General features: G+C 37.0%; 3 protein-coding genes across 7 annotated transcripts; 1 reads left to right on the top strand and 2 right to left on the bottom strand.

The window, feature by feature from the left end:
• Window positions 1–29895: 29895 nt before the first annotated feature.
• Window positions 29896–36713, top strand: mier3 (MIER family member 3). The gene is made up of 13 exons (XM_022757694.1): window positions 29896–29899; window positions 30721–30745; window positions 31011–31156; window positions 31875–31997; window positions 32139–32262; window positions 33507–33580; window positions 33721–33793; window positions 33913–34061; window positions 34312–34393; window positions 35370–35464; window positions 35571–35698; window positions 35852–36006; window positions 36168–36713. The coding sequence occupies exons 3-13, from the start codon at window positions 31058–31060 to the stop codon at window positions 36641–36643; spliced, it is 1578 nt and encodes a 525-aa protein (XP_022613415.1). The 5' UTR covers window positions 29896–29899; window positions 30721–30745; window positions 31011–31057; the 3' UTR covers window positions 36644–36713.
• Window positions 34429–42806, bottom strand: elac1 (elaC ribonuclease Z 1). Its single transcript, XM_022757695.1, has 6 exons — window positions 42577–42806; window positions 41799–42005; window positions 41531–41589; window positions 40909–41119; window positions 39876–40350; window positions 34429–34895 (listed from the first exon to the last, which is right to left on the bottom strand). The coding sequence occupies exons 1-6, from the start codon at window positions 42731–42733 to the stop codon at window positions 34871–34873; spliced, it is 1134 nt and encodes a 377-aa protein (XP_022613416.1). The 5' UTR covers window positions 42734–42806; the 3' UTR covers window positions 34429–34870.
• An 11129-nt stretch (window positions 42807–53935) lies between these two features.
• Window positions 53936–70188, bottom strand: me2 (malic enzyme 2). 5 transcript variants are annotated; one of them, XM_022757720.1, is made up of 16 exons: window positions 69965–70188; window positions 66936–67044; window positions 65670–65826; window positions 61644–61777; window positions 61409–61558; window positions 60858–60933; window positions 60456–60617; window positions 60128–60341; window positions 59879–59976; window positions 59405–59518; window positions 59158–59269; window positions 58357–58499; window positions 58098–58200; window positions 57846–57916; window positions 57146–57244; window positions 53936–56808 (listed from the first exon to the last, which is right to left on the bottom strand). In XM_022757720.1, exons 3-16 carry the CDS (start codon window positions 65781–65783, stop codon window positions 56647–56649), a joined length of 1752 nt encoding a protein of 583 aa, XP_022613441.1. In that variant the 5' UTR covers window positions 65784–65826; window positions 66936–67044; window positions 69965–70188; the 3' UTR covers window positions 53936–56646. The 5 variants fall into 5 exon arrangements, with proteins under 5 accessions (XP_022613441.1, XP_022613442.1, XP_022613440.1 ...); XM_022757721.1 differs by lacking the exon at window positions 69965–70188 and adding an exon at window positions 67867–67956; XM_022757719.1 differs by lacking the exon at window positions 66936–67044.
• Between the last annotated feature and the right edge of the window lie 1901 nt (window positions 70189–72089).

The following is a 72089-nucleotide window of genomic DNA, read 5'->3' as shown; positions in this document are numbered from 1 at the left end:
CACATTTTCTGCATCTCAAGCATGTGAATGTGAAACATCTCTTTTAGAATTCAAACCAAAAAGTATTTGTTGGTGACTTATAATTTGAAAGTAATGCCACTCACCTTCTAGACAATGTTATTGTCATACCCCCACGATGCTACTGGGTGTCTAGGACATGCTCAAATATGCTTGATATTTGCTTTTTGTCTTCTGCTGGGAATGGTCGAATCAGAGCTGTCAAACTGTCACTCTGGCCAATTATAGTAAGGTGTTAGCAGCAAAAAGGCATCTGGCCAAACATAACTATAGAACTGATGGTTCATTGTAAAATGTAAACACTGTGACCATGATGACTCAACTGCAAGATACATACAGTACCTTCAGGAGATGGGGAATGGGTCCTCCCTAATATTTTTAAGACCTAGACAAAAAAAAGCTAGCTAATTATGTACATAACCCAAAGGGATGCTTCAGTTGGGAGTGATAACAGAACTGAACAGTGGCTAATAGTATGCCACTCGGAAGTGTCACTCCTTCAATGGTATGCCGTTCGTTTTTAAGTGTCCGATGGCAATAGGCCATTTTCACTATTGCTATACTGCTGCTGATCTGGCATATACCACTCATTTACAGCATGCAGCTCGTGTTCCACTGGCAGGTACTGATTCTTACTGGTGTATGCCACTTGTGAGTTTTGGTACACTGCTGTTGTATGTCACTTATAACCAGCGTACCACTTTTGTTTCAGTGATTGATTTCACTTCACACTAGCCAGAAGACCAATTAATGTGGTAGATTTTGCCATTATGCTGTTATACTGGAAGGTATTATATTCCATTTTTGCCAATATCTCCCCTCTAAAAGTCTACACACTGGTCCCTTAATAGCAAAAACCCTTTCTCCACTTACACTTTTATCTGTAACATTGATGACTGTGGGTGGTACAAACAGGGCCTGCAGCTGCAGATCAGTGAGTGCGTAAGCAATCACACCTCTCCTTCCAGCAGGAAAGAGTTGGCTGTCTAAGCACAAGGCTTCCTGCCGCCTAAATTAACCCAATAGTTCTTTTCCTGCCAGACTGTTTCCTGAGTTAATGAGCCATTGCTAGCCTGTACAATGGAAATGTGCAGCTGCAGAAACCTTTCTTCAAGTGTTCACCAAAAATGTTTGGTTCTGGTGTACCATACCACTTGTTAACAGCATGCAACTCGTGCTCTACTGACAGGTACTGATTCTTACTGGTGTATGCCACTCATACGTTTTGGTACACTGCTGTTGTATGTCACTTATAAGCAGATAACTAATTAATGTAGTAGATTATTTTTTATTTATTTTGCATTCCTTGAGCCCCACATGATTATAATCATTCTTAGTTATCTATTACTCACTTATTCACTCACTCACTCACTCACTCACTCACTCACTCACTCACTCACTCACTCATCCCTAATCTCTATCTCTCCGTCCCATGCAGTGTTTACCCTCCGACCAGTGGGTGGAGCGGATTTAGCTACACTTCCTGCACAACAGGAAACAGAGAGCAGGGTTAGAGAGATGGGAAGGGCTCAGAGGAGTTGATGGATGAACTCATTTTACCCCATTGTCTCTGCTTTCCTCGACAGGTGCAATTGAGCCTTTTAAACAGGATAACAAAAAATAGTGCAGTTGCTTTTCTGTTTGTTTTCAAGAGATTAGACATTATTTTGGTGTTGAAGGTTTTTTTTGGCTTGTACTGTATATGAACAGGAATATGACTGAAAACGTCTCTGCAACAAAACTGCAATGTTCTCATTACAGATGAATAGGACAAGGAAGTATTGGTGAAGGTATTTGAAACAGTATGGACAATACTGGGTACTGCTACTATACTACTGTATTGATTTACACAATATAGAAGCAGTCTACAATGACTAAGTACTGTACATGTTCAACCCCAACCATTATATCCTACTGTAATTACTTTAACTGTTCAATAAATCAAGTCTTGCTAGTTTAAGCATATTACATTGATCTCAGTGAAATTCTGTCCCTCTCACATACAAAACACTAAATAACATCTAGCAATGTGTATTTCAAAGAAATAAAATGTGATTTGTAAAAGATTAGAGTCCATTATCTCACAGCAGAAAGTAGACAGTGCTTTCACCTCACATTTTGTTCTCATAAACCGCTGTATAGCACAAGGTCGCCAATTTATTGTTTAGCACTGAAAGGAGGTTGCATTTATATCATACATTGATAGTGTGATAGTATAACAATGGGTGGCTAACTATTCGATTGAATTCCGTATTTTCCATTCCATAATTCCATATTGGATTTGCACTCTGAACGCAGTGGAATCTGTCTGCCTCCCCTCAGGAGGTAGCAGTCATTCTGTCTGTTGTTGACCTCTTTTACTAATCTGCATATTTTATCCCTCTGCCCAAGCTCCCCACTGCCAAAGAGACTGCAGAATTATTGTTTTCTGCAAATTGATTTCTTCAATGTCTTCTGCATGCACGTTCTCCTCAGAGACCTTGTCTCAGACAGGGGGCACCTATTTACCTCCCCTTTCTGGGGATGGAAACAGCCCTGCGGTGTGTCGCCTCTTATGCTCCTTAACCTTATAGTCAAAGCAACTGTTGTGGGTCAACTATGGCCACAACACTCTTCCTACTTCTGCCACTGCTCTGTCCCACTTCCAGTACTCCCAAGATTATCAACCACCACTTTTTCCAGAGCAGGAAAGAGAGGCCAATGACCCCTTTGTCCAGGCATTCATCAGACACAGCCACTGCTGGCTCAGGGCCTGCTCCACTCTGAGAGTCATCTAAGAGCTGCCAACCAGAGATGCTCCACAGAACCAGTACACGCTGGGTCAGCGAGTTTGGCTCAGGACCTAACTTCACGGTTAGAGTCCCAGATTTGTTGGCCCATTCACCATCTCTGAAGTCATTAACCCTGCAGTGGTGCATTTGTGCCTTCCATATCCCTCAAGGATCCATCTTCCATGTATGCCACATTAAAGCCCCTCTGCAACCCACCTCGAGACCCCCACCTCTGGTCCGGTTCATTGATGGGGAGTCTGCATATAGAGTCAAAGGGCTACTCAAGTCAAGACATTGAGGGAGGGGTCTCCACTATCTGGTGACTGGCAGAGCTATGGCAGTGAAGACCACTCTTGGGTACCTGCTCCCAGAATTCTGGACCCTGCTGTCATTTCAGAATATGCTACTTCCACTGTCCTCCCTTTTGTGCCAGTAGAATCACCTGACCTTCTCCTCCTCCCCACTCACCTGCTCACCTGTTCCCCAGTCCCTGAGGCCATTTCCACTTGCTCTCTGGCAGACTGTCTTTGTGCCATGTGCCATAGATTTCCAGTGCTCTGTTCTTTGCCTGCCTGTTTTGATCCTGATCATGTTTTGGATTTTACCTGTGTTTTCTGTATTTTGCCCCAGCCTGGCCCTTTGTACTTTCATTGCATGCTTGGATTTTTGTATCCTTTTTTTTTTTTTTTTTTTTTTTTTTTTTTTACACCTGCCTCATGAGTTGTGCTCCCTTTTCTGACAACTGTGACAATAACATATCTCACTATCACTAATGTACTAAGTATGTTTATGTGGAAAACAGACAACAGACAAAGGAAAAAACATAAAATGCAGAAAATAAGTAAATAATAATAGTTATGAAGGAGACTGTGCTTTCAAGGTTTTAGCTTTAAAAACAGTCTCAACTTGAAGATGAACCAACAGTGACAATGTAATTTTATGATGATATTTAGCATTTTGTGCTTGTTGTGCGGAGTGAAAATTTTATTTTATTTAGTATTTAGAAGTTTTATTTGATCATGCAGTTGTAGTCACTGATAGATTTATTATATTTTATTCAGATGTTAAAGGTTTATTTTAAGTGCTGTACCACCTGTTGTATTTTGAGAGTATGTATTATGCACTTTGCAGGAGTTGTCTTCAACTTGATAAAAAAATAAAGGATATTGAGGATGCACATCTACATGATAACATATATGCAGTAATTTCACTGCAGTTCTCTGTAGATTTATTATTGTTCATTTTACATATTTAGCCTAGGCTGCAGATCAACAATGCCATCAGATGAGCATCAAGCTGGGTTGTTTGTTTGACTTAGAAATTGAGGTGTATATTATTTCAAGTTCTGTTCCAACACATTGGCAGCTATCTGGTAGTCTGAGATATAACAGCTACATGTGTAAAGCTCTGTTTGTTCTTGTGTTGTAACAGGATCAGTTGACTGCTCTGCTAAGGCTTAATTTTGATCTGCAGGTACAGACAATGTCTGGGCATGTCTGAATTGCCATGCAAGAATAAAAGCCAGAATAAAAGCAACAATTCATCTGTCACGCAGCTCAGAAGTTTTGTGTATTGTCATGCTGACAACCACTCCTTTGCTGCAGATTCGAATTGAAAATAAAATAAAAAAAAAAACAGAACTTGAATGCAGTGTATTGACAGACAGCAATTATTTCCAAACTCAGAAGGCATTTCAAATAAAAATAATAATTAATTTGTTTTATTTTTTCTTTTTAAATCAGACAACAAATTTTGAGACTGCAGATTTATTAGTAAAGCATAATTATGCAAAAGAGAGCAGTTGCATCCACACACAAAACATTTCATTGTGTTTCCTGTGGCATTATTATTGCTTGAATGCCTTTAGCTTGTTCATACCAGTCATCAGTTGCTCAATGACATACCAAAAATACCAAAGCTGACTCACTTGTTTATAGGCGGCAGAGAAATGAGAATTAAGGTGAGGCTGCACTAACCTTTACTTGTAGTATCTTAGCTGTTTAAAGTGTCTGCTTAACTGTTGTGACAGAGAGAGAGAGAGAGAGAAGTCTTTATCTGAAGAAGTTGTTTGATTACTTGGTGCACATAAGTTGATGTAGACCGTAAAGAAAATCTCTAACAGTGGAAGTCTTACATTACAGCCGTTCCAGCCAGACAATTTGATAATCGAGAAGGACAACATGCACATACACACACAGAAACACCACTTGAACCCAATGAAAAAATATGAATGCACAAAAGTGGAAACATTACTGAGTAGCTAAGCAGTTAAGTTTACCATGTTCATCTTATCAAGTCATCTGAGCAGCAGAGAGGGATGTTCAATGAGTGTGGGATAAGTGATGCGTTGGGCCTGATAATGGCGATTAATGATAGCCTATGAAAATTGGTGAAAACTACAACCCAAGATATTTTCTAAATTGTAATCCTTAAGATTGTACTCAATGTATTTACAGTTTGTACTTACCTCTTCTCATAGTACGTTTCATTGTTATTGGCAGACTCATACAAACATCATTCACTACTTACTACTTATATTTACCAAAAAATATGATGGCAACGTGACGTGGACCCCTGTGGAGATGTGGCTGCAGAAACCATGACTTGCCGAGGCTGCAGACCACTAACCTCTCACTAAGTGCCCCAGCATTGTGTGGCAAGCTGCTCTCGCCATGTTTCGCATAAAATCAGATTGTGGTTGCTCATGGCATGATGGGAAAAAAAACAGATTACAGGCTTATTTATTGATATAATGTGAACATGTTTGGCTGCACATTTTGGGACCTGTAGTACCAAATTGCACTTGCTGCTCCCCCGCCCCCCCCAGTAACTGTGTGAGTTGCCAAATCAATCAGGACTGAAATCTTAAGGATTATAACTTGCATTTTAATATTCCGCAGTTAAAATGATTCAACTGACAATACCTGTCTGAATAGCAGGCGACTAGCAAGTTATGTAGTAGGACTCTACTGAAAGTATTATGTAGCTGACTAAGATCACACAGTGTGTGGTGACAGATCTGACATCTGAAAAATCCAGCCTTGGGTTGTGAACTGGTGCCTCATGGGATGACAAGGACAGAGAACAGAGTTGCGTGTGTGGTGTGTGTGTGTGTGTGTGTGTGTGTGTGTGTGTGTGTGTGTGTGTGTGTGTGTGTGTGTGTGTGTGTGTGTGTGTGTGTGTGTGTGTGTTCCATGTTGTACTGCATGTCCACACATTGTCAAGACATACAACAGATCTCAGTGACAGCATCAAAACTTTAATAGTCTTCACAGAGATGGCCCAAGGGTCAGATCTGTTTTCGTTTCTCCAAGCTGCCTTTGGTTGCTGGAGATGGCCTGACTGCAAGATAGTGAAAAACATAGTGGCCAGGCTCATGCAGCAGCACTGAAATTATCATGTGTCCCAAGCAGGAGCTGAAGCGTTCTGCTTTGCTTTAGTTGTCATTGAAGTGAAAATTAGCATATTCTGCTCCACTGAACATTTGAATGTCTTTACACATGCCATCTGGTATTCAATGAAAAGCACAATGTTACAGTGCACTTCAGTCCTCCAGGAGTATATGTGGATTTCACATGAAATTTACAGTGGAATAGTTAGGCTGGAGCACTTGCATGAAGCACATTCATTGTGTATTTTTGAATGACAATGTCGTGATTGGCTACGTTGTAATTTCAAGGTGATTGTTGAGATGATGTGTTTTCCTTTTCTTTTCTTTTTTTTTGCTTTGTCACGCTGTGTTGTGTCGTGCCGTTGAGATCTGTGTTGTGTGTTGTGCTGTGTCGTGATGTCTTGGGTCTGTGTTATCCTGAAGGACTTATCAAGGCAGACACTGAGACAGGCTGCATTACAGCTCTAATGAAATCTGTCAGCACTGGCTGCACTCAGGGGCAGCTCAGCTCGCAGTGCAGCAGCACTACTTACCACCACACAGGAGAGGGAAAGGTGGTAGGGCGGGTGGGGGCACGAGGAGATACAGAGATAGGTAGAGATTTAGCAGTATTTATGTGTGAGGTGGTGTGCGTGTGTGTGTATATGTTTGAGTAATTACACACTGAATAAAGTGCTCCGCCGTGCTGGGGTGCCTCACTCCAGTGGCTTCAAACCAGAGGAGCAGACAGCCACAGCCTCCCTGCTTAGACTGACTGGGGCTGAACAGAATACTAATATGAACAAGAGGCAGACAGACGGAAAGACAGAAGAGAAGAGGCAGAGTGATGAAGGGAGTGGGGAGGAAGGAAGAGGAGTGTGAGAGGAAAAACACTGGGAGGGGTATTAATGACTGGGTGTGATAAGAAATACTAAAAAAAACTGACTAAGAAAAGAAAATGGTGAAGTGCCTGGGTCATGAAGTTGAAGCATGAATTATAGAAGAGGAAAAAATGCCAAACATGAGTGAGTGAAGGAATTACCAGAGCATCCCGCAGTGATGTTACGTTTAGTTGAGAGACATGGTCACAAAGGCTACGTCTTTCTTAACAACATCACTGACAAATAACAGTATTACAGTTAGCTAATGCAACTGTTTTGGAGTTTTTAAGCAAGAAACTGCATCAGACAAAATCTGGTATGTATATTAAAACACCATGTTGGCTGAAAATGAACACAGAACACCTTTAAATGATCACAAATGGCCTTTTAAATATTTGCTTTACACTATTTGTCAAGGAAATATTTGATGCTTCTTCTATAAAACCCACCATGGAAGATCCAAATATTTTGGGATTCATAGAATATCTGGATATGAGTCATTAAAATAGCTTAAATATTACTTACAAAAACATGTGACCATGAGATAGCCTGTGAATTGGCAGGGAGAAAAAGCAGCCTGGGGTATTGTGCTGAATACAAATCCTGATGTCGTCTCACTCCCTCACTGTGTCTGCTCCATCTAGCGTCTCTCTACAGATGACCACTGAATGCAATTCATATTTACAATTCAATAACAAAACAAAGTGATTGGATTTTTCAGGTCATATCCAATAGGGTAACTAGCAAGCAAGGCTGCATAGTAAAGGCGAGAATATGACATCATGCACACTGCTCACACCACATGATATTTAAGGAACATTAGCATGCCATTCATTTTCAGAATGCCACATAGACACCGATCTCTACAGTGGGAAGTTGTTGAGCTGCGTTCCCCGAATACCAAAGCAGGTACTTTCCGTTGTTAATTGATTCCAAACTTTGCCACAGTTCTCATGCAGAGAGTTTGCACTGTGTGACATTTTCACACCAGGGATGGGTATGTTACATTATTAGTGATCCATTCTCTGTCTGTCCTGACATTTTGTGCCCTATTACCAAATGTGGTCCTTCACTTTTCATTAAAATGTCTGTGACTGAATTTGTGCTGTTGGATACACCTTTCATCCCTACTTTCTGGCCTTTGTTTGAGTTGTGTAGCACCTCATGTGATGATCAGTGCCCTCCAGGTGACATTACGGTGGCACACATTATGCAACCCCAAAGCAACACTGTAAAAAAAAAAAAACAAAAAAAAAAAACAGCTTCCCTCTTCCTCTTGATCTGTTTGTTGTAGTCTTTCCCAAAGTCCAGGTGAAGCTTTGAAATTCAAATTCATATTTACCACCAACCCCCTTGAACTAAAACTGATTCATCTTTAGTTACTCATCACTATTGGAGGATCGGCATCACTGTAGTACCTCTGTTCTCTTTTGAATTGTGATAAAAGAATATCATATCAGACTTTAAATCAATCAAAATGACGGTGTTTAGTGAAAATGTGCATCAGCGCTTCCTATGTATGTTTGCTTAAACACAGCTGTAACACACACAAAGAGGCATGTGGCCGTGTTATGAGACAATGGGACCCTGGACCAAGGCACGTAAAGTAACCCCCAGAGCTATTCTGCTGTCAAACACATTTAATTTACTTTAGCCATTTTATTGTAGAGGTACTGTTGGCTAAGTGTCTGCTGTGCAGCTGTAGGGAAAAAGGAACAAAAATATGCCGGAAAAAATATGATTACGCTTGAGATCAGCTTATACTCAGTGTTTAAGGATCTGAAACAAAAAAGTATTAATAACGGTCACTTCAAGCCGAAGTCTGGCTTTGGGGCCCCATTAGCCCATAGGCTTCAGGACCTGTGCCTGGTAGTCCTATTCAGTAACCCATGCTAAGAGGGCATTATGGCATTATGAGGCTATCACCGGTATATTTGTTTCTGCTATAATAGATTTCTTCTGGTGTGGTCCTACTCAAAGGTGCTCTTTGATTCTGAGAGGCTGTAGTTGCACTTATATATCTGGCCATGATATCACAGTGTATCTTTCAACAGTTATCCAACATAATGAGAAAAATTCACTGGAAAACAAAGCACCAATGGTAATACTACAGGGCCAAAATCTGTTCTTTTACAGTGTAAAGGGATTGGATTTTTAATGTTCATTGAAATCAATTAGTAGCAATTAGAAAACCAAAAAGAGAAGTCTATTAATCCACAGCATTATTAGACTTCCTGAGACACTGATGAGTAAAACTTTATCAAATAATGTCGACGAGTCTCACCATGCCTTCCTGCAGAGCTTGTTACCATGACGAACTCCACCAATGTAAGTCACATCACAGTGCGTTTGCTTTAGATCATCATAACCCAAGTTTGGCCTGGTTCCTGTCACAGTATCCGTGGTAACACTCACACACAGATGATGTATCAATGACCCCTTTATTCTTAAGGTCCCCTCTGTCAACTACAGCTTCCCATGCTTATGTAAGTCACTGCTAGTGCTGGAACTGCAGCATTTCAACACTCAAAAATAAAAAATAAAATCCTTGCTTGGCAAAAATGATGATAGCAATGTAGTACACAGATGAGAAAGACTTCAGACTATGAGTGGTGGTGATTATGTGGAAATGATAATGAAAATAATATGGACAACAATGATGATGACAATAATTATGATAACATAATTGAAAGAAAAGAGGCAAACGTCTCAGACTGTATAGACAATCATAAAGATAAAAAACATTATTAAGATGACAGTATTTTACTATACCTATTTCTTTCACTGATGAAAGCTGTTATCTGGCAAACTGTGATTATTTATGTGTTCATATGAGAAATATGCAAAAACCATGTAAGTATGAACATACATGTTTGTGTTATAACTTGGTGTTGTAATGATGTCACAATGAAAACGTAATACTGCTCTTTGAACTGTTGTAATGTGGCACAGAAAGAGAACATGAAAGTGGTTGCCAGTGTTTACATGCTGATGCAAAACCTTGACTAATGCAGGGGGTAAAGTTCAGTGTTGCAGTTACTTTCCTCTCCACTGTGGCCAAGGTCCTTACAGCCACACACAAACACACAGATGCACACACAGAAACAGATACATACACACACAGACACTTTGTCAAAATTCATCATGTCCAGCCACCAAGCAACACTAGCCGCCCTTATCCCATGTGGCTGTTACTTAACACTTCTGGTCGACACACATGCACAGATATGCACAAACGCATTGCAAGTTCACAGATGCATTCTACACACACATTCACACTATGTCCTTCACCCTCTCTTTTTCTTTCTGTTGCACCCACACATAGAAATACACACTCACATTCACAGTAGAACTGCATTTACAGTACTGTATTCAGCATAGTCTTGAAGTACTGGTACTTTCACTCAGCTAGGCTCACATTTCAGGGAGGAATTTAGTACATGTGACATTATATTACAATAATCTAATGGTTAGTTTACAAGAGTAAAATTGTAAATAAAAATACGATTAAAATGTGGTTAATGTATATACTCAATTATATTCAACTCCATATTTCAACAAACAAAAGGTCCTTCCAGGTTAATGCAGCATTATGGGAACTATTTTTAAGTTTTGCTATTGCTACTTAGCCAATGTTAGCATTAACAGCTGCTTACTTATCATTCTTGCCAAGAGCTGCAGCCATCATTGCATTTATAATACAAGAGGTTATAATATGCCTTCTGAGCAGTGCTACTTCAGGGCAGACTGGACACTTTAGTGACTTAGTATTGGAAAGGGACGAGACCGGCTAACTAGTCCAGAGCTAGCTGCTAACTGCCAGTCCAGAGCTAGCTGCTAACTTCAGTAGAAGAAAAGAAGTGATAGAAATGAAAGCAAAACAACAGTCTTGGAATGAAGGAATGAAATTAAATGCCGAACATTCAATGTTAATTCTGGTAAGTAAACAGCAGTAAATGCTAAAGTTGGCTATGTAGAAAGAGCTACATTTACATATAGCTCCTTTTAATTTACCATTCTCAAAAGGACCATTGATCAGAATGAGTAAGTACATTTTACTGGCAAAAATTTGATTGCAGAATTGAGCATTTTTTTGCTACTGCTGCAGACACATAAACACACAATGCCAGTTGCTGCCCATCCTCTGCCCTTGCTGACTGCTCTGTCCTCTCATCCAGATGGAGTAACGTGTAATTACAACCAGTTAAGCTGCCCAGAATCCTCTCTGACTCTTCTGAGAGCTTGAAAAGATTGTGCTGCTCTTTCCAATCTACAGTCTGTCTACTAAAGGTCGCACTCTGTTCCTTGTCTTCTCTCTCTCTCCTCCATCTTTTCCTTTTCTCTCTCCAGCACACCTTTCTGTGGCTCACTTCCTGCAGAGTAACAACAGACAGACAGAGGCTGTTTGAGGACTGACCCATTTTTGTAGGTAGAATCAAATAATGTTTTTGTTCAACATAACATCCAAGTGGACTTTTTCCAGCATCTGCCAAGTATATGCTAAATAGTTACTGTTGAAGAGAGAATTTTCCTGAATTTCCTACAACATGTATAATACGTGTAATGGGTGGACTGTCAGTGATCCTTTACTGAACCAGGGGCTTTCTGATGTGGTGAACTTTCCTCCACTAACCACAGGGTTCAAGACAACAAGCCCCTGTATGTTGTCTAGCCAGCTGCACTCCACGTTTTAATGAGGACACATGTAGTTCGGTAAACAGAGGTGGGAGCCAGATGATGGGTTAAGGGTACAGAGGCAGCTCTTTCCCTCTAGTGCGTGGGTAAACACAATGTGGAGCAGGTCTGGATAATGCGGGCTGCATCAGGCGTTGTAGGTGACAAATATTTACAAACCCAAGCTGACTCATTAATCAAAGAAATTAAAAAAGCATGGTGAAATTACACAGCTATGTGTAATTGTGGGGCTATCTATGAAGCATTATATCAGCGGATGTTCAGACACTTACATGCTGCAATCACAGCGTATTGGATCGGACATGTAAATTAGAATAGATGATGCAACATATCTCAGTTTTTGAGATTATTAAACTGTATGTCAGATAATCTTGATATATGAAGGTTAAACCTCCATGCCTAAAAAAACCATTTCATCCTCTCACGCTGGCTCTTCAGTCATCTCAGAGGTGATGCCATATTGCCGCTTAGTGTGGGATTAATTTGATTTAGCATGCTGTGGACAAAGTGAAAGCAATCTGTGGTGACAAAAATGCCTTTTTAGAAACAGTTTGAACCAGCAACTGCCCATGACTAAGTATGATAGACTGTAGAGAATATAACAATAACAGGTTGTGACAAAGTTAAAACAATCACACTTCAGCGTTGAATGCCAAGAACCTTGTACCCTCCCCTTTTGCCTCTCTCTGTCTCTCTTCTCTCTCTCTCCAAATAGTTATCCCTTATGACTCAGGGCACAGCAGAAGCTCAACTGGATATTGAGGGATAATAACAAGAACAATGACCAGTGATGTCACTGACATGTATGTATGACGTTGTCAGTGAAAGGGACCTCGGAGAAATATCGGGGAACATCTGTCTGATGGATCATTATCATACATATTCGTGTATGATTTACTGTAACAGGATTTTTGTTATAACATAAAAACACAGAAATTGCAGATACATACAGAATAGCAGATGCACATAATGTAACAATGATTCTGTCTGACAGTTCATTCATACAATTAAATGGTGTCACGGTCCAATAAGATGAAGAGTCTACAGTCACCTTAGCAGCTCTGTGACTCTGTACTTAGGCATAGCAGTGCTTTCAGCTAAATTCTAACATGTTAGCATGTTCTTAATGACAATGCTAACATGCTGATGCTTAGCAGATTTAATGTTCATCATCTCAAGTGTGTTACTATGGTAACATTTGCTAATTAGCTCTAGACACAAAGTACAAGACATTTACTAAATCACACCAAAACTGTCAAGTTCATGATAGCGCTAATGGAAATTTCATCCATCTGATAGTTGATGAGATATTTCAGTCTGGGCCACAGTGGTAGACAGATCATCCCACTGTGCTTCTAGCATGGCTAAAAATGTACAGCTTTCCTATTTGAGCAGTAAAAAATGGCCCCTGGGCCATCCAATGAGCTGTGACAGACTTTGAAGTTCATGATTTCTGATATCATGACAGTTTCAAGTGATAGCGGTGCTTCAACACAGGCTGTCATATCAGCCTGCAGGTACCAGAGGGACTTTCCCCGAGGGAGTGGTCCTGTTTATTCCTTTCACTGTTTGTTTCACATTATTGTTTCGCTCTTCCAGCTGCACACAGTCAGTGGGAACCAAGGCCTGAAAAGTCCGCCCCTTCCTCTCCTCCCTCTCCTTTTTTTTACCATCCCCCAACCCCCTTCCTCTGTGTCAAAACATCCCTAGAAGAAAGGCAATTTTTGCCTCTAAAACTTACCTCATCCATTGTTTTTCAGGCTTAACACTGCAACACCATTAAACAATGACATACTGGATGACGTCTACCTTAGAGTGTATCTTGTAAACAGAAGAGAAAATCCACAGTGTTTGTTGATAGAAAACATTGCCCTAACAGTATACCACCAACCTATGTACTGCTACATTATTAGGGTTAGGGTTGAGGTTTGTAGTGGAGCAGTGCAAACCTGGGAATCTCACTATGAGGAGAGAACCTGTGAATAAGACTGCTCTGCTGTCGTTGGAAGAATATTTTTCGGTTTCGACTGAGGCTAACTTTTGCTTTTTGATAGGCTTATCACATCGCAGACAAATCTCTGTGCTGCAAGATGAAACTGATATCTTGCAGTTTCATCAGTGTGTTTGGGAAGTGTGTTTGATGCCCAAAATAGTGCACTTCCTTAATTTCCTTTAACCACACAAAATAGTTAGTTGAACCGTAGCAGTGCCCTACTAAGTTCTCTTTTAGGAATATAAATGAAGGGAGGATCCTGCATATGAATTAATGGTATCCTTGCCATGCAGAGGAAATACAGGAATAAAAACTGATACACACACATTTAGTAAGCAGTCTCTGCAGAATGCAGAACAGAGTCTTTAGAAATCTTGAAATCACTGCCTTGTTCACATTTTTTATTATTTCCTGTAAGATAACACTCAATAGGTTATTCCATGCTGTATAAAAATACACTTTCATTTGATTATGGGTCATTTAAAAGCTCTACATGGTGTGTAATTTATTTTACAGATTTACATAGTCAGTGAATTTAAAGCACAAGCAGGGAGTTACTTCGGCTAAAGTTTATGAATCAGAGGAGGATGCTCACTTCCTGTTAAAACAGGCGGCTCAACATTCTGCAGCCTTAAGAATGTGACACCATCGACTGTATCCATGCCAATGGAGTGACACAATCGTCATGCAACTCAAAGCTGACTCTCACTTCCCTTATTCAGTTAAATACAATCTGGTTGACCTGCAACACCAGACAGTATGGTATGGGAAAATTACTTTACACAGCCCTATCTGCCAAACTACTTGTGACAATATTCCATTTTCATATGACATATCAGCTATTTTACTGCATTTATTTCTGTGTTAGTGCTTCCTGCTGTGTGTTCCTGCTGAATAATCTGTTCACAAGTACTGTGTGTCCTTGAGGTTTTAAGATGTCTTCACTCTCCTACTGATATCGTCTGCAGTCATGTTTAGCTAAAACTGGAAATGACATAAAAGGGCTTTTACAAATTCTGGCATGGTACATTGACATATATGCAGGTGTGTGAAAACTACGCATTTACACATATGGTGGTTGTGCAAGCCAAGGCACATTCACAGGGACATTCCCACACAAGTGTGAAAAATCTGCATAAGCTTTGCAGAGAATATGGTGTCATGTTTAAAATATGCCAGAAATTTCATCATGTGGCTATTGAAAAATGGGGGAAATGTGGGTATGTAATGTTTTTCTTCATAGGACTTTAGACCAGAGTTTTTCTTCCATTAAAATTCAAATACCTTTTCACCAGTGAGCCAGTGCATTCATTTTTTGATGACTATGAACTAGTAATGTGCTACAGCCTTCAGATGATTTATAACAATTTGGGATTCTGGTGCTGCTTGACATGAGTGACCCCAACTTCATCCACACCTTTTTTTTAAATCCAGATGTTCAGATTTTCTTGTGTATAGGTGAATGATCCCCTGCAGGAGGAAGTTCCCTGACTCTCACCTATTCACCCTGTGGGAGAGGCTTCCTCTGGAGCTGGTAAGGGGGAGGCTTCACCACCCTGCGTGTTCAAGGGATTCCAACGATGATTCACTGAGCTTGCTTGCTCTCAAGCAAATTCTCCTCTCTCTGCCTGAGCCGATCAACATTTCACACTCCTCCTCCTCTTCCCCCTGAGTCAGAGAGCCGTCGCTTTTCTCTCAGTGAGTCACAAACGCATCCACAGATATAGATGGCCTGTGTGGGAGGATGGTGCCCCCCGTGCTCAACTGCCGTTATTGCAACTATGAGGTTCATCCAGCCTCCTTTAGAGACTAGGAAAAAAGAAAGCACCCCCACGCTGTATTCATTTGAACTGAAATATGTTTAATGTGAATTGTCTGCAGTATGAAGTTTTGATGTTCTCCATGAGAGTCTTGTCTGTCAATAAACAATATTGTTTTACACGCGGAATTTTACACACCACTGCACAAATTCAATCTCTTAAACAACATATCCTGATCCCTGGACTATTACAGCTAATGAAACGACATAAAAAACTCAAGCTATGTTGCATAACATTAAGCTTACGGTGGAATTTGATATAGCCGGTACTAATATTGAGACACCACTTTGTCTCAGAGGTAATTTGGTTTTAATAATTCTGGGATTTTTGTAGTCTTTCCACAGTATTTTTGCACACAGAAAACACATGGTATCCATGGACACAAAAAAAAGTATATGTGCACACCCATATTGTACAAATATACCCCTTTGTACCTCACACCGAGATGTGATCAGGACTTAATGTACGAAACAGTGCATTAACACCACACACCCAATCCGGACTTCACTGTTGAACTTGACTGGGCCACGGGTTTAAAGTGAGGAAAGGGTGGAACCCTTAGAGTGGAGGAGGTGTGATGGCATCCTTCCTTAAAGGAAGCATATGGATGGTTGTAGAAAGGAAACCAGCTCCTCTAGAGGGTAAAGCAGAGGAAGTCTCATTAATTACAGGAATGTGAGAGATTTATTCACATTCTTTGGGTAGCCTAAGTATCTTAAAGACACTATATTCCTGTGCATGTCTTTATGGAAAGTTCTTTTGGGGAATATTAAAAAATCTTTGGCAAGTTTTCTCTGAGAACATATAAATGAAGAACCCTTAAAGGGATTTGATTAAATTAGTCACTGGTATTGCCCATCATATAATATTACCGCTGAGGACTGGTTAATTTGGAAAATGTACTAAACCATTTGCTAAGGAGAGAGCATCTTTGTTGCAGTTTGAATATTTAGTCTGAGGAAGAAGTTTTTTTGTTTTTTTCAAGTAGTCATGGTTTGTGTTTAATTAGCTTGATTGCATTTTGTCAGCTTTTGAACAAAAAATGATGTGGGTAGTGAGAAACAGGAAGTGAATGCTTGTTATAATGCAACCCACAAATAAAATTTTCTTTTAATAGGCAGTACATTGCAGGTCCTATTGCCAACATAAAAAAAGGTAAATTTCCAATTCAAAATGTATTTTCTACAGCTTTTTTTAGGTGCATGAATAATCAAACATGTTCTCCAAGGACAGAATAATGCCAGCTTTAATTAACATCAAAACTCCTACTGAAATTTCCAATAGGGATCATTAGAATTATCCAAATGTCCAATATAAAATATTTCATGCTTTTCTTTGTGTGTTCCCTCCAAAATTGTTTCCTCCCACACTTCAAATCAGATGGACTTCAATCCTAAATTGCCCATAGGTAAATGAGAGGGTGTATTTTTGGCCTGTGGACTGGCAACATGTAATAGGGTATTTTCCTACTCCCCACCCAAAGCATTCAGAGCTCCAGTCACCTGCAACCTTGGGAGAAGTGGACCAAGTGAGGACCAATTACAGCGCAATTATCAACATGAAATTCAATCATGGAAATACTAGGCTCCAGCACACTGAGCATTTCCAACTGATATACAGTACTGCATGCAGCTGATTGGCAACAGGGAGGCTTATCAAGCATTCACTCTGCTCAAGTGTCCGGAAACCTTTTCAAATCCAGCTGCTCTAGCATTTGCCTTTTGCTTAGATCTTCTCTGAAGCAAATAAGAAATGTAATTTGATCTTTGAGATAGGTGAACATTAACTGTATCAAATAACATACACAATCTGTTTGTGCTGTATGTGGGGGCTTGCAGACTACATGGTTATTAAGCTGACTTCAAATCTGCTAAATGGCCAAGGGATTATCAGGATCACTGCACAGAAACAATAACCGGTGCAGATAAGATGTCTGACCAGTCGTATTATCTGTGATGTAATTGCTGATGCCCAAATTATATCAGCATCCATTCTCATGAACATTTTCAACATGTAGAGGTCATGAAGTGTTTTCCCACGGTTGTACAATTGCCTATGTATGAAGATCTGTCCTCCACACTATGGATGAGAGTCTCGCATTCATTCACATTCCCACTTTGTGAGCATGGAAACAAACACACAAGGCTACCCATATAAAAAAACAAAGAGTGGTAGGCCTAGTGATTGTGAGAGCAAGGTGCTGGATAAATTACAAGTTGATGCAACCTAAAAGCAGATAACCTATATAGTCGTACAAAAAAAAAACAGATTTGAATGTGATTAGTCAATACAAGCATGTGCCTTATGTTACTTTTGTTCTGTTATATCACTATAACTGCAAATATTTTTTGTACAAAACATGTGCTGCAATATCCTTTGAGGAATATCTTTGCACACGTGCAGCTCAGGTACAGGCAGGGCTTTGGAAAGGAAAGCAGACGTGCCTTTGGCTTCATCCCACAATCCCTTGGGGTCATCTTCACATCAGAGAGGGGCATCCTCAACTCAGGCTAAGGGGAAGCACGAAGGAAAAGGATGTGTGTGTGTGTGTGTGTGTGTGTGTGTGTGTGTGTGTGTGTGTGTGTGCGTGCATGCGTGTGTGCATGCGCACGCGCCTGCAAAAGCTCTTTAGTTCACAGTGCTGGGAACAGCTGCAGGCAGGACTTCCTGCTCTGCACAGGAAACAAAATGGCGGAGAATGGGAGGCCTGGAACAATGCTGTGAAAGTCAGCCACCACCCAGGTTAGGGAGTGAGGTGCTTGTGAATCACAGGGCAGCAAGGTGAGCATAGCACGTCCCACCGCTGCTTCAGGAACCACGTGTTGGAATACCCCCCCTCCAGTGGCCTTTGTGTAGAATTCAAAGAAGTCATTTTCCATGGCAGGTATACGTGAAAGTAAAAGTATACAGATCACGTTTGAACATGAACCAAAACTCCTTTTCGCACCAGTTTCTAAACATTTTGTTGTTAAATCTTGGGGGAAAAAACAAAACATCTTTGAAAAGCTAGTTCACACAGTACACAAATGAATTTACCAAAAGTTCGGTGAGCATTCCTATGGAAGCCCAGCATTCATGTTCAGTGATGTTTGTCATATTGCTATAGGCCCTGCAGTAGGTATCAGGCCATGTTTATCATACATCTGCTGGACGGCATTGATGCAACACCAGTCTCTAGTCCTGATCCAAAGTAGCTTTAAATGAACCTGAAATACCTGTATACCTGTTTAACTCCTATTGTCAACCAAGCAAAGATTGACCCAGGCTTATAACTACATTGTCTCTGCATTGGCTAACCAGCTGTTGAGTTTCATCTGAATGAAGTATCCTCCCTACTTATCTAGCTCCACTACTAGCAGTTAGCTAACAAAATAATGAAACAAACAAAACAATCACACACATTTTCCTTTCTCAGCCACTTTGTCACAGAGAATTCAGGCTCTCTGCCAAAAAGACTTTTGTCATGAGCATTCTCACGTTTCAAAACTGATGAGAATAGCAAGGAGGATGGAAGTTTACAGCTACGTCTTTGTTTTCAGGATGTTACACAGGCACTATATTTAGTCTGTTGGAGATATAATAATCTGCTTCGTGCCTGTTTTGTATCTTTTTGTGGTCCAGGAACTGTCTTTTCTATCTGCCACTTTTCTCCGGCTGTTCTCAAATAATTGACATTAATAGGTAACTAGAATAGAGTTATAGTATTTGAGTGCCAAATTTGAAGCATAATTATACCTCTTTATTTCCAGTGGTGCACTAGTGATGGAATAGAGGAAGAGATGGAGGCAGTGAGGAATTTTAGACAATGGAAATATGTAGGCCAAGTTACTGCACAGCTTAAAAAACTGAGGTATTACATTACGTAACAGTAAATACTACTCCACCAGAGGTTTCCGTACACTTTTTTCCTTTTCCAATCTAACCACCTACGGTCTCCTGATAATGTCCTCAAAAATAGAGGTGTGATAAAGGCAGGATTAGAAAACTCTGGGGGAGTTCACATATTTTGTACACTGAGTCTAACTTCAAAGACTCCATGTTATCATTGAGAGTTATCAGTGAGTTGCCACCTGTGAAAATAGAATTGTATTGCTGGATATATATTCTCTTAGGCTTTTTGAAAGTGTCTCTTGGTTTGTTAAAGAGTCCAGAGAGTCTCAACCGGATATATTCTCAAACATTTGGAGCCATTGTCCGGGGAGCCAAAAAAAAACCCAATTTTTACCAGATTTAAAATACAGAGACAAACTCCTTTAAAACGTGACAAGAAAGCAGATATATATTGTCACATAATCAAATATCTGCACTGCAGGCTCGTCCCCCATCAGATATCTTTGTGAGTGAAATAACAGAACAGCACAAAAGACTGCTGCGCTGTCTCCATCGGCTGAGAAGCCCAGGGGATAAAATTTTCCAGGTGAGGAAATAGTTAGAAAAAAAAAATAGACACTTTTTTGTTGCCTTATCGCTGTTCACAGATGGCTTTTACTTCCAGACACACACCTGTGGATACATCTCACCTTTCTCTTTACATAACTGGCCTCCTATTCAGTGCCGGAAAAAAAATTGAAAATGATAAAAGGCAGCCTCTTTAGTATAGATAAGTGCGTTTTGAATGCAGAGTGTAGTGGAATGTGTGGCTCAGAAGATAGGAAAAATTATTTCTGCTTGATTTAGAGTCAAATTAATCAAATTTTCTAATTCATCAAACATTCATATCAGTTCAACTGCCAACAATATAAGACATTATTAGTTTTTAGGTTTAGGATCCATCAGAAGTTACAGTCAGCCAATTACTGGGCTAAAATTAAATGCTAATATTTTCCTCCACTGTTCAAGTTGCATAACTCCATCCTAAATTCATTTCATGGTGTTTCAAACCAGAATTATAGAGCATCAAAGTCTATATCATTATCAAATTTCTCAGTGTAAAGATGTTCTTACTTTGAAATGTTCTGTTAAGCCTGCACAGACAGTGCAGTACAAACCTAAAGAAGCTTTAAGGAAAGATTGTTATTTCATGCTTGCAAACTTTTGCCAATAAGATATCCTCATCATGAACACTAATTGCTGTAGCATGTTTATAAATCTAACGTTTTTTGTTTTTTTTCATTTTGTGTGCTATGCTGCTGTTGAGAGAATTAACTGCAAGTCCCAAACAGAAATTAGGATACGTTTGAAATGAGAACACTCTGCACTCTGAACACACACTAACTGAATATTACAGCAGACTTTTCTGTACTAAGCAAAATCCCCATCTTTGGAAGGGTAGGCTTACTTACGTATGCCTGAAAGAACAAAAGAGCCGAGGCATGAGGGCCTGTACAGTTTAACTTGTATCGACCCTGTCACTTCAGCCTCATGACACATATGCAGACATGCATATATTTTATGTGCAGATTTCCAACAGTGGCTCTTTGACCACAACCTCTCTTTTTTGGAAGATAAACATCAGGTGCTTCAGATGCATCCTACAATCCTGCAAATTTATATAAACGTGAAAGGACTCACTAAAGGGAAATGTACCAATATGCTGCTCTGTTAAAGATAAAATTATGATTTTCTTACTAGGACCAATCTTATCCTATAGATTAAGACTTTAACTAGTTTTGTTAACCAAATATGGAGTCTTTAATCATCCGCATTGAATATTTTTGTGATCACTTAGGGGCAGCACCATAAGCTGTAAACACATCAATTATCACCATGAGCTGTTTTTGGGAATGTGTTTGCAAACAGTAGCTTATTGAGCACACATCTAGCAGACACAGAACAACATTCGCATTCATTTGGAGTTGTGTTTGTGTCAAAGTGTGAACCACTTTGCATGGTTTTTGGTACTGGCCTAGTAGTGTGGGTAGCCTGGAAACAAACCTCATTGGCCTCAAGATGACACTTAAACATTAAAGTTACAGGTCATAAAACCCAAATGATGAGCTCAGAGATGCTAAAAAGCCCCCTAGAGCTAAGGGGAACCACTGGGCCATGTGATGATTTGTCACTATACAAGCAGTCCCTTTCATGTTACATACTTCTCCTTTGTTGTTATAAAAAAAATATCAGCTTGAGAGTTGAAATGTAAAAATGGAGAGCAATTGAGTTTGATGTTTGTCCTCTTCATCCACACAACTTCACAACTTTAAAGCTCAGTGTAAAAACAGGACTCTGTCCACAACAAGTACTTATCTATGGGGGATGTACCTGTATAGCTTTTTCATTTTAATTCATCCATAATTGGCTGTGTAGGTGGTTATCACAAAGGTAAAAAATGAAGTCAGCAAAGATAAACAGTAGGAGTCTTGCTCATCCAATGTTCTAGCCATGACAATTAATGATTCGGGTAATTTCACTTGTCACCTCAGTCATGTCCTTAAACAGCAGACGGTTGACGGCCTAACTATTGTATGAAGTCATTATTAAAAGCCACACTCTTTTTCTTTAATCGCTCTCCGAGTCAGTGTGTAGGTGGTTAGACCGACAGCACTCCTTTGTAATCTGGCAACTGTAAGAAAGGTCTCTGTAAGAATGGGAGCTGGATGTGTGACATTTGAATGCATGTGTACTCAAAAAAGTGAGAATTTCCCAAGTTTTCAGCCTCTTCTCTTCTCCTCACAAGCTGTTCTTGTGGCAGAATCTTAGGTTACCATGGAGACAGAATCACCCACATGTGTCGTCATGATGAGCCTCTTATCCATGACAACACAGCTGTTTCCTCCATCCTTCACATTTGGTACGTTGCTCATCACTTTGCATATTCTGCACAATACCTGAAATAAAGGAGCTTTAGAGCACAACATCCTGCCTGAACTGCTAAAGACCTTCACCACTGCTGCCATGATAAGTGGAGTTGTCACTGGTGTTTAGTAATTTTGGAGCAATACAACCACATGCTCACAGGCTTTTACTGTCATCATCTCATGTAGTTGAGCTTTTGGAGAGATACATCTAAAGGAATACTTTCAAAATGAGCATTAAACATAAGATAAATATAACATATATAATATATAATAGATATCATATAGGCCTATTGTTGTTTGAACTGTAGATGTTTTTTTTGTTTTTTTTACCTTTTTGGAGGTTAAATAGGTCTTTGAGCCCATATGTATACAGTGCAAAGTTTAGTTCTGGGAGGCTGAAGATTCTTCAGCAGCATCTTGTAAGCGTTTACTCTTCGTCATCATCACAAATATGGGCATTTCCACTGCCACTGCTGAAAACAAATCATTCAAACAAGTAATCTCACATAAAACGTGAGTGCACAGCATGACGCAAGTTACGGATACACCTACACAAGTAGATACTGCGTCTGACTACAGAAAGAGAGGAAATTGCAGTGCCCACTCACTGTTACTCCGCCTTGAAGTGAGCTCTGGCCGCTCAGTGTTCCAAGTATTTAGAAAAATGAACAGAGCGCAGGCTGAACTGCCAAGTTTTTACTACAGGATTTATACAACAATTCCAACCCTTTACACTGGTTGTACACTGATAAACAGCGTAGTAGGGTGGATTAAAACACATTTATCAATCATGTAGTGTTTTTAGGTTAGACAAATCTATCTATCTATCTATCTATCTATCTATCTATCTATCTATCTATCTATCTATCTATCTATCTATCTATCTATCTATCTATCATCAAGTCGGACAGTAAAAGGTGGACTCTGCTGTGCTGTGGTGGAGAGCTGTGAAGGAGCGCTACTAAGAATCAGGCTTGTGGTTATTGTATGCCCTTGAACTCACCAACCCCAGCTTCACCTGAGAAGACATGACAGATCCCAGACTGACTGAATAAGTTCATGCAACAGCTCACAATGGCTGCATTAAAGTAATGGTGATGGGTGCTTTATGGGCTGATTCAATGAATAACCTCTCAGTCATGTTATACTCTTGGTCAGTGTGCTCAAGGTACAATAAATGAAATGCCCCTACTTTTACAGATTTTCTGTGCTTTATACTTTATAGTAATGTAAATAATACACTAATAAAAGGAATATAGCTGCAAGCTCCCATTAGCAGCATCCATAATCATAATCACGCTATTTCTGAACTCTTAAGGTTGTTTTTTTAAGTCCAGACCAGATGCACAGTGCATTTTCATGTTATGTGCCATCCATCCCTGATAGCCATGACCTAACAGTTCTATAATGGAGGCCAGAGTCTGCAGCTGCTAGACCAACTACTTTTCTGAATATAGAAGATTGAAGCAACACTGGATCCCTTTAAAAGATGTAAGCCCTAATAACTAATGCCCTTTATAACCTCTCTTTAAACTGAGCATGTCCATATGCTCTCTTACACCACAGACAACAGTATCATTGGCCCACTTATAGTGAAAACAGAAAATATTCAGATAACAGAAATATTCAGATATAATCACAAAAACGCAATGCTGCAGTCCATCTTTGCACTGAAACAAAAGCTGAGTAATGGTTTAGGTATTTAGCAAGGACAAGGCAGACTTAAGAGCCAATTAGAGTAAGGAGACATTGTCCTCCTTCTGAGAACACTTCAGTGGAGGTGACCTCATCTCTCTAAAGGTTTCCTGGTTTCCTTTGCAGGATGATCAGGGTCACATAGGCAATGGATCCAACGGACCATGCAAATACTTTTTGATTTGAAAATTTTCCTTTGGAATAAAAACGGCATTTCTGCAGTTGTATTATTTGATCACACATTTTAAAAAAAAGAGCCATGCTGAGCAAAACTGCAGCATCTCTGACATACATTTGTAGAGATAGGCTTTTAACGGTACTTCAAAATCTATTTTGATTTCCATAGTATCCTCCTCATGGAGAATTACACTTCCACTGCAGCTGTTACAGTAATAGCCTCCATGTATGTACCTACTGCTACTAATGTGTCCTTAATAAGCCTACGTCAGAGAAACCTCTTCAGACACTGAATTGGTGCATTTAAATTTAGACAAATCAGTCTTTTGGTGATTTCACTTAGCATTCTATTTTTACACAAAACAGTCTCACGTTTTAGTTTATTTTGGAGACAAATGTGAGATAGAGGGAAAGGGTTAGTCAAAAAGAACATTTTAATGAGCTGATTTTTGTGCTGCACCTCACATTTTTAAATATGTCAGATGGTTGAGGTTGCAGCCTGAACTTTAAAAGGCTGAAATAAACATCTTCAAATCCTGGAGAGCATGATGCATGTTTTTATATTACAGCAGTACTGACTCAGTTTTATGCCTAAGAATAAATCACCAAACATTCAGGGACCCAAAAGAGGAGCAACCGGCTTCAATACCTGTTTTCTGACGGTAACACACTCGTGTAATGCACAATGACATGGCTTTAAATGTCACTGCACAAATGAGGCAATATGTGCAACACAATATATTTGCTAAAGGATTACAGTGTGTCAAGGATGTTATGAAACACACAATAATTTATTGTGCGATAGGATTTCCTTCTTCTCACAGTATCTTACAGTAAACACGCTAATGTTGGAGGTCAGTGTGGGGAGTGTGTGCAACAAAGAGCTAACTTTAAACATGCCCTGACTTACCTTCATTTCTAACAGACTGTTTTACTGCAATGTGCTGTTTGCTGATGTATGTGCTGTGACTTGTACTGCTAAGATCTGCTAATGTTTTGGTGGTGTGATTTAATGCTGCAAATGTTGCATAGACTTGTCATGCAAAATCCCTATCCATCAGTCTTCCTTTGTTGGCTAGATGCATTGCAGTAGCTCTCAAGCATTTACTGAAATTCCCATTCCCCTTAGCAGCTTGTATTTGTTGCTCATCAACAATGTAAACCTAAAACTGGATTTATTCTCACAGAGATTGTGCAGGATTGTTGCTTAAGCTGAATTTACTTTGCAGCTGCCAGTTTTTTTTTACATGCATCTCCAGCCACTATATGTCATAGTGTAATAAAAAAGTAGATATGTGCAATCAATTTTCCAGGATTTTATGGAAATTGCACTATCCTAAAGAAAGTACAACATCATGTTTATATTACTCATCAGTAATATAAACTTCGAAATGGCTAAGTCCCTCAGAAAGGTTTGTTGACTCTGTAGGACTTACCCTGCAGCTGCTTACTGTTTATTGAGCCGCGGGTGGCGATAAATACTGTACTTATAAACACACATGAATCTGTGTCATTGCACATGTTGGAGTTTTACGTGATTCACCCAAGAATATCAACACAACAGGCGGATGGTGTTCTTATAGTCATTGTTGCAAACTGACTGAGGGAGGTGTTTGGAGCAGAGATGACATGGAAAACGCTAAAGCTGAGTCATGAGGAACCCAACACTGTCACACATTGCCACCTGGTGGTTTGTATATACTTTATAAAGGAACTACATCAACTTGTTTTTGTATGTACACTCAGTTGTAAGCCGAGCAGGCTAATACAACAAGGCTGCAGTGAATCCCACCTTCCAATCAACAGCACACACCACAAACTACATCCGTCAAATGATAGCACAGTTTAATCAACACTTCTTTCACATAGTTTCAACAAAAAACAAACATTATAACCTTCATGAAGGTAGGAGTTATTGCAGACTCCATTAGTTTTAGCTAGGTGTTCCTAATAAACCGATAACTGAGTGTATAGTGAATAATTCCACAATGCTGATTCTATAAAGGGGCAGTGTAAATACACTAAGTTATATATATACTAACTAATGATGCACTAAGATATGTTGCACATAGTTTGCCATGTTTTGTTTAAATCCTTAAGAAATAAATAACTTACGTATTTTTACAGTAGATCCATTGACTGAAAAAGGTTTGACTAAACATAGCTGCTTCTTTAATAAATTTTGCGTTGACATTTTGTGCTTTTATGTCTGTGGGGGTTCCCCTATATTTTCCTAAGACTAGATACCTGTCTTGTGAGTGTGCAATAAACTTCACTAATGTGATTTTTGTTGCATATGTAAATTTTTTAGCAGATGTTTAGCTTGAGGCATTATCAGAAGTTCATCTTTGTCAATATTTCTCATTATCCAGTCTTGGTGTGTAAAAAAAGACTGAATGCCCTGATACTGAAAAGTGTTTTCCAGCAAGGGTCCTCACAACAATGTGACTCAGTTCCCACCTCCTTATATGTGCAGTGAAGCAGGGTTAAATCTTTTGAATGTTCTGACACATCAAGTACAAATATCGACAAAACTAAATGTTTTAGACTTGTAGTTCACTCAGTGCAATGATGTGTCACACAAACTATGATCAATAAATATGCAACTGATGTGTCCATTTGGCCTGAAATATAATTGATGATTATGAGGAAGTTGTTATTATTACAATGTTTTTTTTTTTCTGGTCTGCAGTCCCTCTAATGCCACATCAGCTGAGTGGGCAGTTGCTGGACAATTGTAAAAACCAGTGTAGGTGTGGGCCAGTGTTAATCAGCAGCATCCGTTTTAGAACGTAACAATGGATTTTGACCCTTTGTCACCCGCCTCTCCATAATCTGCGTCAGAGGATAACTTGTTGACCTGAAAGTTTCACTCATTAGGTGAGGACCCACGTCTTCCTGACTACATTGTTCTGTAAACGTAGGCTTCAAATGGGCTTTCAAATGATTATGGTAATCATAAATTAGCCACAGAGAAAGGAGGGAAGAGAGATTGAGAGATAGAAATGGTTACTCTTATTTTACGTAATTTGTACACGAAAACATAGCCACCTTCGCAGAGGGAAACACAAACAGTATAAGGGTACCACTACTACTATTGATAAGAACAAGGACAATAAGAAGAACTAATTCTCTTGTTGGGACAACCATTCGACTTAGATATAAAAAGTCTTTATTGAATGTGCTTGAAAAAGTTGTTTTACTTTATCTGGTCCAGTTTAGGGTCTTTATTATGATCAGTAAGAAGTGAACAGATGTGGCCAGGAGAGGGATGTGCTTCTGAGCTGTCTGAACATAGTGACTCATTTGTTTGCACAGTCCTCTAAAGGAAGCCCACGCTGCCCTTCCTACACCTTACGGGGGACTCTGTTTTCCAAACACAGAAGTGTTTACATGCAGTGACAAGTTAAAAAAAAAAAAAAAGATCCCAATGGCAAATTAAATGGGGCCACTATGTAAACAACAATAGCCCGTGACTCTTTGCTGTAGTTTAACTGAGGAGTTTGACACCCACCACATGCAACCCATGAGTCAGCATGGTTGTATTTATACTGTATGTTCTGTCTAGTCCACATCACAAGGTGAAGATGTGTTTATGCAAGATGCGCTTATAGATTCAACAGTACCAGTTGCAATCTTCCTCCTACATGTGTATGTCAATGTATACATTGGTGTGGTTGTTTTTGGATGTTAATTGTGTATATGTGTCTGTGTAAGTATGAGATTTTTTGTCAAACATGACATGACAAACATTATGACTCACCAAATGTGGCAGTACAGTACAACAACAGGCATGTAATGTGAATATTGCATTGTAAGGTCCAATAAATGGGACATCATTGTAGCATTGACTATAGGTCTCAACTTAGTTTTTGCATCCCAGCTGTATGTCCAAATGGAACATAAAGAAAATATATATAAAGACAAACCACAATGATGCTCCCTCCACCTGCCTGTCACACATTAAACTTTATTCACAGCACAAGTTCAAAACAAATGTGACCCATTGACACAGCCAAAACACATGGATAACAGTTTTGGTTATGATGCAGGAAGGACGCCCACCTCCCAGCATCTGCATGAGCCAGGAAACAATTTATCACCAGCACCTTGTGCACAAACATCTGCTAATCTCCTGAAAGTAGCAGCTATTGCAGGACCTGCCTTGAACTAGTAGTAACCTTCCCCTCCTTTTCCAGTGAAGCACTGGAAACCTGTTTCAAAGGCCTGATATTCAACTAAACAATAAGTTAGGTCTTTATGGTTGTTTTATTTTTCCTTTACAGCAACATCCACTGCAACTGGATTTTAATCCAATCTTCACTTTATTTACTGTGTGCACAAGCTGTCAACCTGTTTTCCCATGTAGCTATATGATAAAATATGACAAGAGGTTACACAGTCATCCAAAACAGGAAGGGATCGAGAAGTGCAGATGTCAGTGGTGTGAGTAGCCATACTTTTGAAGTGTTCTTTTGCCCTCTGGTGGCCTGTACTCTAAACTAATTATCCCCTTCTAAATATTTCATTTTCACATTTATTTCTGAAAAAGATTACAAAACTTAAATGTTTGAGTACTCAGTCAGAATTATTGTTTGTTAAAATACAACCCTTGCCTTAAAGGGATAGTTCAGATTTTTTGACATGAAGTATTACTGTATGAGTTACTCACTAGTGGGTTAGGCTTATTATTAATGGATGCAATTTAGCTTGGACCACAGATGGAGAAATGCAGTAAGCCAACAGCCTTCCAGGCAGAAATAAACAGCAAAAAACAGTCAGTCAACAAAAACATTTAGAAAAAGTTTTAATTTCCCACAACCCAATGCAATATATTTCTAACTAATTAGTTCATTCAATAGTCGATTAACCAGTACTGTTTTGGTCTTTAGAGCAACCAGTTTATAAATGTGTTTACATTTGAATAAAACAAAACTGCTGTTACAACAATTTGAAAAAATCTTAAGGCTACAGTGTTCAAACAAGACTGATGACCTGTAGCTTCATTGGCACATTTGTGAGAGATCTAAAATTTTGACGTGTCGTCAGGACTATCAAATGATAAGATGTATTCCGATGAGTGAAACATGAATGAAAAAAGCACATATAAAAAACATACAGATCTGGTTATTTTTTTCTGCTCCATAGGTGATTTGTCATTCATATTACTTTTCTTAAAATAAACTTCAGTATTATTAGTAGGACTATTAGTATTGGGTATTAGTATTAATATTAGTATTATGGACCAGCCAAAACAAAATAATACAACACATTGCTCACCTATGACAAGATACAACTAAAAGCCCGCACTACCTCCATTTAAAGGCAGTGGGACCACGATTACAGGTTCTAACATATAGTGACAAAAATGTTAATGGTGGAAATACAGAGCTGTAAAAAAAAAAAAAAATACTACAGCTACGACCGCTGCGATAAACAGTATTGGGAAGAACATGAAATCCGCTGGGATGTTCCTAGGAATGTTCTGGCGAAATGTCCACTTAACGCCATGCTGCTGATATATATTGTATATGTACTGGTGATTTTATCGTTATATTTGTATATATTTTTTTATTTTCACACCGTAGATTTACCGTGTATTAATGAGTACTGTTAGTCGGATGGTTGGTTTGAACGGCGTCACGACTAGAACGGTCACCTGGATCTCTGATTGGCTCAGAGCGCTGATCCGGGTACTGCGCTAGATCGAGCCCATTAGCTAAAGGTACCAATATGGCGGAGGTAAGAGGGAAAACAGGGGAGAAGCAATCGATCTTAAATCGATATTTTTAAAATTTGTGTGTTGTATTTTTCGTTTTTATATTATCGATTGAAGAAACAATGCTTTTTGCCTGCTATATAGCGTGTTTCGTGTCATAAATGTTATTTTTATTCTTCTAAAATATGCTTGAATGTCTGGACTGATCCTTCACTACAAGGCCGCTGCGCCTTCGCTCTCTCAGCTGCTTTGGTGTAGCGGCTGTGTAAATTGATAACGTAAATTTAACGTTAGCTTGCTGGTTAAAGGAAATAATAGATTATACCGTGTTTGTGATGAATTGATTTTTATTTTTTCTATTTCGTCTTGATAAGCGACACCTATATCGTAAAGATAATCCAACTCTATCGATTGCAGTGCCGCGCAAACGAAATTAGTGTTTACATTTTTCGATGGATAACGTTAACAGTAGGGTTAGCTTGGTGGCTAGCTAACTGTTACAGGAGCCGACTCTGCATAAACCCTACAGTCTCCCTGTAAATATATATTTTACTCCTATCGAAACGAAAGGAAACATTTTAAACCCGCGGTTTAAAACTACATTTTGTTCACAGTTGTCCTCAACATGTAGCGTTCATTCGCGACTAACATATTAGCTACCTATTTCAGGTAACGTTAGCGGTAAATCCTGCCCAACTATTTTCTGTGGTCATTATGCAGTCCCATGAAAGCATTTCTCTAACTTTGCCTGATTTTGATATCCCGTGTTAAAGCGTCTCCATTACAGTTGGACCCATAGTTCAACTATTGCATTCATTAATGCTTTGGTTTTGTTCTTTTGCAGGCTTCCCTAGGGAGTTCAAGTCCAGGTAAGAAAGCCTCCGCCATAAACTTAATAGAAGTATCTACACTTTAAAACGTACTTAGTTAACTTTATTTGTATTTTAATGAAGTAATTTTGCATTGCAGCAATGCCAAGATGAAATTATATTCTTTGCACATAGTACAATGCATCTTTTTTGTGAAAATGACTAATTATAATTGTAATATAGTAACTGAATTTATCATTTTTATTTCTCATTTGTCTAATAAGACTGAGACATTCATGATTCTTTTTTCTCTCTTTTCACTCAGTTGGCTCTTTATCATCAGAGGACCATGACTTTGATCCAACAGCAGAAATGTTAGTTCATGAGTATGATGATGAGAGGACTTTGGAGGAGGAAGAGTCTCTGGATGGAGGAAGGAATTTCAGCTCTGAGATTGCAGATCTGGAAAAGGTGAGCCACTAAATGCACAAAATCCTACAAAACATGATTTACCTGTGTAAATGTAATGAATGTGATTTTAAGTAATCAAATCAGTATTTGTGCATGTAAAAGTGATGCATGTATCATTAATGTGGAAGAGAGCACCATCTTCTTAGTGCAGTAAGGCTGTAAATATTGATGTTGTGGTGTCACTGGGAAAAAAGGGTTAATATTGTAAGACTATTACAATTGCTGGTGCAACCTCTATTATTATAAGGGGAAGCTGTCTGATTCATTGCTGCAGATGCTAAAATTAATAAAGGTTTACCAAATTTAAGTACACATCCATTCTGTTAGTGGCACTCAAAAGTTGTCTGCTGGTTGAAGTTTGTTGTCTGTTTTGTGTTGTTTTTGTTATTGACTGTTTTAATTACATTATACACCTAAAGCCCAATTAGGGACAGAAGTCGAGAATTTACAATAGCTATACACTCTAGTTTCAAGCCCCTTTAAAAAAAAATCAAATAAATAAAACTAGATAAATCACTATGTCGTAACTGAGATTAGATTAAAAAAACAACAACAACAAAAATTGTCTGAGCAGTTCTATACCTACAGAGCATCAATTAGGTGAAATGTGTACATTTTTTTCCAATCTGAATGTTGTATTGTAATTTAGATAGGAAAGGGGAAATGCATAAGTTTACTAAATTTATGAAGTACTAAGTTTGCCCCTCACCCCCAACAGGAGGGAAATATGCCTTTGGAAGAATTATTGGCCATCTATCGCTATGAGGCCTCAGCAGGCTCCAGTATAGACAGCTCCTCTGGAGATCTTACTGATGAGCTGCCTGACATGACTTTGGACAAGGTAAATATCTGCTACTGTGATGTGATGATGTATGGTAGAAATTATGAGAAGTAAATGCATTTATCCTCAATATCTAATTTGGATATTCTATTGCTCACCCTTGGTCTGTCTCATACAGTGGATATTACTCTTTCTCCCTAGGAGGAAATAGCTAAAGACCTGCTGTCTGGAGACTATGAGGAGGAGACCCAGTCCTCAGCTGATGATCTTACCCCTTCAGTCACCTCCCATGAAGCCACAGATTTCTTTCCAAGAACACTTCGATGTAAGTGATAGGTTACACATTCTAAAAATGTTCTGTAGCTGTGCAGGTTTAAATCTTGTAATGCAGTACCTAATTAAAAAATAAGAAAAATTACTCAAGATTCAAGACATGAATACAAATATTAGAATTAGTAACATATGATCGTATTTTGTGTTTCAGTGTTGTCTTAACTAAAGCCAAAATGTGCCCAAATGACAGACATTCTTTTTAGGTATAAGATATTTGGGTTGAGGCTCAGTGTTTGCACTCATGTCATCCGTATTGAGTGAACATGGACTAACGTTAACTGGATGGGGCGGAGGGAGGTGAATGAACAAGGGGCAATTAATGAATGCACCCTAAGCGTACACAAATAATAATCGAATTAACCGAGATGAGCAAGATTAAGTCTGATACTTTTTTTTTTTAAGTTGCCGATCCCTTCTTAGTGCTACATCCAATTTTACTATGCTGACTTTGTTGCGCCATATTTAAGTGAGAGATGTAAGTGTATTCATGTGTCAGGCATTTTTATTGCAGTACAGACAATGGCAAGACCACTTATTACAGTATCAAATTTGATAGTTAAAGACCCCCTCTAACAAAAATCAAATTTTAAATGTTGTTACCATGTCCACATGGTGTATATGTATGTGTGTGTATATGTATATGTATGTATATATATATATATATATATATACATATATATGATACAAGACGTATCATGCGTGAAATAAGCAAGAACCGTACTGTACTAATGACGTTATAAAAAACAAAAAAACAAAAACATAGACAGCCAGGGTTTCACAAGTCGCAAACCTAAGGGACCAATCCTGTTAATTTGCGGGGATGGGGGGTGGCCAAAAGAAACCCGAAACTTCTCAGTACCAAGAGCGAAAGTTTGCATTAGCCCAGCCACTAACACGGTCAGTTACAAGTTACAAACAACATAAACAAATAAAATATGCTAACTACGCTTACGTTCTGATACGTTTGTTACGTGGCTGAATCTCTCCATTCTTTCCCAAACTAACCATCCTGATACGCATTGTAAGCATAGATGTGCTTCCAGCCCCTTTTCAGGGTTTTTTTCTTTTAGTTTTTACTATGTTAAACAAACTATTAATCAGAGCAATTTTACATAGTTTAAAATGTGCCTGGAGGAAAACTTTAAAGCATCAGGCCATAGCACCCAGCCTGAGGCATGCTACTGGAATTCATTGTGTGTCAAGGTATTTATCTTTTGTTGTTGTTTATCTTGTCAGCCAACGCCATCTCCGATGGCGATAAAGAGTCAGAGTGTGATGAAGATGGCCCAAGCCCAGAGGACTCTAGAAAGGTAAATGACACATCTAATTTTTGGAACACTCTAAGTAAACACATTAAGTTTACTTCATATATTAAGCTGAATGTGTACTTTTTTTTTTTTCTTGGTTTAAAACATGGTCTGCATTGTCTTTTAATTTTTTTTTATTAAAGGAAATAATGGTGGGAACACAGTACCAAGCAGAGGTTCCTTCTTGCCTCTGTCACTACAAAGATGGGGAGAAAGGTGACTACCGCATGTGTGCCTAAAATGTTCTTTAATTTTTTTGCAACGTTTCTGTCCGTACAAGCAAAGACGAGATACGCAAAGTGACTAATCTTTCTGTAATGTACTTTTTTATGCAGTGTATGAAGATGAAGATGAGTTATTATGGAGCCCAGGTACATTGCCAGAAAACAAGGTGAGGAGTTTTCTGTCAGAAGTATTGTCACGGACCACGGATGAAAAGACAGGATGTGACAAACCAGGGATGCATGTTCGAGACAATGAGCAGGTCAGTCATGTCTTTATTTATCAAACCGTTCATGTATTAACACAGTGATGAGTGTGATATTAACAATGTGTGTGAGCTTATGCAGTCAATGTATATTTTTTAAATTATTTTTTACCACATGTTGTATCAATTTAACTTTGAATTCTTACCATTATTTCTGATTTCTTCAGATTATTTGTTTTTAAGGTAAATGTTATTAACTTGTTATTAACAATATTCCATTTTTGACCACTCCACTCTTTCCACATAGGCTTTGCATGAGCTTGTCAAGTGCAACTACAACACCCGTGAAGCACTAGAGAGATACTGCAGCCACGTAAAGTCTTCAAAAGGTAAGCAAAGAAACAGGTCCTACATGCCTGCTGTGTGAAACTGTCATTTCTGACATGAGGCAAATGTCCTTGGTACTTTGATCACAGTTAATACTGTGGGCTGCCAGCCCTATCAAAAAGAATGATAATGGCTTCAACACAGCAGAAATTGCCAAACATGATTCTCTGATGGGATAATAACATTAACATATAACATTTTCAAGGGTCCTATGGCATTAATACAGTTGTGATATAACAGAATGAAAAGAATATAGACTTCCAAACTTGACAGTCACCATTTTACTGGGTAGATGACAACATAGCTGCTGGGTGAAGTTTATGAGGTTTTTCAAAAATCAATAGTTATTCTTCTGTTGGATCAAGAATGTCCACAGGAAGCGTCGGGCCCATCCAGTTATTAGTTTTCAGAATTTGTCGGTTGCATATGAGCAGGCAGATGGAGGAAGTCAGGATTTTTATATTAAGTACAGAAGATTTTCATGACACATCTTTTAAAGAACACCTTAAGGAAAGAGGAAAAAATAATTAAATCCAAGTAAAATACATTTGTAAATTAATATTTGAATTCAGAAAGGAAGTTAAATGTGACTGACAACAATCCTATTTTTAAGATGAAGTCTCATGGAGTAATTTCTTATTTCTATTCTTATTTGGATCACATTAATATATTCATATCTGAATCTGATACATAATAGGTTCATGGCAATGTGACTGCAGTCTAAACTGTAAAATCCGAGTCGGTGAAGTTTCTATATCAGCATGAATGTCCCGTCCTACTGGGAAACTGTATAATCCCCCTTGTAACACAAGTAACACAGTAAGGATAAATCAATTAGAATAAGGTGGTCAAAGACCTCTCAGTCAATTTGGCAATGATGAAAAGATTTAGTTGATTGGTGGGTTCATCCTTTTGTTTACACATAGATCACCTGATTGCACCAACAATATATAAATGTTTTTTCTGGTTTCATTGCAGAAAAATCACCTCCGTGGTCAGAAGAAGAATGCAAGAACTTTGAACATGCACTACAGATGTATGACAAAAACTTTCACCTCATACAGAAACACAAAGTGAGTCTTATTACATGATTTCTTGAACAGACATGGAAAGATGCATATAGATACATATAAAGCTGTGAAAGTTTCTCATTCCCTTTAATGACTTTTTTCTCCTCAGGTCACAACACGAACGGTAGCAGAATGTGTGGCATTTTATTATATGTGGAAGAAGTCAGAGCGCTTTGACTTCTTTGTGCAGCAGAATCGGTTTGGGAAGAAAAAATACAGCAGCTATCCTGGTGTAACGTAAGTGGCAGTGAAGATTTACCTTATCTGTTTGCATTCCTTTTGTGTTTTAGCTTATGTTTAATACAATGAGCTTTGAAAAAATGGAAAAAAGTGCACTTAATTTGGAAGAAACAAATCCACTTGCAATTAAACGTGTTTCTTTGTGTTCAGTGACCTGATGGACAGGCTGGTGGATGAGGCAGAGGGACTGGCAGTGGACAGTTCCTCCTCTGTGTGTTCAGGAGCAGGTGGAGGAGGAAGGATGGAGACTACTACAGACCAACAGCTCAGCCTCCTCAACTCCATCACTGCCAGTGACCTCACAGGTTAGTAATGGGACCAAGTTTTGCAACTATGGAAAAACTTAGGATAAAAATACTTGATAACATCATAGATAACTGTTGCATTTATTTTTCTTATTTGTCAATCAATGTTTTTTTCCGAGTCTCAGTTACTCATGTTAATTGAGTTTCCTGTCTCCTTGCAGCTTTGAGTAACAGTGTAGCCACAGTGTGCAGCCCCGCAGAGGTTAGTTGCCTCGACTCCTACAGCTTTCCTCCACTGGAAAGCCTCCATCGTGGGTCCCTAAACCATGACGAATCGCTTGGGTTCCCTTCCAATGGTGCAGACCCCGACTGCCTCAACATGCTCGACGCGGGCTTCTACCACTCTGACCTGGGCCAGCTAGGAGGAGTGTGTGTCAACAAGGACTGCGAGCGGCCCTCCAAGAGACTCAAGATGGCACTGCCTGACTCCTTTATCAATGATGTGTCTGTGGGTAACCTTGGAGTGGACTTCGAAGCACGAAGGACAACAACACACCACCACCGAATTACTGGCGCCAAAATGGCAGTGTCTGTCACAGACTTTGGGAGCTTGGCTGGCAGTGGCGAGCCCAATGGATTTCTGGGAGCACATGCACGGCACCACACACAGCACACTGCAGCACTTCAGTCAGAGTGATCTTCGTCTTCTTCCCTTGTTCTTCCCTTTTGAAATCCCTTATCCCACTTGTACATAAGACTGACCTCACTGGAGAATCTGATTTGTTTAAATTCTATTATATATATATATATATACATATACATATATATATATATATATATATGTGTGTGTGTATATGAATATACTTTTTTGTTTTCATTTTTTGTGTAATATGACATCAGTGATGTCTATCATATAGAACTAAAATCTTGATTTCTCTCAAGAGTTTATATAGCCATTTATTTTATTTTATTTTATGCGGTCTTGAGATGTGTAACGTCCATGTACAGTGGGGCCCAGAGGCTGCAGTAGGAGAGTTGTGTATCTTCCTCCCTTACATCTACACACAACATCTTCGGAGCTACCGTATGTTATCCTGCCATTCTTTTCAGCTGCCAAAACTGGCTTAGTTTTCTGCCGTTAGTGTTAGTATTTAGTTGCCTGTCTTTTGTAATTTGAAGTGGTACTTTTTCTTTTTCTTTTTTTTTTTTAATTAGTGTTTGGTTTACAGGTACTTTTCAGTAACCAGACTAGTGCAAATGGTTTTATTTGTCTTCAAATAAACCTGGCTAGATATTGTATGAAGAGCAACACTAGCATGGAGATTAGCTTGAAGTCCAGGAAGTGGTGGCTTCAGCTGCTGAAGCCTTCCAATTTGGTTCTTTTTTTTTAGTTTTCTCCTGTGGAAGCTTGTCTGTAGTTTGTCTGCTTGTTTACTTTTAAACTGTTCAAAGTGGCCAAACTGGAACATTTGAATGTTTGCAACAGTTCATTTTTATCGCATTTAAGCATACCCAAATTATAGTCCCTGATTCACATTTTTTCTATTACATTTTTAAACGGGTGATTAAGAATATGTTTGCAGAGTAACATGATGGGAGTCAACTTATTTTACTGACAGATCTGAAGTTTTTTTTTTTTTATCTTGCTTTTTTGTGCTATCAGGCAGACAAGCAAACCATAGCAGCAATATTGCAAAGATATTGGTTGGGTTAATAGCCATTTAAACATAGACATCAAGTGACACACTAAAGTATGTATTTATTGCATATACTTTTACCTTTTGTGAGATTTTGTTTAATCCTTTAAGCTTTAAGCTTTCACTCATGCTACACTTGGACAAGTTTAGCTGTATATGTTCTTTAGTTAATAGTTGTAGATGTTAGAATATGTTCCTAAATTAAGTAGCGCCATTTTCAGACCACTTAGCAAGCTAAGGTAAGCCAGCTAGCAGTATTATCTCTTTATTTAAAGCCACTCTGATTTTGTGTTCAACCTCACAGCCTAGCCTGTACTGAGTAGAGAATGCCTTGTATAATCTGGTCGACAATTTCTTGGAGTGTGGTAGCAGAAATGGAGCGGTTTCATCTTGACTTGAGTCCGTAATTGTGAACTGTAAAATGTTTAGCGGGTCATTGTCAGTTGATTGGATGCAGTAGTAGTGTTTACTTAATTTATCTATGCATTGTGCTATGAATAATTAGTTTGTTTCAGGGGTTCATCTTTGTCATGTCCATAGATCTTGTATTTCACCATTATGTATGTACAGACGGGATTCATGCCTCTAAATCATTAAGTTCGATCAAGTAATTCAGTTTCCAAGCCCAGCATCAGAGAAGATATTCACTTCTGCGTTTCATGTAAATAATTAGCAAATAGCCTTTAAAAAGTCTATTAACTGACCTCTTACACTTGTGAATCTGTGTTGATACAAAGGTTTTAATTTGATTCCTTGTCAAAAAGGCAATAATTTGTAGATATGTACAGATATTTTGAGTTTCGCATTTTACCGGTTGACTTGGTGTTTGAATTTTCTTTTTTCTCTTTGGAAAGTCATGATACCCACACACCAGGACACAGCTGAAACCACGCATGCCAGCTGTGTTCCTTTCTCAAGTGTACCACTGAAAACGGCTTTACCCTAAGACGTATTGATATTACTCAGTGTTGCAATTTTGCATTCGAAACTTGCAGCCATGTGTAAAAGACGATCATCTTTCTTTCCTCAAAAAAAAAACTTTTTACATGTCGTCGTCTATCTGTCTTGATGGTAAAGGGATGGCTGCTGCTCTAAGTATGTGGAGAGCTCGTTTCTCTTTTAATGCAATGTGCATAATGCAGTAGGTCCTCCAAGCTCTTCTAGCTTTAGCAGTGCAGTGATATTTATTTCACCTGTGGTTTGTACAAAGACTCAGAAAAACTGTCAGAATGTAAAGGCCATTAAGTAGTAGAAGTAGGTTTTTCACCACCCTGTGAACTTTCAAAAATGTGATATTTTATTGATATCTCTGGTATGAGACTTGTGTGTGCAAGCAAGCACTAAACAAATTTATTTTATATTTTGTATTGTGTTTTGAAGTTTAAAAAGGAAAAAAAATTATAGCAGTTGTTTTGAAAAAGAAAACTCGACTCCTTTGATGAAAACAAAAACACCTTTGTGAATAAAAACCTACAAAACTTAAAAATGTATATCCAGAAATATAGACAATCAAAAACTTCACTATGAGAAATGTTCAAGAAGCTATCTTTATTGTTTATAAGAATTGTACATAAGCATTGAGTTGTTTTTTTTTTTTTCTTTTGTTAAACATTATTTTGTATTTTCTGTTGTACTTTAATACCTTGTGTACAGATCCAGAAATAAAGCTCTGGAAAAGGTTCAGAGATGATTGCATGTTTGTTATTTATCATTACACAGAAGAGTTAAGCTGATTGATTCATATGGAAAGATGTGGTTTCAGTGTTGAGTTATATTGTGGTTATACATTACTGACAGAAATGACTCATAATTATTCATACAATTTCAATGTGATTTCTAGTATTTAAATTGAATTGAAATTTTGTTGGAGAACTGGAGAACGGTACATCTGCTGTTGAAGGTCAAGAATAACCTGTCATGATTAACGACAACGTGAACAATAATATGAATTTATATTTCCGTGATAACTAGGCAAACTCCAGCTGCTGATGGAAGTGTCTGATATGGCCAAAAGCTCCAGAACAAGCAGGTAAGTGAACCTTAAGCTGACATTTTTTATTTTGTCATGTTTGACTAATTCAGGGTTTTTTGATAAAAAGCGCAATAAAAATCTTAAATTGCCAAAAACATTAAGTGTGGAACAAGAAAATGTATTTTCTGTATATGTAATTTGAAAATCACAGGATGGTAAAAATGACTGCCTTTGAGTGCTAACAACTGGTTTTTCATTACCTTGGTCTTCTCAGAGGAATGGGCAAAGTCAGAAAGTCTTCAGCCAGAGTCACTTCTACACCACTGTCCTGTAGCGCTTCTTCAGCCTGTCTCTTGAGCTCTGAGACATCGTCCTCGTCTCCTTCCGTCTGCAGGGAGCTGGGTTTGTACCTCTGACTGAAGTGGTACAGCACCAATTTCCGCACACAGCAAGCCCGAGCCACCGCTGCCGCCATATCAGGTGTACTGTGTCCGTGGTCCACTGCTTTCTCCCGGTGCTCGTTCCCCAGAGTCGCCTCATGAACCAGAATGTCCGCTCCGTTGCACAAACTCAGTGGTCCTTCTCCCAGAACTGAGCTACAGTCCCCTAAAATGCAGACTTTCCTCCCTGGAATGGTTTCTTCCAGGACCTCACTAGGGAGAACAACACGCCCGCTCTCCAAAGTTACAGACTCTCCAGCTTTGAGACGGCCATAGAGAGGCCCTGGTTTCAGCCCTGAGGGACACAAAATGAGACCAGTCACATTAATCCACATGTACCATTTGGAGGACACTTTTCTTATGTAGTATGTGAAATTTAGACTCCTGAAACACAAGACCTTCAAATTATTTTACAACAGAATTAGAATGAAGTCAATTAAATAAAACTATGCAGTTCTCAACTGATAAAACTACTATACAATGCCAAACATATACACAATTTATATTTTTCATTCGTATGTTAAAATCTTTTCTCCCACATTACCTGCTTGGAAACTATATTGATGGTTTTAAAAAAAAATCAAAATTACAACTATGGATATAATGTCCATAAATATATATATATATATATATATATATATATAATGAACCATTTCTGATCTGCGCCTCATATACTGTAAAATGTTTTTTTTGTAATTCCACATAAATTCATCGGACTAGTGATACTGAACTCAACCTTAAACCACCTCCAATAACCACCTCCAATATGTAACTGGTACTGAACAGCTGTGAATTTTTCCTTTTTTGTCTTTTTATACAAATATTCCAATAAAAAAAAAAATTTGATTTTTACCCAGTTCCTTCAGTAGTTCAGTTTTCAGTCTTCCGGGACGATCATGCTCCTGAACACAAAAACCAAAGGAAGGGATGCGGTGGAACAACCTGAAGGCTTTGACCACAAACTTCTTGTCTTCAAAGAGGATGTAACAGTCACTGGAGACATCCAGGGAGATTGTCCTGCCTGGTCTCTCCTGTGGGTGTGGAGGACCACACTCTGCTGTCATCTGAAGAGAGAAAACTCCCATCAGTAAACAACACAAAACAACACAAAATAGGTAAGAAAATCTCCTTTGGGCTTACAAAAAATGTTTCATAACCAGTCAGAATTATTAACAAATCAAATTAATTTCATTAACTGAAACAGAATCCATGCTTGTTTGAGCTGTGTTGGGTGTGGTGTTTTGGGCTTAAACAAAAGCTGAGTAAAAAGTTACTTGTTTTGGAGGGGAGTTATAAAGAAAGGCAGTTATAAAGTATTTAGAATCATTAACAATGATCAGAATGACATATTCCAGAAGAGGCTGCTACTAATCAATATATCACAAAACAACAGACTGGCCCAGTGCCTTTATAGTGTTTTGCACTATAAAGAAAGGTGAAGTATGATTTTTCACAACACACAACCAGTCACATACCTCCAGACTGAGCTGTCCCTCTTCCGGACTCTGTTCAGGGGTGGGCTCCAGCTCATGTACTACAGCAACATGCACAGTATAGGTAAGATCAGAGCAGAGAATGTTAGAGTAAAAAAGTAAAAGTTAAATGGTGGTAATACTGGGAAACAATATAGCAAATAAAGAAGGCTAAATTGTCTTACTACTAAACCAGAGGGTGTCTACTTTTCAGGGTATATAGCTATTGTATATTTTTTTATTGAATATATTCTGTATATTTTGGACCTGCCTGCATAAGGGAAGAGCAGCTGAGACCCTGTGAGGCCAAGTGTAACCCTGAGAAAGTGCCGGAGCCCCCGAGGCCCATAGATGTCCACACAGTTGAGGTTCTGCTGTGGGTCAGGGTTGGTGTTGAGACTCACAGTGCAAAGGAGACCAGGCAGACCAAACAGGTGATCTCCATGCAAGTGGGAGATGAAAACCTTGGTGATTCGACCTGGGTAGAAAACATGACGTATTATTACATCCTACAGGTGTTATCATAGGAATGTTGAGAGAGCAAGGGACAATTTGTCTGACTTGATTATGCCTGAATAAAGTTAAATAAACTAGAGTGGTAAAATACATGCTAATGTGAAATACAACAAATAAAGAAGGCCAAAAGGCCTTACACTTATCAGATCAGACATATATTGTTTGCCAATGATATAATAATATGTCATAATGTTAAAAATTCACATGGAATCAAAAAAGTTCAGGGTCAAGAAATCATAGCAAAAGCAATTTAAATTTACAGAATACTTACAAAAGTTACAAATACTCTGATTACTCTATTTACCTTTTTCATGTGTTTGAACTTATATAAAACAAATTCTGAAATTATCCTAAAATTAAGTGAACTTTTGAATGACATACATATTGTACTTGGAGAGGCAATAGCAGAAGCCTGAAGAGTTCATTCACGTTTATTAAAGTGGTTTATAGTGTTTTTCAAGTACTTTAAAGACTTTATTTTAAAAATGTTTAAATGTGGCAGCCTGCACGAGAAGCTACATTGAGTGACTCACCGGCTCTGAGCGGGCTCCTCATCAGCTGTGTTTGGGTTCCCTCTCCGCAGTCAAACAGCCAGCATTCCCCCTCCGTCCGCAGCACCAGAGCCGAGGCACCGCGGTGAGGAGACGGGTAGGCCGAGCCGGTCCCGAGGAAAGTCATATCCATGGTCATCCTCCCCAAAGTTCCAGCAAAACTGGTGGAAAGTTCCTACAACTGACAATCACTCAGAAGCATCATGCCACGCTCGACGTAAACAGTCACGCTCTAATGACGTAAAAAGAGCGACGGTGAGGCGTTCAATTCGTAAATGTTTTCTCGTAAATTTCTATATTGTAACACATCTACAGTACATTGCAGTTGCAATTTGATTTTGATATATAATTTTAATAAGAATGTATAGTATAGAATGTAGAGTATAGTAAGTCATAAAATCGTTATGGTATAGTAAAGCATAAAAATGTCATGGTATAGTAAGGCATAAAAACGTCATAGTATAGTAAGGAATAAAAAGTAAAGGTATAGGAAGGCGCAAAAACGTCAAAAACGTCACAGTATAGTAAGTCATAAAAAATCATAAAAACGTCATAGTATAGGAAGGCATAAAAAGGTCAAAAAACATCATAGTATAGTCAGGCATAAAAACTCATAAAGACATCATAGTATAGTAAGGCATAAAAAGTCATAAAAATAACATATTATAGTAAGGCATAAAAAGTCATAAAAACAACATAGTGTAGTAAGGCATAAAATGTCATGAAACATCATAGTATAGTAAGGCATTAAAATGTCAAAAAACATCATGTAAAGTAAGGCTTAAAATGTCATAAAAGCGTCATAGTATAGTAAGGCATGAAAAATGATAAAAACATCATAGTATAGTAAGGAAAAGAAAGTCATAAAAACTCATAGTATAGTAAGTCATAAAAAGTCATAAAAACGACATAGTATAGTATGGCATAAAAAGTAATAAAAACGTCATAGTACAGTAAGGCATAAAAAGTCATAAAACGTCACAGTATATTAAGGCATAAAAAGTAATAAAAACGTCATAAAAACATCATAGTATGGTAAGGCATAAAAAGTCATAAAAATGTCATGTAAAGTAAGGCTTAAAATGTCATAAAAGCGTCATAGTATAGTAAGGCGTGAAAAATGATAAAAACATCATAGTATAGTAAGAAGAAGAAAGTCATAAAAACTCAGTATAGTAAGTCATAAAAAGTCATAAAAACGACATAGTATAGTATGGCATAAAAAGTCATAAAAACGACATAGTATAGTATGGCATAAAAAGTCATAAAAACGACATAGTATAGTATGGCATAAAAAGTCATAAAAACGACATAGTATAGTATGGCATAAAAAGTCATAAAAACGACATAGTATAGTATGGCATAAAAAGTCATAAAAACGACATAGTATAGTATGGCATAAAAAGTCATAAAAACGACATAGTATAGTATGGCATAAAAAGTCATAAAAACGACATAGTATAGTATGGCATAAAAAGTCATAAAAACGACATAGTATAGTATGGCATAAAAAGTCATAAAAACGACATAGTATAGTATGGCATAAAAAGTCATAAAAACGACATAGTATAGTATGGCATAAAAAGTCATAAAAACGACATAGTATAGTATGGCATAAAAAGTCATAAAAACGACATAGTATAGTATGGCATAAAAAGTCATAAAAACGACATAGTATAGTATGGCATAAAAAGTCATAAAAACGACATAGTATAGTATGGCATAAAAAGTCATAAAAACGACATAGTATAGTATGGCATAAAAAGTCATAAAAACGACATAGTATAGTATGGCATAAAAAGTCATAAAAACGACATAGTATAGTATGGCATAAAAAGTCATAAAAACGACATAGTATAGTATGGCATAAAAAGTCATAAAAACGACATAGTATAGTATGGCATAAAAAGTCATAAAAACGACATAGTATAGTATGGCATAAAAAGTCATAAAAACGACATAGTATAGTATGGCATAAAAAGTCATAAAAACGACATAGTATAGTATGGCATAAAAAGTCATAAAAACGACATAGTATAGTATGGCATAAAAAGTCATAAAAACGACATAGTATAGTATGGCATAAAAAGTCATAAAAACGACATAGTATAGTATGGCATAAAAAGTCATAAAAACGACATAGTATAGTATGGCATAAAAAGTCATAAAAACGACATAGTATAGTATGGCATAAAAAGTCATAAAAACGACATAGTATAGTATGGCATAAAAAGTCATAAAAACGACATAGTATAGTATGGCATAAAAAGTCATAAAAACGACATAGTATAGTATGGCATAAAAAGTCATAAAAACGACATAGTATAGTATGGCATAAAAAGTCATAAAAACGACATAGTATAGTATGGCATAAAAAGTCATAAAAACGACATAGTATAGTATGGCATAAAAAGTCATAAAAACGACATAGTATAGTATGGCATAAAAAGTCATAAAAACGACATAGTATAGTATGGCATAAAAAGTCATAAAAACGACATAGTATAGTATGGCATAAAAAGTCATAAAAACGACATAGTATAGTATGGCATAAAAAGTAATAAAAACGTCATAAAAACATCATAGTATGGTAAGGCATAAAAAGTCATAAAAATGTCATGTAAAGTAAGGCTTAAAATGTCATAAAAGCGTCATAGTATAGTAAGGCATGAAAAATGATAAAAACATCATAGTATAGTAAGAAAAAGAAAGTCATAAAAACTCAGTATAGTAAGTCATAAAAAGTCATAAAAACGACATAGTATACTATGGCATAAAAAGTCATAAAAACATCATAGTATGGTAAGGCATAAAAAGTCATAAAAATGTCATACTATAGTAAGGTATTAAAATGTCAAATAACGTCATAGTATAGTAAGGCATTAAATGTCATAAAAACATGATAGTATAATAATGCATAAGAAATTATAAAAACGACATAGTATAGTAAGGCAAAAAAAAGACATTGTATAGTAAGGCATAGAATGTCATAAAAATTTCATAGTATAGTAAGGCATGAAAAGTCATGAAAACGTAATAGTTCAATAAAGCATGAAATATAAAAACGTCATAGTATAGTCAGGCATAAAAAGTAAAAAAAAACGTCATAGTATCATAAGGCATGAAACTGTCAAAAAAATTTATCAGTATATTGAGACATAAAACAATTATTGTACATCAGGCATAAAAAGTCATGAAAACATCAACTTTTGTAAGGCATAAAAATGTCAAAAAATGTCACAGTATAGTGAGGCATAAAAGCGTCGTAGGCCATAAATAGTCATAAAAATGTGATAGTATTGTGATGGCCCTGGACCATATGACCATACTTTGTTTTGGCCTGTTCCTGTTTTATGTGTGTTTTTTCAGGTACTTCCTGTCTGACTTTACCTGAATGGAGCCTATTTAAGCTGGGATATTCAAGATGGCCTCTCTCTCTCAGCCCTCCTGGAACGCTGGCGCCGTTCAGGTGGCCAATGTGATTTTGTTTGTTGTATGTTGTGTTTCAGGCCTGTGTTCTTCTACATGTAGTTTAAGTTGGCTTTCATTTTCCTAGCACCCAACACCTACACTACACTACTGACTTCATGTTTTCTAGGTTGGTTGAGTTAAGTGAGTTATCCTCAATAAATTTGGTTTCTTTAAATGGTTACTGTCTGGACCTCCATTCTTGGTTTTGTTCCTAAATGAGCTGGGCTTAACAGTATGATAACGCGTAAAATATTTTAAAACATCAAAGTATAATCAGACATAAATAGTGAAAAAAAGGTTATGGTATACTGGGAAATAAATAGTCATGAAAACGTCATATTATATTTAGGCATGCAAAAGTGAAAAGCGTCATGGTATAGTAAGACATAAAAAGTAATAAAAAAATTATTATGTAGTAAGGCATTAAAATGTCATAGTATGGTAAGTCATAAAAAGTCATAAAAACGCCATAGTATACTAAGGCATAAAAAGTCAAAAAAAGTCATAGTATAGTATGGCATAAAAAGTCAAAAAACGACATAGTATACTATGGCATAAAAAGTCATAAAAACGACATAGTATAGTATGGCATAAAAAATCATGAAAACGACATAGTATAGTATGGCATAAAAAGTCATAAAAACGACATAGTATACTAAGGCATAAAAAGTCATAGTAAGGTAAGTCATAAAAAATCATAAAAACGACAAAGTATACTAAGGCATAAAAAGTCAAAAAAAGTCATAGTATAGTATGGCATAAAAAGTCATAAAAACGACATAGTATAGTATGGCATAAAAAGTCATAAAAACGTCATAGTATACTAAGGCATAAAAAGTCAAAGTATGGTAAGTCATAAAAAGTCATAAAAACGTCATAGTATACTAAGGCATAAAAAGTCAAAGTATGGTAAGTCATAAAAAGTCATAGTATAGTATGGCATAAAAAGTCATAAAAACGACATAGTATAGTAAGGCATAAAAAGTCATAGTAAGGTAAGTCATAAAAAGTCATAAAAACGACATAGTATAGTATGGCATAAAAAGTCAAAAAAAGTCATAGTATAGTATGGCATAAAAAGTCATAAAAACGACATAGTATAGTATGGCATAAAAAGTCATAAAAACGTCATAGTATACTAAGGCATAAAAAGTCATAGTAAGGTAAGTCATAAAAAGTCATAAAAACGACATAGTATAGTATGGCATAAAAAGTCAAAAAAAGTCATAGTATAGTATGGCATAAAAAGTCATAAAAACGACATAGTATAGTATGGCATAAAAAGTCATAAAAACGTCATAGTATACTAAGGCATAAAAAGTCATAGTAAGGTAAGTCATAAAAAGTCATAAAAACGACATAGTATAGTATGGCATAAAAAGTCAAAAAAAGTCATAGTATAGTATGGCATAAAAAGTCATAAAAACGACATAGTATAGTATGGCATAAAAAGTCATAAAAACGACATAGTATACTAAGGCATAAAAAGTCATAGTAAGGTAAGTCATAAAAAGTCATAAAAACGACATAGTATAGTATGGCATAAAAAGTCAAAAAAAGTCATAGTATAGTATGGCATAAAAAGTCATAAAAACGACATAGTATAGTATGGCATAAAAAGTCATAAAAACGACATAGTATACTAAGGCATAAAAAGTCATAGTAAGGTAAGTCATAAAAAGTCATAAAAACGACATAGTATAGTATGGCATAAAAAGTCAAAAAAAGTCATAGTATAGTATGGCATAAAAAGTCATAAAAACGACATAGTATAGTATGGCATAAAAAGTCATAAAAACGTCATAGTATACTAAGGCATAAAAAGTCATAGTAAGGTAAGTCATAAAAAGTCATAAAAACGACATAGTATAGTATGGCATAAAAAGTCAAAAAAAGTCATAGTATAGTATGGCATAAAAAGTCATAAAAACGACATAGTATAGTATGGCATAAAAAGTCATAAAAACGACATAGTATACTAAGGCATAAAAAGTCATAGTAAGGTAAGTCATAAAAAGTCATAAAAACGACATAGTATAGTATGGCATAAAAAGTCAAAAAAAGTCATAGTATAGTATGGCATAAAAAGTCATAAAAACGACATAGTATAGTATGGCATAAAAAGTCATAAAAACGTCATAGTATACTAAGGCATAAAAAGTCATAGTAAGGTAAGTCATAAAAAGTCATAAAAACGTCATAGTATAGTATGGCATAAAAAGTCAAAAAAAGTCATAGTATAGTATGGCATAAAAAGTCATAAAAACGACATAGTATAGTATGGCATAAAAAGTCATAAAAACGACATAGTATACTAAGGCATAAAAAGTCATAGTAAGGTAAGTCATAAAAAGTCATAAAAACGTCATAGTATAGTATGGCATAAAAAGTCAAAAAAAGTCATAGTATAGTATGGCATAAAAAGTCATAAAAACGACATAGTATAGTATGGCATAAAAAGTCATAAAAACGACATAGTATACTAAGGCATAAAAAGTCATAGTAAGGTAAGTCATAAAAAGTCATAAAAACGTCATAGTATAGTATGGCATAAAAAGTCAAAAAAAGTCATAGTATAGTATGGCATAAAAAGTCATAAAAACGACATAGTATAGTATGGCATAAAAAGTCATAAAAACGACATAGTATACTAAGGCATAAAAAGTCATAGTAAGGTAAGTCATAAAAAGTCATAAAAACGTCATAGTATAGTATGGCATAAAAAGTCAAAAAAAGTCATAGTATAGTATGGCATAAAAAGTCATAAAAACGACATAGTATAGTATGGCATAAAAAGTCATAAAAACGACATAGTATACTAAGGCATAAAAAGTCATAGTAAGGTAAGTCATAAAAAGTCATAAAAACGACATAGTATAGTATGGCATAAAAAGTCAAAAAAAGTCATAGTATAGTATGGCATAAAAAGTCATAAAAACGACATAGTATAGTATGGCATAAAAAGTCATAAAAACGACATAGTATACTAAGGCATAAAAAGTCATAGTAAGGTAAGTCATAAAAAGTCATAAAAACGACATAGTATAGTATGGCATAAAAAGTCAAAAAAAGTCATAGTATAGTATGGCATAAAAAGTCATAAAAACGACATAGTATAGTATGGCATAAAAAGTCATAAAAACGACATAGTATACTAAGGCATAAAAAGTCATAGTAAGGTAAGTCATAAAAAGTCATAAAAACGTCATAGTATAGTATGGCATAAAAAGTCAAAAAAAGTCATAGTATAGTATGGCATAAAAAGTCATAAAAACGACATAGTATAGTATGGCATAAAAAGTCATAAAAACGACATAGTATACTAAGGCATAAAAAGTCATAGTAAGGTAAGTCATAAAAAGTCATAAAAACGTCATAGTATAGTATGGCATAAAAAGTCAAAAAAAGTCATAGTATAGTATGGCATAAAAAGTCATAAAAACGACATAGTATAGTATGGCATAAAAAGTCATAAAAACGTCATAGTATACTAAGGCATAAAAAGTCATAGTAAGGTAAGTCATAAAAAGTCATAAAAACGTCATAGTATAGTATGGCATAAAAAGTCAAAAAAAGTCATAGTATAGTATGGCATAAAAAGTCATAAAAACGACATAGTATAGTATGGCATAAAAAGTCATAAAAACGACATAGTATACTAAGGCATAAAAAGTCATAGTAAGGTAAGTCATAAAAAGTCATAAAAACGTCATAGTATAGTATGGCATAAAAAGTCAAAAAAAGTCATAGTATAGTATGGCATAAAAAGTCATAAAAACGACATAGTATAGTATGGCATAAAAAGTCATAAAAACGACATAGTATACTAAGGCATAAAAAGTCATAGTAAGGTAAGTCATAAAAAGTCATAAAAACGTCATAGTATAGTATGGCATAAAAAGTCAAAAAAAGTCATAGTATAGTATGGCATAAAAAGTCATAAAAACGACATAGTATAGTATGGCATAAAAAGTCATAAAAACGACATAGTATACTAAGGCATAAAAAGTCATAGTAAGGTAAGTCATAAAAAGTCATAAAAACGTCATAGTATAGTATGGCATAAAAAGTCAAAAAAAGTCATAGTATAGTATGGCATAAAAAGTCATAAAAACGACATAGTATAGTATGGCATAAAAAGTCATAAAAACGACATAGTATACTAAGGCATAAAAAGTCATAGTAAGGTAAGTCATAAAAAGTCATAAAAACGACATAGTATAGTATGGCATAAAAAGTCAAAAAAAGTCATAGTATAGTATGGCATAAAAAGTCATAAAAACGACATAGTATAGTATGGCATAAAAAGTCATAAAAACGACATAGTATACTAAGGCATAAAAAGTCATAGTAAGGTAAGTCATAAAAAGTCATAAAAACGACATAGTATAGTATGGCATAAAAAGTCAAAAAAAGTCATAGTATAGTATGGCATAAAAAGTCATAAAAACGACATAGTATAGTATGGCATAAAAAGTCATAAAAACGACATAGTATACTAAGGCATAAAAAGTCATAGTAAGGTAAGTCATAAAAAGTCATAAAAACGTCATAGTATAGTATGGCATAAAAAGTCAAAAAAAGTCATAGTATAGTATGGCATAAAAAGTCATAAAAACGACATAGTATAGTATGGCATAAAAAGTCATAAAAACGACATAGTATACTAAGGCATAAAAAGTCATAGTAAGGTAAGTCATAAAAAGTCATAAAAACGTCATAGTATAGTATGGCATAAAAAGTCAAAAAAAGTCATAGTATAGTATGGCATAAAAAGTCATAAAAACGACATAGTATAGTATGGCATAAAAAGTCATAAAAACGACATAGTATACTAAGGCATAAAAAGTCATAGTAAGGTAAGTCATAAAAAGTCATAAAAACGACATAGTATAGTATGGCATAAAAAGTCAAAAAAAGTCATAGTATAGTATGGCATAAAAAGTCATAAAAACGACATAGTATAGTATGGCATAAAAAGTCATAAAAACGACATAGTATACTAAGGCATAAAAAGTCATAGTAAGGTAAGTCATAAAAAGTCATAAAAACGTCATAGTATAGTATGGCATAAAAAGTCAAAAAAAGTCATAGTATAGTATGGCATAAAAAGTCATAAAAACGACATAGTATAGTATGGCATAAAAAGTCATAAAAACGACATAGTATACTAAGGCATAAAAAGTCATAGTAAGGTAAGTCATAAAAAGTCATAAAAACGACATAGTATAGTATGGCATAAAAAGTCAAAAAAAGTCATAGTATAGTATGGCATAAAAAGTCATAAAAACGACATAGTATAGTATGGCATAAAAAGTCATAAAAACGACATAGTATACTAAGGCATAAAAAGTCATAGTAAGGTAAGTCATAAAAAGTCATAAAAACGACATAGTATAGTATGGCATAAAAAGTCAAAAAAAGTCATAGTATAGTATGGCATAAAAAGTCATAAAAACGACATAGTATAGTATGGCATAAAAAGTCATAAAAACGTCATAGTATACTAAGGCATAAAAAGTCATAGTAAGGTAAGTCATAAAAAGTCATAAAAACGACATAGTATAGTATGGCATAAAAAGTCAAAAAAAGTCATAGTATAGTATGGCATAAAAAGTCATAAAAACGACATAGTATAGTATGGCATAAAAAGTCATAAAAACGACATAGTATACTAAGGCATAAAAAGTCATAGTAAGGTAAGTCATAAAAAGTCATAAAAACGACATAGTATAGTATGGCATAAAAAGTCAAAAAAAGTCATAGTATAGTATGGCATAAAAAGTCATAAAAACGACATAGTATAGTATGGCATAAAAAGTCATAAAAACGTCATAGTATACTAAGGCATAAAAAGTCATAGTAAGGTAAGTCATAAAAAGTCATAAAAACGACATAGTATAGTATGGCATAAAAAGTCAAAAAAAGTCATAGTATAGTATGGCATAAAAAGTCATAAAAACGACATAGTATAGTATGGCATAAAAAGTCATAAAAACGACATAGTATACTAAGGCATAAAAAGTCATAGTAAGGTAAGTCATAAAAAGTCATAAAAACGTCATAGTATAGTATGGCATAAAAAGTCAAAAAAAGTCATAGTATAGTATGGCATAAAAAGTCATAAAAACGACATAGTATAGTATGGCATAAAAAGTCATAAAAACGACATAGTATACTAAGGCATAAAAAGTCATAGTAAGGTAAGTCATAAAAAGTCATAAAAACGTCATAGTATAGTATGGCATAAAAAGTCAAAAAAAGTCATAGTATAGTATGGCATAAAAAGTCATAAAAACGACATAGTATAGTATGGCATAAAAAGTCATAAAAACGACATAGTATACTAAGGCATAAAAAGTCATAGTAAGGTAAGTCATAAAAAGTCATAAAAACGTCATAGTATAGTATGGCATAAAAAGTCAAAAAAAGTCATAGTATAGTATGGCATAAAAAGTCATAAAAACGACATAGTATAGTATGGCATAAAAAGTCATAAAAACGACATAGTATACTAAGGCATAAAAAGTCATAGTAAGGTAAGTCATAAAAAGTCATAAAAACGACATAGTATAGTATGGCATAAAAAGTCAAAAAAAGTCATAGTATAGTATGGCATAAAAAGTCATAAAAACGACATAGTATAGTATGGCATAAAAAGTCATAAAAACGTCATAGTATACTAAGGCATAAAAAGTCATAGTATGGTAAGTCATAAAAAGTCATAAAAACGACATAGTATAGTATGGCATAAAAAGTCAAAAAAAGTCATAGTATAGTATGGCATAAAAAGTCATAAAAACGACATAGTATAGTATGGCATAAAAAGTCATGAAAACGTCATAGTATACTAAGGCATAAAAAGTCATAGTATGGTAAGTCATAAAAAGTCATAAAAACGACATAGTATAGTATGGCATAAAAAGTCAAAAAAAGTCATAGTATAGTATGGCATAAAAAGTCATAAAAACGACATAGTATAGTATGGCATAAAAAGTCATAAAAACGACAGTATAGTATGGCATAAAAAGTCATGAAAACGTCATAGTATACTAAGGCATAAAAACGACATAGTATAGTATGGCATAAAAAGACATGAAAACGTCAAAGTTTACTAAGGCATAAAAAGTCAAAAAAAGTCATAGTATAGTATGGCATAAAAAGTCATAAAAACAACATAGTATAGTATGGCATAAAAAGTCATAAAAACGACATAGTATAGTATGGCATAAAAAGTCATAAAACTGTCATATTATAACAAGGCATAAAAAGTCATAGTATAGTAAGTCATAAAAAGTCATAAAAATATCATAGTATACTAAAGTATAAAAAGACATAGTGTGTTAAGGCATAAAAAGTCCTAAAAAGTCACAGTATAATAAGGTATATAAAGGCACAAAAACGACATTGTATAGGAAGGCATAAAAAAATCATAAAAACGTCATAGTATACTAAGGCACAAAAAATCATAAAAAGTCATAGTACAGTAAGGCATAAAAAGTCATAGTAAGGTAAAAAACGTTATATACTATGGTATAAAAAGTCATAACAACGTCATATACTATGGTATAAAAAGTCATAATAACATCATAGTATAGTAACGCATAAAAACGACATAGTAAGGAATAAAAAGTCATACAAACGACATATTATAGTAAGGCACAAAAAGACATAAAAATGGCATATTATAGTAAGGCATAAAAAGTCATAAAAACGACACAGTAAGGCATAAAAAGTCATAAAAAGATCATAGTATACTACGGCAGTGGATATAATAAAAAAAATTGAATACCATTGATACAAAACTAAAATGTCAATGAATCAATCCTGAAAAAAACATTTACAAAATTAAAACAGCAGACAAGTTAGCCAGTGTAAAACAGGTTTTATTCTGCACTTTAACATCACTGAAGCAGCACAAACATGCTGCACTTTGCATACAAACGCTAAGGCAATATAACTGTGTAACAAAAATAACCTTCAGAATGACAAAGGACAAAGCACTACATGAATGCACACTTTAGTGAAATGTGGAGGAAATCACGAGCAGACCAATCACCGATCACAACACAGTAAAAACTCGTAATGGACAATTATAGTCAGTAACAACAACTGGATAAACACATGACATGAGCAAACACTTAATGGGGTTTAACCGTTATATAGTTTCTTTTACATAAAACTAAAGTTATATGTAGAAAACGTTGCCTTTAACAACATATTAAGTATTCGTAACCAGAAGCTGCAAAGTCTATCAGAGAAAAAGCTGCACGTTGAATAACACACAATTACTTCATTTTGTACAATACAAACAGCAATTTTTATATTCATAGTGCTGATGGGTTGTTTCTCAGCTCTGTTTGCAGCATGTTAAGAGGTCTACGTTGTGGAAATGGAGTGACTTTGAACACTTTGGCACTCCAGTGCAGGAAGTCAGAAGGGCCTAAAACACAGTCCTGAGGTTAAAATATACACAGTGGACTAGCATATATATTTTCACATACTGAAATAACTACCAATGCCATAATCTGGTTCAATATAAAAATGCTTCTCTATTGACACTTAGGATAGTTAAAGTTGACTTGTTAGCATTACTCAGTTTCTCCATCAAAAATAAAAATTGCCAGTAACAATCCATCTTTCAGGCACCATTACCCTTTACACCAAAAACTGTACATTAATATTGTCACCAAGGATCCAAAAGGTAGAGAGAATGAAAACCATATTAAAAGGGGCAAAATATCAAGATGTCAGTGATGTCCTTTCCCAACTGGGCTAGTTGGTTAAATAACTTTTGATACCAATAATATAGTTTTTGAGTAGCTCACAGTGTAAATCATGTATTAAACTTGACTATGTTACAACTTCTTCTAGATCATGGTAGATGAAGTTGTAACAGTCAGTTTATCTTTTTCTCGATCATGGTAGATCACAGTGAACAGAGACCTAGCCTGTAAGTGTGTTGTGTTGTTGAATATGTTCCATGGAGTAAAACCCACACACCAACCAGCAAACACACACGTATTGGACGTATTTTAGACAGCTTTATAGTTACTCTTTCAGCGCACAGTCCCACTTTTCCACAAAAGTGCCTGTACAGTAAATAAAATATAATAAAAAGAAAAAAATGATAGTTTAGCCAATTATTTTATACTGCACACTGTTTCCTTAAATATGTATATCACACTTAAGCAAAAGGGGTCTTCATACCACAATTCATTTAAGGAGAGTTGATGACTTAACAAAACATCAAAAAACACCACACAAAAATAAAACAAAATAAATTCTGAGAAACAAACATAATGTGACAAGAACAATTGAACAAATAAAATGCTGGAGTGGACGTTGGATGTGTTGTCAAGCTGCAGGATTCCTTGAATGTTTTTAGATATAAATTTAATTTAATTTCCCTTCATACAATCTCATCAGTTTCCATTAAGAGGTCTTTCTTTAAATACTCACTTTATTTCTCCCCTGAGTTACACTTTCTATTCTCTTTTTCACCGTTTACACATAAAAGCCAAGCTCTTTATCCCTCGGCTCTACTGGACTATTGCTGATTACCAATGTGGCCTGATATGTACACGGGTTAAAAAGAAGTCTGACAATATATGTTACATCAGGCATTGGTTGTTCAGTGAAGACACCAGAGGCCCTCTTGATGTGAAAAAGGCAATGTAGAAACCCTATCTTAAAACTTTGCATAATGTTTGGCAATCTCTAGGTAGCCACATATAGTCAGAAAAGTAGTAACTGGACTAAACATAAAGAATTGAGTTTGTCAGTATTAACCAAAGAATAACATTTCTACATCAGGAGTGTACAAAAATAAATAATAAAATTAAAAGTCATCATTATTTTAACTATGGAGTGGAAAAAGTAATGCTTAAAATAGGTGAAAAACATAATGGTATTGTACAGGGCATTTCTTAACAAAAGGGAAACTATACCTATTATAACTATATTTATTATTTATTTATAGGTAATTTATGACTAAAAAGATGGTGGAGACTGAAACACAAATAATAAGTGTCATCTCCACTACCATGTAAAAATCCATTTTAACCTTCAGTAGCCTACCAGTGTTTGGACTGCTATACAGCATAATATAATTTACCTAGTGTTTGTGTTTTGGTGTTTGGGTTTCTGCTTATCAAGAGCAGTTGACAATCACAAAGAATATTTAAAAGGTGACCAATTGTAATTGCCCACTTTCTGATATTATTGTTGCCATTTGCTTTTCAAAGTAGAACATAGATAATTAAAATGTATCTCAAGGTTTCAACAAAGAAAACCAGATTTCCACACTGCCTTTTTGCCAACACCAGGTGGCCCTCCAGTTCCATGCAGGTTTACTTATGATGCAAAGTCAAATGTCCTTATCTTTCCAAGTGCCCTCACACTCTACCTTTTCACAGATCTTATAAGACTGTGTTAGTGCAAATGCAGTGATATTGAAGCAGTATGCTTGCACTAAGATAACTATGATCATCTCAAAAGATCTGTGATTAAGAGTAAAATGGAAAACAAAGGGAGAGAGTGACATTATAACATTGGGAACAGTGAGGGTTTGTTCTAGTTCTAGTTAGTCTTGGGGCTGAAGCTGACACCTGGCCAGTCATAGGTGTCTGGCAGGAAGGAGTCATAATTGGTGTTCCAGACAGTAGCACGTACGAAGCTGTCCTTGTCCACAGGCTCAGGGTAGCGGAACGCCATGCCTTTAGCATAGACATACTCCACCACCTATAGTTAAAAAGAGAATGATGGCATTCAAGAGGAAAGGACAGACACAAGCAGTACAGACAGCAACAGAAAAGGCAGCAGCAGGGCAGCAGTGTTGTGTCAACAAAATGGTGTCTTGAGAAATTGTTAAACGATATCCAACTTAATGGTATTGCTTAAAAAGTCTGTCGGGCTGTGGTGGAACAGGGTTATGGATTTGGAAAATCAGATGATGACAGAAGAGGTAAAACGTTGGAGGAACCTTGAAGGCTTGTATTAACATTAACAGGTTTATCAATAGACAAAGTTGGGGCATTTAGTTTTTCAGCAAGAGAAATCATCATTTCCAGAGACTTACCTTGACAGCCATCTGGACAGAGACCTCTCTGATGTTGGAAAGAGGAGGATATAGTCTTCCTTCTTCTAGCTCTTTATCCGCCAGCTGCTCAGCAAGGGTCTGGAAAGAGTATAAAAATTATTTTAGGGTGCAGATGAATTTCTATAGTTAGACCCAGACATAACAACTACCATTATTACTTATCTACATATTTCTCTGTTGTTTGCCATCCACACCAGTGTGTAGTCATGAATGTATTATGTGCTTTTGATTAAGAAACATGATCTAAAATAAGGATAATACGATATAAGAAAAATAAGAATTGTTAGATCAAGTGATAGAAATGACCAAATCACTGCCACTAATATTAACACCATCCAAATGACAGTGTCCTCAATATTAAACGGAGTGCTGGCAGGAAAGCATCATGTGATTTTCGTCATTAATTGCATTAATTAGTGATATGAAGTCAGATATAGCGCAGCAAAAGAGGGAAGAACACAGATGGAAAAAGTGCAAAGTGGGATCAGTCTTTTCTCATCTGTTAGCTGTGTCTGAGTCTAGAAAGAGAGGAAACAGGAGACATCATAGGGTTAAAGAGGGTTTAGATGAGCATACAGAGCATATGCATACAAGACATAGTCAGCAAGAAAATGCAGAATGGGGTGAGGGCAAGTTTAAAGATGAGAGCAATGGAGAGAGACTTAGGACTACTTCAGACCTTGGCAGCTTCTAGAAATACTGTGTCACTGATGTGTCTCACTCCACTCAGGATCACAGCCAGGGCCACACCTGCAACATACATATAGCATGGTGTTTTTAGAAGAGATTGCATGTAGTTATTGTCAAGTGATACAGCATTTTCCCACAGGGCAATCACTAGGAAAAGTAAAACACTTGGGATTTGTTTATTCTTAACACTAGAGACTATTCAACATATCGTAACATTGCTTCACTTTTCTTTTCTCTTCACCTGGGAAGATGTAAGCATTGTTCCCTTGTCCAGGAGTGAAGACGCGGCCATCACTCAGAGTCACTGGACCAAATGGACTACCACTGGCAAAAAGACATCTACCCTGTGGAACACAGAAAACAAAGGGGAAAAGTGATGAAAGGAAACAAAGAAAAGAATAAAAAGAGGAATGGTGATTTGACAGCATAGGAACTCCTGCTTTGTCTATGAGTTAGACAAACGAAGAGAGAAAGAAAAGTCAAAAAGAAAGAATGTGTACATGAGTGAGTGTGTAGGCATCCTCTGCTGTGCACTCTGCTTTATTGGTGGGGTTACTCAGGGCAAAGATGATTGGTCGTTCATTCAGGGTTCCCATGGCCTTGATGACATCATGGGTGAACAGACGTCCAGCTCCTGACACACCTGAAAGTGGGTGAGAGAAACAATAGTTGCTGTGGACTCTAGTCTACCTGTTTTGGTAAAACATTTGTACATGGGGAGGCAATCACCGTTATTAAAATGATTATTTCCCTGCAAAGAAAAGTCCACAAAAAACTTGAACTAGTGATTACACAATCCAAATCTTTGTCAAAACTTGCCAGCGTGTAGGTTGCTAGCTTGGAGGTTGTTGTGGCCAAAGGACAGGCATATACCCACAGCCTACATTCACTGAGTCACACCAAGTTATATCTGATTTAGTTCACAAGTGCTGTTGTACTGGGCAATAAAGGTGATTCTTTATCAAATCAAGTTATTGGAGTTTATTATTTTTTAGAACTGTTGCTATATTTACTATTTATATTTGCTGATTATTTCTTTTCTTTCACTTGGATGTTGTAAGTTGCATTGCGTAAATAAAGCTGAAAGAATTTTGTTCCTTTGTGTTTTCATTTCAGGCTGTGAAGCAACAAAATGTGAATGTTTTGAAAGGGGGTGATTGTCTTCTATACCCACTATATACTTGGGATAATGAGGCCAAAATTACAAGTATACCTTAATAATAAAACTTTAAAATGCAGATTCCAAACTGTACTGAGAGGCTTTAAAGTTACATGAATGCAGAAAATGAGAGGTTCCTTACCAATGATAGCTGTGGGTTTTATGGTGTTGACAGCTTCAAGGAAGCTCTGTACATTCCCTGGACTGTCATGGACAAATGCCTCCTGATTTGTGTCCGTTTCCTGCTGTCTACCCTGGAGTCACAAACAGTGGCACACAAATAAATAAATATCATAACCAAATATCCATTGCACAAACAGTGATCCAGACAGGAAGCCACACAGACATCTAATGCATGTTCTAGTTAATGTCTTGTTACAAACACTAACCTTTACTAGTAAGCCATATTTATCAAACATCCAGATTCTTTTTCTGGCCTCAGCTTGACTCATACCCGTCTCCATCATGGCCATGACAATCAGATTGGCAATTCCAAGGGCAGCCTATGGAGAAAAATAATTTAATTAAGTTAAACATGCTAAATGTTTGTGTTTCCACAGCAAAACTTGAACCCTTATTTTTAAATTAGAGAATGACTGAACAAATCATCCTTTTTCTCAGACATGTTATTGTGAATTATATCATTTATAACTTAATGTTTTAAATTTCTTATTTTTTTACCAGTAGGGGGTCAGTAGGGGGACAGTATCACTCTTACAAATAGGCCTACTTTCTTATTTCGAAATATGGGACTTCGATGTTCGATATTGAAGAGAAAAAGGAGAAGAAACAAGACACAGCAAGAAAGAAACCAAAAGCAAGAGAATTTGGACTGACTGATTATTGGATAAATTTTAGTTTACCTCTCCAGCTCCCAGGAAAAGCACTCGGTGTTCAGTGATGGGTTTGCCAACGGCTCTCTGAGCTGCTAACAGACCAGCAAGGGCTACAGACGCAGTGCCTGGAAATATGCAGAAGAACAACAGTAAACAGTGAAGTCTCTGTCTCTTTTCTTAAGTTATGCTCCTTCTTCTTGGTTTAATTCCCAGATAACACAACTAATTAAACCACTGCCTTAGAAAATGTTTGAAGACAGTGGGTTGTATGTGAACCTTGGATATCATCATTGAAGGTGCAGTATTTCTCCCTGTACTTCCTTAGAAAGCGGAAGGCATTGTGATTCCCAAAGTCCTCAAATTGGATCAGTGTGTCCTGTCCATATTTGTCCACCACAGCCTCCATGAACTCATCAATCAGATCATCATAGGCTTGCGAGCGGTCTCGCTTCTGGTACAGGCCCATGTACAGTGGATCCTTAAGGAGAGTCTGACAAACATGAAAGGATAAAGAGTTTTCACATTATACTCTCACAAAAGCAGTGACACACAAACACACACAATAAACAGAAAACATACACATAGCCTTATTATAGCCTCCTACCTCATTGTCTGTGCCAACATCTATCACCACAGGCAGACATCTCTCAGGTCTAATGCCGGCACACGCAGTGTACAGGCAAAGTTTTCCGACTGGGATGCCCATTCCATAAACACCCAGATCCCCTAATCCTAGAATACGCTCTCCATCAGTTACTACTACTGCCTACAGAGGGGGGGGGGGACAGTAATGGGTCAATAAAATGTGGACAGTAATGGGTCAATAAACGAGACTTCCTTAGACTTACTCTGATTTCCATCTAATCATAGTTGTATCACCACAATATTTATTAGTGACTATCTCAATATTAACACAGTTCATTTCTAAAATCCTAGTCTCTCACACAATAATATAGACATTAGCTGAAAAGGTGTTATTGTGGGGAGGTTTTCAGGTACTACTTACTGCAACATTAGTTTCTGGCCAGTTGTCCAGGATGGATCGGATGTGTCCTCTGTCCCGAATGGAGATGAACAAGCCTCTGGTGAGAGAAACAAGATGTGACTACATGACTACTTCATGTTATGAATCTATCTACAATAAAATAGAAAAAGAAAATATATGTATCCACTAGAACAACATCTTTAACATTATTTCAGTCAAGGGTGTTGAAACAACTTTATATTTTATCCAGAAGAGTCCTTTAAATATTCAAAAGGTTCATCACTTATGAACAGGAGGCAAACTTTGTGCACATCAGGCCAAGCAGGGGGAATGCAGACTACCAGCATGTAGGATATTTCTCAGCAGAACACCAAAGACAGATATTTCTGATTAACTTTTTTTCCTTGTATTAAATATGTATTCCTGAGAGTGCTACAGGTACAGTATGTCTGTCATCAAATAGAACATGCATTAAAGGTTCAGACTATTAGCAAAAAAACTCAGTAGTTCATTCCTTTAATCTAATTTAGCTTTTTTGGAGTTGTTACTTGAGAGTTTCACTGCATACTTACTTGGGTCTTCTAAAGATGTGTCCATACTGCGTGCAGGCCAGGCCTACAGTGGGAGTGTAGACTATTGGCATCAATTCATCTATGTCTTCCATCAACACCCTATAGAAAAGCCTCTCATTCCTTTCCTGGATGCCCATCAAGTAGATGTACCTGTGTGGAAAACAACAAATGCATAAAAGCACTACAGAGAACATTTTGTGGCTATACTTTCTAGTTCTCCCAAATATGCCTTTACTTCTGTAGGGGATCAGTCATTTTCTTGAGATTTTTCTGAAAGCGCATGGCCTGATTGTCCTGAGTCTCCACTTTAGGAGGCAACAGACCATGTATCCCCAAAATCTGTCGCTCCTGTAGAGAGAAGGCCATGCCCTGGGGAGAAACACACACACACACACACACACACACAAAAGAAAAAAAAGGAGTGAGCGGGGAGACAAGGAGAATGTAGGTAGAGAATAATCTGAAAGTCAAGTTGACTTGAGTGACCTCAGAGTTCAACAGGTACTGTGGTTGTGCAAATACAGTATGGACAGAGGGGCTGCTGTTTTCACACTAACAGCTTCGACTCTGAATGTCTGAACTCTTCACCTTTCCATTCCACACGTTTGCCCATATTAAATTAGGTTGTTGCATTTGTACACATCACTGCCTACAGGAAATGACTAATCAAAACTCATGAGTGAAACGCAAACTCTGTTAAAGCAGTTCCTCCATTGAAAGTTGGTCTTACAAATGTTAAATATTTTGCCCCTTGACATTTCCTTCATACTCTCTGGAAAAATGAGCAAGCACATATGTGCAATTTCTGGGCTTAAAGTTTAAATATTACCTCTCTCTGCTGCATGGAGTTCTACAGCAAATATGTGCTGCTTTGAAGTTTCATACTTAAAATATTCCTCAGCAAAATAAAACTTTAATCACTGAACCAATTTTCAGTACCCCCATTGCAGAAAATGTTCACATACTGTGATGTAGTTTTGTCACTAGAAGGCGCACTGCATTAGAACCTATGAGCCATTAAACAGAACTGACCTATTGACTCTTTACAGGAGAAATTGACAGCTGAGTGAAAGGGGGGAGACCAGATGAAAACATTTTGCAGCAGGGGAAAGAAAGAAAAGGAGGCAAGAGGGGGGAGTAGCCTAAAAGAAGCCAATGAAAACCACTAAGAAACACTGATTTATAAAAAAGAGGATGGGGGAGCTGAAAGAGGGGTGCAAAGTGTTTTCATTTTCCTGCAGTGTATGAGCGCGTGTGTGTGTGTGTGTGTGTGTGGGGGGGGTTTACAAGCTCAGCACTGAATGAAATATGGGCGTACCACATGGAATCCATCACGTCTGGGGCTGGGGAAGGGGCTGATTATACTGTGACAGCGATGAAAGCTGAGGGCTCCCCCGGCAAAATGCTGAGTCATGCTGATGGAGCATTTCATTTCACTCAGCTCTGGTACTCAGTTCCTCTCAACATCATGCAACATGCTGCAAACCTCTGATATTTAGTTTTTGTTGTATCTGTCTTAGCTTAATCTGAAAGTTGGAATGCCTTTTGGTTTGTTCAGATTGCTGTTCATTCATTTTGAGTGCTTCGAGTGATTCAAACAGGTCTGAAAAAGTAGCCTAACCTATAAAAAGTAAAATAATGCACTTCCTGAAAAGTTGATATTTGTACTGTTTGTGTATGTATTTCTTAAATATATCTATCTATCTGTATATCCTAATATTCGTGAATGTGCTTCTATATTCTGGAAGTGAATTGAAACACCCACATAAAATCTATATGGTTTTAAAAAGGTAATGGTTTTTCAAATTAGACAAGTATACATTAGATGGGAAATCACTGGTTTGAGATATCTTTCTTAGTTTATCATTTATAAGTGTTAATTAAATTACCCATCCTTTTAACAAATTTTACATTTTACAAAGATTTCATATATTTTGAGTCTACATGGTGAAAATCTGTATTTTATAACTAATGAATAAAATTGAGGTAGAGGAATGTGGGATCACAGCACAGCATCATCTTACAAAATATGTATAAAAATATATATATTTGATTTTATCGTGCTGAAAGTGCAATGTAATAAGCAATGCCTCTCTGCAACACTATGACCTTTACGGTGAATGTGTGAGTGAGAGAGAATAAGAGTCACAATGATGCAGTCTGCTGATGCAAGTCACATCTGCTCAGGCAGATATAGTCGTCTTCTTCTAAGTAACTAGCACACTGCTGTTTTTCTATTGCTTTATGCAGTTTTTAAGTGTTTTTAGAAGAAAGACACAATGAATTCAATGACTGTTAATGCTACAAGAAATTCAAGAGCTCAACTGACAGATAGCAAAACTGCTTTCAAAAGTAAAGTACTAAAATACCTGTGGCCTTAAGCCCTCTTCTGCCTTTTAACTCTTGAGTTGGTTTTGATAAGCAAACAAGTTTCTAAACTAGATAAAATGATTTGAATGAGGAATCAGGCCAGAAGTGCAATGTGAATGTATTCACTGTGCGTACTGTATTTCTAGGGCCATTAGCCAGATAGCCTGTGACCAGTTTTCAGTATGTCTATATTAAGCACAAGCTATCTAGTCTCATCTAAGTTTAGCATAACCTGCACAGAGTAAGATCATGTCACTTCAAGCAGCCACAGGCTCATGTTACAAATGTCATTTTTAACCTCTTGGCAGGCTTGAGATCTAACTCTATGGAATTATTTCATGGCCTGAAACAACATTTCTTCAGCTCAAGCCCCCATCTTGCTACAGTAAGTGACAGCACTGTTGGGTGTGTTTACAGGGGCATGGCAGGGCAGGGCAAGTTTATTTGTACGGCACCATTTAAACACAGGGCTGTCCAAAGTACACGAAGCAAGACACATCATTTAAAAAAAGCAGCAAGCAGGAATATAAAGAGCAGAATGAAATATGAAATAATGAAAGACAAAGAATGGAAGGCAAAGGCACCTTGTGCGAAACAAACATAAAACATAAAATAGCATACGAAGCAGTTGCAAATAGAAAGACTCTTTGGCAATGGTTTAATGGACATTTCTGACCATACCGAACAGTGATGCTAGGTGTGGTCAGAAACCCAACTGACCAACCCAATAATTCAACCAGTGTTTTTCAGCCTTCTGTCAAGTTCACAGATTCAATTGTTCAATGAAAAATGAGAAAGTGTTATCATCTGAGCTTTAAGAATCAGATTCTAAGTTTTTTGTTTTAATCCCACTCTCAGTACTTGAAAAATGACAACACAGGAACAGCCTCTTTGAATAGATTAAAAATGAAAAATGAAATAGGAATTTGTTAAGCTTCCTATAAGTCTGACACCATCCCCTTAAGGTCTCTAATTCAAACCAATCAAAGTGTTACAAGCAAGGCCAAGTCAAACAGCAGAATAAAATAAACAGCAGCCACCAGCCAGCTGCCAAAAAGAGGTTTTTATAGTTTTTCAGTAAGTACCTATCACTGGCCTATTGACAAGCTTAACTGAAGCACCTACTAACTGCACTTTATAATACCATGCTGTTCGTACTGTAACATTCCACACTGCTCCCTGTAACTGCATGGACTTGCATGACTTACATTTTTAAAGTACTGTATATTTGGTGATAATTACATGTGAATGCTGACATATTCTACTTCTTGTACAAATATTATATTTTAAGGATTCATTAAAATTTCTACCAGCCTGCAGAATTATAAATATATCTGTGTTCATTAGGATATGAGGAAATGTAGTCAAATGAAAAAACAGTCTGCAAACAAAGAGTAAATTCCTATCCTTCACACTACAACACAACTCTCTGCTATTCTTATCCTGGGATATATACAGTGATATTGACACCTCCAAGGAGACAGTGGAGTGTCAGGGGATTAAAAGGATGGAAAAAGATGTGTATATGCGGCCCAATTTAAAGGAAGGATATGAGGAAAACTAACCACTACTGACAGCAAAACCATGGTCAAAAGGAGACAGATCATAAAAAGACATGTTACATTACATATGCTCCATTTATGGCTTGCAGTCAATTTCTTTGTAATCCTTTCTACATTGCAGTCAAAGGATATGATATAATTCTGAAATACATTACAATTATTTTACACACAAAAAGCTTATGCCAATTAGCACAATTCAAACATGACATAATTGGCATTCCACAAATGGGCTGACACGCTGCAAGACATGTTAATAAAGCTGCCATCTGCTTAACCACCATGTCTGTCTAAATGCTGCCACATGCACACATTTTCCGTGACCAACTCACTTTGTTGGTTCGAGGGTTGAGCATAAGGGGCTTGCCCTTCTCTTTGGTGTGTGCCCATCTGCAAACAGAGACACAGGGCCTCAGGGACCAGGTTGTCCTCAACCTGGACAACATGGTGGACAGTCACTGGTCTGGAAGGTGCACAGGTAGAAAGCTGCTGAAAAAGGAAAGAGAAACAAAGTTTAAAACGTAACCGTACATAATGTTTTTTTTCTATTTTTATCTTTCCATTTGGTAGGATCATTATGAAAAGTGCAAAAGTCAGCTACAGTGAGTAGCTGTCATGGGACTCCAGACAGGGGTTCTGAATATTACCAGGCTTTTGCTAGGTTTTATACTTACGTGGTTGTACATTGTGTGTGAGGACAACTTTGGTTATATTTGTGGAGATCCTAACTGTAAAACAAATATTTCATTCCCATCTCAAGTTGACTTGGCATAAGATTCAAAGATAATAAAAATCCACTCGTGTCAATTTGAATGTTTATGGTGCGAACGCATGTGAAACTATTACCTGACAGATTGTTAGAGTTATTGCTTCTGAGAATCAAGACCTTAAGTGCACTTCTACCATGACCTTTACACATGACGCATTCACACCGTTATCACACCTTGATACAACATTAAGCTAACAGCAATGAAGACTGGCAGCCAACGGACACATCCTTATTCACAGAATCCTGCGAATGCACTTGGTGTACAGGGATAGTCCCACAGTCAAGGATTAAAAACGCTGACAGCAGTGGCTAGTCATTAATCTGTGTGTGGACAGGAGTGATTTAGTGCGTGATCTGAGAAACGAAGCTTTGAAAGATTGTCATAATCCTTTTCGCAATGAGCTCCACATGAAGACAGAAGGCGACATCAGCCAACAGACAGGAAAGATGGGGAAGACAGGCCGATAACATGCTTATGTAACAAGACAAAACTAACAATCACAGAAATCAGATGTGGCACGTCATTTCAGTATTCGCATCAACAAATCAAATCTTCTACAGTTCTACAATTTTGGGAGTGAAGGATATAAAACGAGCTCATATACAAATACACAAAAATGGTATCTGATGGCAGAATTTTGATGCCATGTCAACAAGCAAACATTACTGCACACTCACTTCACACAAGGGCCCCTATCCTACTTTCAGCTGCTGATGGTGGCCTGGAATAGTATCGTCATTGTAAGAGCTATGTGATGCATGTGACCTGTGACTCGCTGCTATATTGTGTTGTGCTGTGTTGTGGTGGGTGCAGAAAGAGGCCACTTACAGTTCGTCTAATGCACCTTTGTAGGTTAGGGACAATTAAGAGCAGCTTTTTTTTGGGGTGTAGCAGAAGGTCATCCCCTGACTCTGAAACCACTTGCAGAACCAATGGACTGAAAGAACAACTTCAAATGTTAATGTCATGTTAGAAAAAGAGATGTAGCCAAAATCATATCTCAACCCAACAGTTATACATGCTAACTTTGTTCGTTTTTTTTATCATTCATTTTATTACCCTGCTCAAATTCATTTTGGCCTTGGTTAATGTCAAGACCCAAACAAGAGGAAATGCAACTGGACCTTTAAGCAGGTTATGTGGGGGACAGCCACATGCAAGCAGTTTCTATTTCTGTTCCTTTAGTGACTGAGGCGAGTATAAGTATTGCTTTTGAAATCCAGGATTCATGAGGAAACAACAGGCATCTGCAGTCAGTTGTTACCAAAAATGTAAACCTATAGCTGACAAAACAGAAAAAAGGCTCCTTTGAATCACTTCATGGTCTGGAACAACATGCAGTTGAGCTCAGGTGGCAAAAGAGCAAACCTATGGCCAGTTAATGTGAGAACAGCATTCATCTGTGTTGTCAACATTTTCCAGCTGTCCTCCATTCCTCACTACACTGTTCTTGCTTATATACCCAGTCATAACCACAAGAAAATATACGTAAATGGAGACAAGATAAATAAATGTATAAAATCTCAACATAGTAGTTAGATAAACCTGACAGGAGACTCCAGCTAAACAATACATAGCACACATTAACTCTATATAAAAACAGAAGCATTTAAACAAGGCATTTAAGCAAGATGCTACTCACATGCTACATCAAATAGTACTTGCAGCAGTTATTTCTCATGCCAACCACTGTGTTTAATCACACTATGCTGATTTACTTTTAATGAACAACTCAGGCAATTAATAAAGTACCACTGACCTTAAAAAATCCTCAGGAAACAATGGGTGTGATTTTCCATTAGCCTGCACTTGTTGTTAAAGAACAGATTGAGAGGAAGCACTGTGGTCTGATCATGTGCCCCTCTGTTTGACCAAAGTATCTGATGAAGGAAATTATGAACATAGCCAGCTGGCTGAGTCTTGGCTTACAACCACATATCTAGGAAACATTGCCTTGAAAGCCGCAATAAAGCCCGGCCAAAGCAGCAGAGAGTAAGTTTAATGCTCTGTTAATTTGATATTCCGAGGGGAAACAGACTTGATGCAACCTCTGTGAATTCCAGTCTTTGTGTTGTACAGTGTACAATATCTTCTGGTTTTGAAAATCTAAACTTTGCTTCTTACTTGTTTCTACAATATATAAAGTCCCAGAAGTTAAGATGAGATCAGCTTTTCATATAGTGGAAATAATTCAATCCTTTTTTATTTTATTTCATCCCAGACTTTATCACCATATTAACTGCTTGTTTTGCACTTTTTTGTGTGTGCCAATTTATAGCAAGGCAATTCTGGCACAAAAACAGTAATAAGCCAGCTTTGTATCAGTGCTGGAACAACTAGTGTGAATGCTCTACCTGAACATAGCCAGAAGCTAGTCTGACGTGTTTGTACCGTATCCATATAGCTCATAAAAGCAGGCAACCAACCCACCTAGAATTGTGTATTTGGGTTGCTTCATCATTAATCAAAATTATAGTGAGCTGGTTATTCTAAGCTTGTGTGGAGATCTCCAAGCAAATACGGTATCTTGCCAAGACTGGAGTTTGACAAATCTAAGTACTCTCAAGTACTGCACCTGACTGGATAAAATTTAGGTTTATTGGCCACAGCTTAAAGATTTATAATTCAGAGCTAAGTAAAACTGGACATTTTGCTTCATGTAGGCTACCTAATTTGGGTTAATAGCAAGATTCATTCTTAACATATGAGGCAAACTGGACACACAACTGGTACAACCTAGCCAGACTATCATGTCTTGCTTGACTGGGTGTGGAAGTACTCTTAACATAGAAAAAATGTGCGCAAGCAATGACTGTATTGACTGAAGCAGGCATAATGTAATAACAAAAGATTTCACAGGAAATGACCTGCTGACAGACTATGCATCCTGTCTTGACAAGCAATCACACCCACACATATTCTTTCATGTTTAAACTTTTTATGGCCTTAGGAGGTGGAATTTACTGGGATCAAAGTACAATGGTATGAAGCCAAAGTAATTTAAACTACTGTATAAAGTGTTAGCATAATTATATTACTTCAAATGGATAAACAGTGATTAAGCATAGTTACTACAAAGGTAGGTGTGACTTTACTGACAGGTGCTATTATTCTCTTTTTCCTCTCAAAGACTCAAGACTTTGTAGACATACCACACAGCTGGCTGCAATGACAGGTTGTTCCACGTTGATGGATTCAAAAGCTGACATCGATTCACGTTTGAACTGATCATTTAGTGAAGAATCTGTGCAAGATGTTTGTTATTTGTCTGCTGCTGTGCTGTGTATGCCGTATAAGTGATGATAACCCAAGTAGGGACAGTAAAATATTTGGTTTTATCACTTATGTCTTTATGATTTAATATTATTTGCCTAATAAAATGAATGACAATACCTCTTGCCTTAAAGCTTCCATCTTGTGTTTGGAGATGGAAGTGGAGGGAAGGAATGGTTCTGATGGGCATGTCAAAAAACTGTAACTGCAACTCTGCAGTGGTAAGCTTATGAGTTAGCCTAGCAATCTCATACACAGCCACAAACAAAAAGCAGCTAACAACTGGTGCAAGCTAGCATTTGGCTAGCTCAGAGCAAACGTTAAAACAATCCAAGCTGTGTCGTTATTTGAGCCCCGGTTTCAGCGAACAGTGAACGACAGAATAGCCCACAGACCCAGTGTTTGTAACAGTTTGTTAAACTGGCACAGCAATTCAAAAGGAAACACTTTTAATGCCTGATGACTTACATGCTGTCATTCATTCAGACCTCCCCTTCCTTGCTCGCTGATTCTCGGCTGAGAAACGGGAACTTGTTAAATGGCACAGACTTTCTTTTTTTTAAGAGAATAACAGCTCGGCTTACCTGCTCTTGAAATTTATAAAAATGCGTTTCCTTCCGTTGGCAAGGTCACTGTCTCTTAAGCATATTTCTCGTGGAGTTTGCTGTATAAGTACTATGACCAGACCGCTTGGTGTGTCCCTTGACAGCAGCCACAGATGCAGCAGAGTGGTGGTGAGAAGAAGAGACCCACGCAGTGTAGAAGAACTTGGCCGCTCATCCAATCACATGCTGGGATTTCCTCCCTGGTAACCGTAAAGACTGCCACATGCGCAAGAATTTTGGAGGGAAGCCACTTTGTCGTAATGACTATAAAAGAAGGTTATCTCGATTTGAGTGTGTGTTTTTTTTTTTAGTTAAATGAGACTCTTTTGTATGCAGGTAGATTTGTTTAAATATTATTTGTGTGAACAGATCGACAATCCGTGCGTAAATGTGTAATCTGTATTCTGAATTCTACGTTTGTGGATTTAAATTTTACACACGGAGTTTTGAAACAAACATTTCGCCAGTCTGAACCCGGTCTAAACCAAAATCGACTTACCACTCGGCTTCTGGAAAACACGTGATCATCTGCTGATGACGCCATTTCCGCTTTTCAAAGTGGAAGCAGAAACAGAGCTTCTTTGGTATAAGCGAAGACTGTATCTGGTAGAAGGACGCGGTCTTCTAAATGTTGTTATCGGCGCCAAGTAACATGCACTATTTTAACGGTTGTAAGATATGAAGCGACAGGACCTGGTTAAGATCTTTGATAGTGTGGCTGTTGGTGTTGACATTTGTTTTGTTAAGATATGACGTATTGCAATTTTAATGTTCATTGATAATAGGCTAAGCTAACGTTAACTACTAAACCGCCTCCTGTTCCCATGGCGACAGTAAACAGTCACGTTGCGGACTGAGGGAATGAAAGCAGGGTGCTGAATTTTGTACACTGATGATGATGCAGATACATTGTAACTAGACCACGTTTTATTGTATTTTTATTATCTACTTGTCCCTAATTCCAGTGATCTTTCTTTAATATTTAATTGGTATTACAACAGGACCACAGAAAATATAAGGTCCAACAACAGTTTAAGTATTGTTTTATTAATTGTCCAGCAAAAACAGAAACTGCAAAAAGAGATACCATAAAACAATACTGAGCATTTAAAAACCTTTTCAAAATGAGAAGCTTGGGCCTTTGTGAAGCATGAATACAAAATAAATAAGAGCCCAAAAGAGCCCAAATTATGACTGTTTCACAAGGTGACACATAATGAAAACAACAAAGTTTAAGCAAGTTGAATAGTAGTGAAAGCCATGCAGAGGGGAGAGGATATGTTACATTCAGCAAGCTCGAACCATTGAGGTATACAGAGGCACATTTTCTACAATACTTCACCCACTTCAAAGAACTGGCTCAGTAACCACATGTGTTACAGTATGTTTGTGTTATACATCAATGATGTTATTGCTGGCTTAGGTTACCTGCAGAGGAAACTATAATGCAAAATTTGAACATACTTGTACAGGTTGAAACCCTTTTGAATTAGTTGAAGTACAGCACAGCTTCTATCTATTGCCATACATAGATAAATGGCTCTGGACCAGAAAATGGACAGTTTGCACTTTTTTATTGACTTGAACACTTCTGTCAGTTAATCCAGCAATCCAACCCAGGTATGGTTAACACTTTAAAATGAGCATTGACAGTGGTAGACTTTCAGTAGTCACTGAGGAAAACCTGTATTTCTGAATGTGCTAGTGACTCTAAATGTGCTTCATGTCTATTGTGAATATAAAAAACCATACCTGCCTTTGCTGTACCATCCAGTAGGTTGTACTGTTCTCACATATGGCTCGATCCTTTGGAAGTCATTGTTATACTTTGTTGTGCAAATGATGACCTGCTCACAACCTGTGTATGTTGGCTACAGTGTTTATAAAAGATGCAGATATTATGAAAGCCAGTCTTTTCAGAGTAATGTTATGTGTACAGCTGTTTGAAAAAAGATAATAAAACATTTATGTTTTGTCTTTTTTAGCTTTATCCTTATGAGTACTGCACACAAAGGGATACTGTTCTGTGTGTAGCTTGCATGGCTTCTAGGCTTCTATGGACTGAAGTTTATATTTAAGAGGGTATGAAAGACTTGTTGCTAAC

Source organism: Seriola dumerili, unplaced genomic scaffold (assembly GCF_002260705.1).
Source record: "Seriola dumerili isolate Sdu_G_001 unplaced genomic scaffold, Sdu_1.0 BDQW01000290.1, whole genome shotgun sequence".
Taxonomy (NCBI): Eukaryota; Metazoa; Chordata; class Actinopteri; order Carangiformes; family Carangidae; genus Seriola; species Seriola dumerili.
Note: the sequence above shows the minus strand (reverse complement) of the source record. Positions and strands in the feature narration are given on the sequence as shown.

Coding starts and splice junctions, on each gene's coding strand:
- mier3 (XM_022757694.1), top strand. CDS start 31,058: ATGTTAGTTCATGAGTATGATGATGAGAGGACTTTGGAGGAGGAAGAG. Junction 34,062..34,311: donor ATGTTCGAGACAATGAGCAG/GTCAGTCATGTC, acceptor CTTTCCACATAG/GCTTTGCATGAGCTTGTCAA. Junction 35,465..35,570: donor ACCTCATACAGAAACACAAA/GTGAGTCTTATT, acceptor TTTTCTCCTCAG/GTCACAACACGAACGGTAGC.
- elac1 (XM_022757695.1), bottom strand. CDS start 42,733: ATGACCATGGATATGACTTTCCTCGGGACCGGCTCGGCCTACCCGTCT. Junction 40,351..40,908: donor TGAACTACTGAAGGAACTGG/GTAAAAATCAAA, acceptor TGTGTCCCTCAG/GGCTGAAACCAGGGCCTCTC. Junction 34,896..39,875: donor ATTCCTCTGAGAAGACCAAG/GTAATGAAAAAC, acceptor TCTTTCCTTAAG/GTGTTCTTTAAAAGATGTGT.
- me2 (XM_022757720.1), bottom strand. CDS start 65,783: ATGTTGTCCAGGTTGAGGACAACCTGGTCCCTGAGGCCCTGTGTCTCT. Junction 58,500..59,157: donor AAAACCCACAGCTATCATTG/GTAAGGAACCTC, acceptor ACCCACTTTCAG/GTGTGTCAGGAGCTGGACGT. Junction 58,201..58,356: donor ATGCCTACACACTCACTCAT/GTACACATTCTT, acceptor TGTGTTCCACAG/GGTAGATGTCTTTTTGCCAG.